Source organism: Urtica dioica, chromosome 2 (assembly GCF_054948205.1).
Source record: "Urtica dioica subsp. dioica isolate 48M chromosome 2, U.dioica_male_clone48M_v1_H2, whole genome shotgun sequence".
Lineage (NCBI taxonomy): Eukaryota > Viridiplantae > Streptophyta > Magnoliopsida > Rosales > Urticaceae > Urtica > Urtica dioica.
In genome coordinates, this window is record NC_142757.1 from 45,952,930 (window position 1) to 46,023,979 (window position 71,050).

At 39.0% G+C, this 71,050-nt stretch overlaps 6 protein-coding genes and 1 long non-coding RNA gene across 7 annotated transcripts; 3 read left to right on the top strand and 4 right to left on the bottom strand.

Moving 5' to 3' along the window:
- The first annotated feature begins 5,516 nt into the window (after positions 1–5,516).
- LOC149404995 (uncharacterized) lies at positions 5,517–6,727 on the top strand. The gene is made up of 3 exons (XM_089607742.1): positions 5,517–6,139; positions 6,489–6,604; positions 6,714–6,727. Exons 1-3 carry the CDS (start codon positions 5,517–5,519, stop codon positions 6,725–6,727), a joined length of 753 nt encoding a protein of 250 aa, XP_089463868.1.
- A 9,562-nt stretch (positions 6,728–16,289) lies between these two features.
- Positions 16,290–19,863, top strand: CT-BMY (chloroplast beta-amylase). The gene is made up of 4 exons (XM_089606821.1): positions 16,290–17,208; positions 17,606–17,816; positions 17,923–18,033; positions 18,868–19,863. Exons 1-4 carry the CDS (start codon positions 16,637–16,639, stop codon positions 19,663–19,665), a joined length of 1,692 nt encoding a protein of 563 aa, XP_089462947.1. The 5' UTR covers positions 16,290–16,636; the 3' UTR covers positions 19,666–19,863.
- Positions 19,864–24,910: 5,047 nt separating this feature from the next.
- LOC149404997 (Putative membrane lipoprotein) lies at positions 24,911–26,925 on the top strand. Its single transcript, XM_089606741.1, has 3 exons — positions 24,911–25,503; positions 25,584–25,702; positions 26,579–26,925. Exons 1-2 carry the CDS (start codon positions 25,412–25,414, stop codon positions 25,690–25,692), a joined length of 201 nt encoding a protein of 66 aa, XP_089462867.1. The 5' UTR covers positions 24,911–25,411; the 3' UTR covers positions 25,693–25,702; positions 26,579–26,925.
- A 699-nt stretch (positions 26,926–27,624) lies between these two features.
- LOC149404998 (putative serine/threonine-protein kinase PBL19) lies at positions 27,625–30,809 on the bottom strand. The gene is made up of 4 exons (XM_089606740.1): positions 30,036–30,809; positions 28,883–29,143; positions 28,665–28,787; positions 27,625–28,100 (listed from the first exon to the last, which is right to left on the bottom strand). Exons 1-4 carry the CDS (start codon positions 30,387–30,389, stop codon positions 27,657–27,659), a joined length of 1,182 nt encoding a protein of 393 aa, XP_089462866.1. The 5' UTR covers positions 30,390–30,809; the 3' UTR covers positions 27,625–27,656.
- Positions 30,810–44,675: 13,866 nt separating this feature from the next.
- NPSN11 (Putative plant snare 11) lies at positions 44,676–49,465 on the bottom strand. Its single transcript, XM_089606743.1, has 10 exons — positions 49,092–49,465; positions 48,825–48,917; positions 48,110–48,203; positions 47,949–47,986; positions 46,905–46,993; positions 46,665–46,744; positions 46,425–46,481; positions 46,209–46,301; positions 46,012–46,086; positions 44,676–45,167 (listed from the first exon to the last, which is right to left on the bottom strand). Exons 1-10 carry the CDS (start codon positions 49,166–49,168, stop codon positions 45,045–45,047), a joined length of 819 nt encoding a protein of 272 aa, XP_089462869.1. The 5' UTR covers positions 49,169–49,465; the 3' UTR covers positions 44,676–45,044.
- A 3,069-nt stretch (positions 49,466–52,534) lies between these two features.
- Positions 52,535–53,117, bottom strand: LOC149405000 (uncharacterized). Its single transcript, XR_016294138.1, has 3 exons — positions 53,067–53,117; positions 52,943–52,963; positions 52,535–52,637 (listed from the first exon to the last, which is right to left on the bottom strand). It is a non-coding gene; the product is annotated as an uncharacterized LOC149405000 (long non-coding RNA).
- Positions 53,118–53,202: 85 nt separating this feature from the next.
- LOC149405001 (polygalacturonase-like) lies at positions 53,203–55,856 on the bottom strand. The gene is made up of 8 exons (XM_089607743.1): positions 55,608–55,856; positions 55,212–55,514; positions 55,089–55,109; positions 54,690–54,979; positions 54,479–54,587; positions 53,657–54,391; positions 53,358–53,457; positions 53,203–53,228 (listed from the first exon to the last, which is right to left on the bottom strand). Exons 1-8 carry the CDS (start codon positions 55,854–55,856, stop codon positions 53,203–53,205), a joined length of 1,833 nt encoding a protein of 610 aa, XP_089463869.1.
- Between the last annotated feature and the right edge of the window lie 15,194 nt (positions 55,857–71,050).

Here is a 71,050-nt window from a genome sequence, read left to right on the forward strand (position 1 = left end):
AAACCGGAGAATAATAAATTAAATTCTTGAATTCCGAACCGACTCGAATTTAATCCCGACAACGACCATTATCTTTTCAAGTAGTTCGCTAACTAACGAAGTTTCAACTTTGGATTCTAGTTCTCTCGACGCTCCAGGACGTGCTAAAGGTCTCGGGAAGCGTGTAAAGCAAAGTGTCCTCCGGAATTCATCGAGTTCTCCGAGGAACTATTCCGGGTAAGTGGGATTTAAGTTTGAGACACCAAAAGGGGAATGGTGCCTAGTAGAATAATTGTTTATGTTTATTCGTTTAATTCTAAAATAAAGAGAAACCCTCAGTTAGACAAGATGACCGAATAAGGCTTCGGCCACTAACTAATAAGATAATAAAATTGTAGGGTTAAACGATTAGCAAGTTAAGAACCTTGAAGCCTTTTAAGCTATGTTAAGCTTCTGTTATAGGTTTTACCCCTTTCGTCCTGATGAGAGGACAACAGGAGGAGGAAAGACGGTGTCCTTCGGATTCAATCCCGAGAGGAACTGTTGTAGGAGAAGGTCCAGCATCATAGCTGTCGACAACTCCTTCTAAAATACTTAAAGAGCCATACAGTGAAATTAATAATGTTAATGACGGGCTTTATCCCGATAAGATCTCCTCCTGTAGTAAGATAGACAGGTAGGCTGTAGACAGCTCCTGTAAAACATAACGAACTCTTGTCGGCAATGTAGCGAGCGGCATTCCCGAAAGCCCTTTAATGGGAAGTCAATGGGTGGCTTCAGGTAAGTCGATGGGTGGCTTACTTGTCCTGAAGGAAATATGAACCCTGGATCGACCAGGGATTGGTGAGGGTTTGATTCCCTCTACCATACGCGCGTTAAGGCCCTCCTACATGTGCTAGTGGATCCCAGACATTAAAACTTCGGCCTTCTGAGGGCTAGGCTCAAGTTCTCAGAATGGTTTACTGATCTCTCATGAACGGCTGCGGACTGAAGTGTTGATTGGCCAGTCCACTGATGTAAGGCACCGGTATGAGTGAGATGGATGAGTTTCTAGGAAGACGGTTGTTAGCCGGATTCCTATATGATTATGTGTTTGATTGTTTTAGAACGGGGTTCTAAAACTGAATATGTCTCTGTTGATTGAATGAGATTTTTGTTATCCTGATTGTATGATGGAACTTTTTTATTCTTCTGAATCTATCACCCGCTGTCATCTGCATTTTATCATCTGCAACCATGCATCTCATGTAGTGCTAGGTTAGATATCTTGCTTACTGAGTCAGTGTGACTCACCCCTTAAATCCCTCTCCTTGTAGATAAAGGAAAAGCTCAGGCGGAGCAGGAGTGCTAGTCAAGGTAGATCTTATGACGACCTGTGGCATAGGAAATGTCTTTTTGGGAAATGGGTATCAGGTTTTTGAAAACCGAGCTTATATGCTCGTGAAAGTTTTATATAGCTTTTGGAAGAACTTTTATTATATCATAACGTTTAGATAATCGGCCCGAACCTCTTTTTACGTTTTGAAACTCGGTTAGCACGATTATGGGCCTGTGCGTACGAATAGCAAGCTAGTGTAGTCCGCATTTTTGTAACCCTTTTAAAAGCGAAAAATTTTACTGTTTTTAGCGGACTAGCTCTAGAAACCTTTGTTATTCCTTATATGTAAATTAAATTTATTTCCGCTGTTGTTCAATAAACGTTTTGTAAATGACGTTTGAAAATGTTTTATGTTCATTTCGTTTGAAAATATAAATGGTTATGAAAATGTTACGAGAAAGGTCGCGATCCGAGGGCGACGGGTGTCCTGCGGGTCGTGACAAGAACCCTCGCACCGATCAGGGAAAGAACCCGTTGGGCAGGATCCACAGGTTAAGAAACCTCGGAAACATACTAAAGATCGGTATGAGAGGGTGGAAGATGACTCTGAGTCCGAGAAGGAGCAGTCCAGTCAGGAAAAGATTCCCGATCGGTACCAGCCCATATGGATAAAAGTCGTTCAAACACTTTCAGAAATAGCATAGGAAGCTCGGAAACTGAAGACAGCGCGAGCACCAACAAAACAAATTTTAAAAGATTGGAGCGTCGAATTGAAGAGGTGGCCCTAGGCCAGAAGAAATCTATCCCGAAAGTTGGAGAGGCTGTCTCCCCTTTCACGGCACGAGTGTTAGAACACCCGTTGCCTGATCGCTTCAGGATGCCAAGCATCCCAGTGTACGATGGAAAGACCGACCCGGGAGACCATCTAGACACTTTCTCTTCTTGGATGCTGTTGTAAGGGGCATGACCAGAAGTTATGTGTAGGGCATTCTCTATCACTCTAACTGGCTCAGCCAAAAGGTGGTATAGAAAACTAAAGCCAAACTCTATAGGATCCTGGAAGCAGTTATCCAGAAAATTCATGGAGCAGTTTGTCGGCTCCAGCTCTGGGAAAACTCCCAAAGAAAGGCTGCTAGCGGTGAGACAAGCCCATGATGAGTCGTTGAAGGATTTTATTAATCGCTACTCGGAGCAAGCTCTTCAGGTTGACGATCTAAATGAAGATTTTAAGCTCTTCGGGATCTCCTCCGACGTCCGAACCGAATCAGAGTTCTGGTGGTCACTTCAAAAGAATAGTCCAAAGGACTACAATGATTTCCTGAAGAGAGCTCAGAAATATATCAACGCAGAGGAAGCAAGGTTGGCGGCATGAAAAGCAAAGCCACCGAAGAGTTACCGAGAAGAGCACAGGGAGCGACAGTCTGAGGATAACCGCCCACCAAAGAAAAGCCGGTCTAGGGCAGGACCCCTGAAGCCTTTTTCCAGTAAGTTTGATAAGTATCATAAACTCAATACCCCGATAGAGGAGATATTTAGTCTTACACAGGATAAGGAAGATTTCCCTAAGCCAAGGCCGATAAAGGAAGATATCTCAAAGAAAGATAAAACAAAATACTGTGCTTTCCACGCAGATATTGGTCACCGCACTGCTGACTGTTTCAACCTCAAAGAAGCTATAGAAGCTTTGATTCGAAGAGGAGCGTTGAAGAATATCAAGGCCGAGCAAGGGGACCAAGAGGATAAAAAAGGCGAGGCATATGCTGAAATCTCGCTCATAGTCGGAGGACCACATGTGGGAGGAAACTCAAGAAGCGCTCAAAAGAGCTATGTAAGAAAGGCATACGCGGGACCCCAACAAATCTTGTTTACAGCTGAACGAAGGCCTAACAAGATAGCCAAACCTAGCTCGGAGCCGATCACCTTTACAGCAGAAGATGCTCGGTGGGTAATGTTCCCTCACAACGATCCACTAGTCATATCAGCTCTTATCGGAAACAGGAATGTACACCGAATATAGGTGGATACTGGGAGTGATGTCGATGTGCTCTATGAAGACACATTCAACAAAATGGGTCTTAAGCAAGACACATTAGCTCCTTCTCCTGAAAATCTCTATGGTTTCACAGGGGACTCAATCCAGCCCAAGGGAATAATCTCACTCCCGATAACTGTGGGAGAGAACCCGAGAAGTAAAACCACTAACACAACATGGGTGGTAGTTCCAGGAAAATCTTCGTTCAACGCGATCATTGGCAGACCAACTTTGCAATCCCTCGGGGCCATCGCTTCGGTGGAGTATTTGAAGATGAAGTTTCCTACCGAGCACGGAGTAGGCGAAGTAGTCGGAACTCAGGCTATCGCAAGAAGCTGTTATGTAAATTATCTCAAAGAGAGTCAGGACAAAGATGTCCACAAAGTTATGATGATCGACTCAGACTTCGACCCACGCCTTCCGAGTCGAGAAGAAATTAGCCCAGGAGATGAAGTCGAGGAGATCACTCCGGATCCGAAACAACCTGAGAAGAAACTCAAGATTGGAAAATATCTTGAATCAGGTACCAAAAATAACTTAATTTCGCTTTTGTCTAATAGCTTAGACGTATTTTCCTGGTCACAGTCCGACATGACAGGGATAGATCCTCAAATACCATGTCATAGGTTAAATATAGATCCTAAGGAAAAACCTATTAGGCAAAAGAGAATGGCCTTAAACTCTGAGAGGTATATAGCCTTAAAAGAAGAAGTAGATAAACTAATCTCTAACGGGTCGATAAAAGAAACTAAGTATCCAAAGTGGGTAGCCAATCCCGTCTTGGTCAAGAAACCTAACGGGAAATGGAGGACTTGTGTAGATTTCACAGATCTAAACAAGGCTTGCCCGAAGGATAGTTTCCCAATGCCAAGAATAGATCAATAAGTAGACGCCACAGCAGGTCATGAAATTTTAAGCTTCATGGATGCGTACTCTGGGTACAATCAAATCCCCATGTATGGTCCCGACCAGGATCACACAGCTTTTATAACTGACCGAGGGCTATACTGCTACACGGTAATGCCCTTCGGATTAAAAAATGCTGGAGCAACGTATCAAAGATTAGTAAATCGTATGTTCGCTGAATTACTCGGGATCACGATGGAAGCATACATTGATGATTTACTGGTTAAAAGCCAAAAAATAAACGAACATACGGACGATCTTAGAAGATCATTCGAACTTTTAAGACAATATCTTATGAAACTGAATCCCCTAAAATGTACTTTTGGTGTCTCTGCAGGTAGATTCTTAGGTTTCATCGTTCATGAACGAGGCATCGAAGTAAATCCAGAGAAGATCACAGCCTTATTGAACATGACACCACCGCGGAACATAACAGAAGTACAAAAGTTGACAGGGTGCATAGCTGCATTGAGCCGTTTTATTTCAAGATCAACCGATCGAAGCATTCACTTCTTTAATGCGCTCAGAGGCTCCAAAGAATTTGAATGGACCAAGCAATGCAATGAGAGTTTCGAGTCTCTGAAGGAGCACTTAGCATGGCCTCCTACTTTAAGAAAAGTACAAGAAGGAGAGCCCCTGGAAATTTACTTAGCCGTATCGGAGCACGCAGTAAGCTCAGCATTAATCAAGAATGAGGGAAAACACCAGGTCCCGATTTATTATACTTCGCGACGTCTCAACGAGGCGGAAGGAAGATACCCGGAGCTCGAGAAGCTAGCCTTCGCCCTCATCACCGCATCTCGGAAGCTAAAACACTATTTTCTCGCGCATCCGATTATAGTTCTTACCAATTTCCCGTTACGTCAGGTGCTGCAAAAACCCGATGTGTCCGAAAGGTTAATGAAATGGTCGATCGAGCTGACACAATACGATATACGCTTCAGCCCCCGACCAACAATCAAACCACAAGCAGTAGCTGACTTCATTGCAGAATTCATGTACAGACCGATTGATTTCCCGGTTTGGGACATGTACGTAGATGGAGCAGCCAACGAAAAGGGGTCCGGAGTCGGGATTGCGCTATCCAGTCCAGAAGGAGACAAGGTAAAGTTTGCTCTAAAATTCTATTTCAATGCTTCAAACATTGAAGCTGAGTACGAAGCTATGATAGATGGGCTCCAAATAGCAAAAGATTTAGAAATCAAAAAGCTCAAAGTATATTCGGATTCTCAGTTAATTGTTAATCAAATGAAATTTGAATTTCAGGCAAAAGGCGAAAAGATGTCGCTATATGCCGAGAAAGCCAGAAACCTGGCGAACGAATTCGAACTTTGCGTAATCACCCAAGTCCACAGAGCCATGAATGAAGAGGCTGATGCATTAGCGAAGTTTGCCACCCAAGGATCCGACTCGGAGTCAATCCTAGTCACCCCCCATGTGCTTCAGGTCGATCAACGAAAGTCATGGAAAACTCCGATTAGGGAGTATTTGCAGCACGGAGCTCTGCCCAAAGATAAAAATGAGGCTAGAAGCTTGAAATTCAGAGCTGCTCAGTATTTCTTAGAAGGCCAAAATCTCTACAAAAGAGGATTTTCTCAGGCTCTCCTCAAATGTCTGGACGAAGACGAAGTTGAATACACTCTCAAAGAGATCCATGAAGGGATATGCGGAAGTCACATCGGATGCGAGGCGTTGGCACAAAAGATCATCCGGCAAGGACTCTACTGGCCGACACTGAAAGTCGACGCTCGACACATGACACAAAGATGCGTCAAGTGCCAGAAGTTCTCTAACATCCCGAGGCTCCCTCCTAATCCGCTCATCTCCCTCTCATTCCCGATTCCATTCGCAGAATGGGGAATAGATTTAATCGGAGCATTGCCGACAGGCCGAGGTGGATGCAGGTACGCAATTGTAGCCATCGATTATTTTTCAAAATGGGTCGAAGCCGAGCCTTTGAATAAAATAACTGCTTATGCAATTGAGAAATTTGTATGGAAAAACATTATTACTCGGTCTGGGATACCAGTCAAAATCGTATCCGACCACGGAACTCAATTTGACTGTGATTCCTTCAAAAGTTTTTTGTGAAAAATATGGCATTAACAAGGTTTTTTCTACTCCAGTCAGACCACAGTCCAACGGATTGGTGGAGGCCGTCAACAAAACAATAAAACACGGCCTAAAAACGAAGTTAGACGACCAGAAGTCGGAGTGGGTGGATATGCTCCAAGAAGTCCTCTGGTTATACAGAACCACCGAGCACTCCGCAACTGGCGAAACACCTTTCTCTCTCACATACGGTTCCGACACGGTTATCCCGACCGACATTATGACCAACAGTGAGAAGAGAAAACTACTCAACAGAGGTAAACAACGAAATTTTGAGAAGTAGTATAGACTTGCTAGAAGAAAAAAGAGAAAAAGCAGATTAAGAAATCTCGCTAACCAACAAAAAGTTACTCGGTATTTCAACAGGAAAGTCCGACTAAGATCTTTCAAAGTCGGCGACAAAGTCCTCAGAAGAGTTTTTCTCCACACCAAAATTCACCAAGAGGGAGCCTTCAACGCAAATTGGGAAGGACCCTACATCATCCGAGAAGACTTCGAAAACGGGGCATACCGATTACAGCAGTTGAGCTGTGATATGGAGAAAAACCCCTGGAATGCCGAGCACCTTCGACGTTTCTATGTTTAAATATTTCCATTTTAAACATTCAAAAAGCGGTTGGTCGCATGTATTGTATTTGCAATTTCAAAAAGCGGCTTGGTCGCGTGTACTTGTGATTTTCAGAAGTAATTATCCCTTGTTTACTCATATTATTCTACTCGGTGCTTAGTAACATGGTTTTTACACATTCACGGCAAAATAAACTAGGCGGCAGGATAATTAAGTTTCTTAAAATATTTTCTTCTTTAGAAAACTTAAACCGGTAAAATATTGTTTTAAATACTTTCTACTTAGTTATACTTTATTTTGCCAAGTTCAGAAAACTCAGATAAATTAACTCCGACCACGGAAGAAATATATTAAACCTAAAGAAAAATTAATTACATAATCCGACCACGGGTCAATTGTTCAAAACCTAAAAGGAAGATAATTACATATTAAAAAGATCCGACCACAGATCAATTGTTCAAAACCCGAGCGGGTTAAACAAAAAAAAGAAAGAGAAAAATAAAACTCTCGCTTCATCCCTCCAGGTCATCGCTAGCTCTTTGCTCGGGCTTTTCTTCCATCGACTCCAAATCCTCATCTAGATCCGTAGTATCCAAAATAGGATTCTTCAGGCCGAGGATCCGAACAGCTTCGTTTATCCCAATGGTATAAAGGTCATCGCGCATGTTGCGATAGTCCTCGGAAGCTTTGTACTCTACCACCGCCGCTAAACGAGCAGCCTCGAGATCTGCTTGGAATTTCCGCGCAAGCTCTGACCGGATCTTCGCCGCTTCGTCCCTGGCTGCATCCATCTCCCTGAGAAAACGATCGTTCCGCTGCCTCAAGGAAGTGAGCTCGTAGCCCAGTGAGCCAACGAGCCCGACCACACCGACAAAGCTCTGAGGTGATCACACCAACAAATGGTCAGCTTCAAAATATATATAAAAGCACAAGGAAAGGAAATAGGTGCCGACTAGGTAAATAAAAAAAACAACATACCGAAACCACAGAGTCGGTGACTTGAGTAAGCCTCTCTAGCGGCTCGGACCCGAGGACTGCCTGGACCTTCTCGGCGGGAAGACGCTCGTGAAGGAAAGAAATGATCGTAGTCAGGTGGTCGGGGGCGGAGGAAGGCTCGATCAGGCTCTTCCCCGGAGAAGAGATAGGACGATCAGGGACCTTCGAAGTAGACTGAGCCGCCCGTTTACCTGCAGATGAGGCCTTGGAGGCCTTAGTGCGCTTCGGGTTTGGGGGGACTTGGTCGGGAGTGGCTCTCTTCTTCGCCATATGTGCGATCTCTGTTAAGAAAACAAAAAGTAAGAATAATAAAAAACTAGAACGTATATGATTTGATGAGAAATAAATAAAGTGCTCACTCGAATATGGGTAATAGTAATATTGGTCAAGTAAGTCCGGGTCCGACAACACGAATGTCGACCGATCAGCTTCCGAAATGTCAAAGATCTCGGAGTGGAATGGCGTCTCGTCCTCGGGATATTGTGGAAGGGAACCTGGAACCAAACATAGAAGATATAAGGAAACCTGATAAGAACTCTGATCCTACTTATCAAACAAGAATTTTAAACCAGAGTCACACCCAGTTCCGAGAACGAAGCTTTTATGGGGCATCCCTCGTAGAAAACGTCCCCCTCAATCCAAAAGAAATAATCCTTCCAATTTTTCTGGCTGGAAGGAAGACGAGTGACAACTCTAGACTGATCATCATGGGCCCGAGCATAATAATAACCGTGCTGCCCCGGAGCCGACTTGAGCGAATAATACTGAGAAAAATCCTCTAAAGTGACGGGACGACTATAAAATTTCGCCCATAGCACAACCATCCCAACAAAAATCTTATACACATTAGGGACGAGCTGAGTAAGAGAACATCCCAGGCCGGAGACGAACTGAGATATGAGAGGATGCATCGGCAATCCTCCGATCACATTCAAGATAGCCTTGTTAAACGTTATCTTCCCGGCAGGGGGCTGATCAGCCCTCTCATCTTCTGAAGGGGCCGAGATGATGATCCCCTCCGCGATCTCAAACTCCTCCATCAGGTCTTGTATATATTTCTTGATAACCCGAGAAGTCCAAATTTTGGCCGAAAACTGGCCTTCTTTACGTTTAAACACCAGGGCCTCATCTTCCTACTCCGGAAGGTCGACTCCAAAAGTCCTCCCGCTTGGACCTGGAGCATCTTGAGAATACTCTTGCGAAAGAGAAAGGCTCATCGTCTCTCGGGACTCCGACTCGCTTCCCCTCGAAGAAGCAGACGAGGACGATATCTCCAAAACCATGGTCTCCCTACACGACAGGGAAGACGAGTCAAAAACTCTTTCCTCGTTATCAACCCCCTCGAACTCGGGACTGGGATACACGCAAGATTCATCATAAGCGATTACGGGACGGTCCCATCCGATCTCTGGGACATGATACCAAACGCGATTCCTGAGGAAAGGGAACCTGAACCCATCCGACAAGATAACATTATCGGGGTCAGGCTCCAATCGCCGAATGATACGGGTGTCGAAACTCAGGTCAGGACGTGCAAGTCCTCTCATGTCCCTAAGGAAGTTGAGAAACTATGATCCCTAAAGTCCGGAGGGTCCGAATACGAGAAGTAAAAGAAAGTACAGATCACCGAGTAATGCTGAAGAAACCTTACCTGTGAGTTTGAAGGTCGGAAGATCTGGACAACAGACGAGAGAACTAGGAGCACAATCCGAATAGGCAGATCAAGCCGAGAACGTGCTGAGAGTAAAATTTAGAAGGAAATGTGGAATGAATCCAAAAACTTAGGAAAAGCCTTATATAAAGACGGCATGAACGGCTCAGATTAAGCGTGTCCAAGAAGCCACTCGAATCTGACCATCAAAACGAAGCGACATAACGATTCAAAACGATCAAACCAAACGACGTCGTAAGACGCCTCGAACTAAAAGAGAATGTAGGGTTTGTACTCGGAAGATAAGCAAAGATAAACACGGCCTCTCAAACCGCTGAAATAGTTCCTTACCATTTTTGCCAAAAATATTAAGTAACTGGAGGGCTGCTGTTACGGGATAATTTGCTCAAACACCGAGTATAGTAGTCAGAACCCCGAGCAGAACACAGAATCCAGCACCGGACTCAGGTAAAATAGACCTAAGAGTTAAACACTGAAAAGGAACAACCCGTTCATAAGATAAGAACGAAACCTACCGATCAGAACTTCGGAGAGAAGAGAAGACCGTAGGTCAAAGACTAGTCAAACCAAAAGAAAACATGTTTCAAATGCCTAAACGCACACCTCGACAGTTCCAAAATCATACGAAGAGTAGCAACCGTCCACCTCAGCGAAAGGGAAGCGGCAGTTACCAAAAAACCATCTAGAACGTGGGATTGATCACCCCACGTTCCCCGGAATAACCGTCAGAGCCCACGACCATGTGGTAAATGAAGCAACCCCAGACGAGTATAAATAGGAACTTACGAAGATTCTCGAGAGACGGAACTTTTGAATGCTTTTCTTGTTTTTTCTACTTAAGACCTTTTATAAACATTGCTCTCTTGTATTAGATTCATCGGTATACAGAGAAAGTCTTGCCTAAATCACCTTTGTACTCGGAGTCCACATACTCGGAGTCTGTGTATTTTCGTAAGATATTGTTGTACTAGTTTTACAGGTCAACATCCTGTGAAACCAAATATTCACAAATCAATTCTACAATATAACCCTAGCATACGAAGAGAAATAAGAATGTCTGTTGCGAGAAAAAAAAGGAAAAATAAGAGATAAACGTAAACTTACCAAAAATAAAAATAAAATAAGCATCCAAGAGTTAAATAATGAACAAAAGAAGTGACCATCAGATTTTATAGGCACGAAATTCAACATACTAGCAATTAATGCGCCAAATCTTTATAAAATTAGGGATACTAAACGTCTCAAAGATTTTATGAGAATTCATTACGAATTCGAAATCAAATCGAATATTTGAATTGAAAAACACGTATCATGTAGCAACCTTATTACAATAAACTTGAGATCAAAACTCTCAACTCGTATAAGAGATGTAGCTCGGGCGATCTAGTGTTCGTATGATCTTTTAAGCTCGAATAGATCTCGCACCACAGGTGCAAAGCTTGTTCTCTCTTCAATTCAAATAACTACAATAACTTGCAGCCTGTTACGAATTAAATAAATTGCGTGACTAATTATTGGTGTTAACTTTGTCCTTCAAAAAGAAGAACTCTTTGAGAGCCCATGTCAAGCACTAAGCCCAAGCCCATAGGGGACCTCGAGGTTTGGTGCATATGTCTTAAGATACCTTGCAAAAAGCTATGTTTGGCTTAGTCCGTCACGAACAATAACAACGAGCTAAAAATCTTTTTTAGGCTTACCCCCATCAGTAGGTTTAACGAGCTAAGTCATTTATGTCTTAGTCTGTCGCATGAGACATGACAATCTAAGCCATTTTATGAAGAACTTTGCGAGCTAAGTCATTTATGTCTTAGTCTGTCGCATGAGACATGACGAGCTAAGCCATTTTATGAAGAACTTTGCGAGCTAAGCCAATTTTGGCTTAGCTCGGTTCGATTACAAGGTGAAGACTCCTTCAATCGCGTCCTTGAATTATGGATCTCAAGGACCAATCAACAACGCCCTTCTCAATTGGCCCTTTGACATCGGATCAAGCATTGAATGTGACACACGATGAGAAGAAGATATCAATTCATATTTGACGCGTTTCTTGATGAAGCGGAGTTCGAGAATCCTTCTCAAGGCCAATAATAGGAGCTGCAAGGCAAAAATTGTTAGGAATCCTTACCCACGAAAAGATTTTATTTGTAATTCTCGTTGAAATTATTAATAAAATAAAATTCGACATTTATTATCTATTTGAATTAAAATCGGTTATTTCTTATAAAAGATTTATCAAACATTCATCAATCCGTAATATTCGTATTAAACTGAATCGCATGTTGGGCATTCGAGTTCGGTGGTGAACTAAAACATGATCGATGATTGATTCATGTCTGGATAGCTGAATCTAAAAGCATATATGTGGAATACGAGTGAAGGTTGATCACTTAGTGGGAGCATTCTGTACTTGTGGTAAGTGTAGGACCTGGACTGAATTTGGTTGTAGATGTGTCGTTTAAGTACCGTTACGACACACTATTCGGGGTCGCTTATGATGGTCACAGTGAGACTTGATGTAAATCCTGAAGTGATCATGGACTTCTAGGTCATATCGCCGGGTTCTTTGACTCATTTCGTGAAAGGCTACTGAGACGCTGATTAAACTTATGTTTTAGGAATCCGGAATATGATCTGAGCAGAAAATGATTAACAGATACAGAATCCAGCCTTCCTGAAAGAAGGTAAATGTTCACTCACCTAAGGATTGATTCCAGAACCGATAGATTGCACGCACTTCCGAAGTAAGTAACGCTCAGAAGAATCTTTCGCCGGGGAAGCAACGGTGCTTAGGGAATATAAGTATCAAGAAAGGTATAATGAAATAATTGAACTTTCTCGATACGGGTTTGTTATGCCGTCGTTTTCACAACGTAAAAACGACACCCCGAGAGCAAAAAATGATACATCAAGTCCATACATAATGCACAAGCCCACAAGCAAACTCACGCACCAAGTTCCGAGTCAACACTCATGAAATGTCTTTCAAAATACTCTCAAAGAATGTTTTCAAGCTAGACTTCTTGACAAATCTTCAAGACAAAGCCACAAAAATAACCACCCGGTCGGCCAAATAAAATGACCACCCGGTCGGCCAAAAAAGAAGACCATCCGGCCATCTTCACTCGGCCAAGACCACCCGGCCATTTTCACCCGGCCAAGACCACCCGGTCATCTTCACCCGACCAAGAACACCCGGTCATCTTCACTCGGCCAAAATCACCCGGTCATCTTCACCCGGCCAAGACCACCCGGTCATCTTCACCCGCCAAGACCACCCGGTTGTCTTCACCCGGCCAAGACCACCCGGTCATCTTCACTCGGCCAAAATCACCCGGTTGTCTTCACCCGGCCAAGACCACCCGGCCATCTTCACTCGGCCAAAATCACCCGGCCGTCTTCACTCGGCCAAGACCACCCGGTTGTCTTCAATCGGCCAAGACCACCCGGCCGTCTTCACTCGGCCAAGACCACCCAGCCATCTCCACCACCTAATCAAGTACTTTTCACCAAACTCCTTGGTCCCTATAAATACCTCACTCATTCACAACACAAAGTAAGTTTCTCTCAACTTGTCAAAACTCTACAAAAATCTCACCACCACTTTCTCTCTCTAGAAAACATAGAGACAAGTATAAATTGTTTACCAAAAACACAATACAACACGACTAATGTTGAGCGTCGGAGCACGCGCCGAGGGAAAACCCTCCGCGTCCCTCTAGATTCACATTTTCTTATGGTTAGGTGAAGGTGCAAGGATTTGAAGACCCGGCGAAGAACACGAAGAACGTGGAAGATCCAAAGACCCGGGACTCGAAGATCCGAAGACCCGGACACTTGAAGATCCGAAGAACACGATGAACACGAAGAACACAAACACGTGAAAAACACGGAGAACGTGGAAGATTTAAAGGGTTGAAGACTCAAAGAAACAAAGACTCGAGAACTCAATAAAGGAACGTGAAGAACACGGTGAACGCGGAAGATCCAACGACCCGGAAACTCAAGGACCCGGAGACCCAAAGATCCGAAGAACAAGAACACGACGAGAAGATAAGAACTTCATCAAACCCAACCTACGTGCGGTCATAGGGTCCGGCCCTATATCGAACCACGGACGGTTCTTAGTGCTAATCCAAAAACGCGATTAACAGGGTTAAACCTCGAGGATCTTGATCATGAACTAACTATATCAGTGGACACTCGTCATGATGAGTAAATATAATTCTAGTATAAAGGAGGGTTCAGTCTTGGCTTACATAGTGGAGTATTTGACCAATATTAAACGAATCGAAGGAAAAAGAGAAATGATTATTTCGTCTTTTTCATCGGATTTGTTAAGCTCCTATTACTATGTTCATAGTCTCCGATTCGGCTCTGATAAAGACGGATAAGAACTCTCTGGTAATAATGAATATTATTATTACAATCTCACAGCTGTAAATTATTACAATCTCTCTCTCTCTCTCTTCCTCTGAATTCCGTGATTCCATTCTCATAAACATGGTACGATCTGAAATCATAAATCAGAGTCATAGTGATATTCAGAGTGTGCCCACACTTTCTTCTTATTCGTCTCGGAGATTACGTTTCAGAAGACTAAGGTGTTATCATCAAGTCCATCACCATGAGAGTACCCGCAGATCTGATCGTGGGAGGTAAAACTAGAATATCGAGTTATTGGAGCTTAGAACGGGATCTTAAAGAACTCGATTAAAGTTTTTGTAGCTAAGAAAAAACCCGTAAGTTTTTCTAATGACTCTTCTATTTAATTCCGTTGTCTGATATTGCTCGTAAATTTAGATCTTATTATATAACATTAATTAATTAGCTAAATAGCGTAATTAATTATTTCCGCATAATTTTTGATACATCATGCTATCTCCAATATTTACGTTACAACTATATGTCTCATAAATTTACATAAAATATAGCAAATACAATGTTAAAAAAAATCACAAATATAAATAGGATATATTAGATATATAGTCATATTACTTTTCATATTGTTATTTAACCAACATTTAGTAAATATTTTGTAAATAGTCATAAATGTAACACATTTATACGTATATTTACATTTTAATTTGAAAATTTGTGACTATATACATGCCGTCACGTAATCATTGTGACTATTTACCAAATATTTACTAAAAATTGGTTAAATAGTAATAAAAGTATAAATATAGCTAATTTGTTAATTATTTGATATATATAATTATACCTATAAAAACATTACCACGTGGATGACACATCATACAAACATGTTTCAGTGACGTGGCATGTTGAATTGTATTTCGTTGACACGGTTTTATAAGATAAATGCACATTTTAACCCGTAAATGTGAGTCCAACTATTGGCCATTAAGGCCTTCGTTTGAAAAGAAATACCAATCAATCGAGCCATTTCATAATAAACGATTCATTCATATATGCTTTCCAAAACAGGACGAAAACTAAATTGAATAATTCAGACTGATCAAATGGAACGTATATATCAAACATTTTGAATCGCGATCTAATGACTAAATCAAACGTTTGTCTGAATCCATAAAATTTATTTCGTCGACAAACGCAATATTTAAAAATTGAAAGCAAAGCTGAGTTGAGTTAAAAATTAAAAAAAAAAAAAAAAAACACACGTTTTTGCTAGTGAAAATAGCCTCCAGTCATGAACCAATTAAAGAGGATTAAATATTTTCTTTTTTCATGATAATATGTGATCCAAAAAAACAAAAAAGAGAGAGAAGAAATTTGAAATGTATTGAGAAGAAAAGGACATATAAAAGAGAACCAAGCGTATTTGGTGGTGATTTTTTTTTTATATACCGTGGAATAAGCAAAGCCTTACACAAGTTATCATTCACACCATGAAGGATTGGTATATATTTTTTTGGAAAAATAGTGGTGTCCTTTTTTTCAAAAAAATATTTATTTATACCGCAAGGTAATTTTTTTTTTCACTTTATATTTTCCTTGGATTTTAGCCACTCAAATTTCTAGGTTTGAGATGTTTCACGTTTTCGGAACTTGTATGAATATTCATCTTACAACATACATCATTATTATAGCTCACCTGTAAAATAGAATTTGGAAAAACAAAATATCAGAATTAAAGAACTCCACATCATTTTTCATTTAATTTTTTTTGCGTAAATATCTTTATTTATCCTTGGATTATTAGGACAGCTGGTTACATGGGAATGCATTTTAAAAAATATCAGAAGTAGAGTAAGCATCAATCGGAGATATTTTTATTCCCTCGTGATAAAAATTGATAAATCTGAATTCTTAAGCGTTAAGAAAGATGCATATGATATTGCATGATAAACCGTAAAAGTAGCAAGGATTTTATAAATTCAAAATAATTTAATTTTCATGCTATTATGAATTGATGGCATTAAAAGAAATTTTAGTATGAAAAAACCAAGAACATAAATTTAACATGGAAAATCCTATAGAAATTATATGATGTCAACAAATAAGTAACAAAATAATAAAATGCCAGAAAAAAAAAAAGTAAAACCTGGGTAAATTAAAAAAAATAGGGATCTAATAAAAGAAAAACTATATTTGCAGCAGCGACAATCATAGAGCCTACACAAGGACATTCAGGTCACCAAACATCTAACACGTAATAGATTATATTTCCCCACAAAAAATATAAATTAAACGCTAAAACTATCTAATTTTTCTTAACCCTAAACAATAAATAAATGTTTTTCAATGTATTGTTAAATTTGAAAGAGAATGCATAAAATTGTTGATAAGAAGAAAGACTGGTGCCTTATAAAAAAAAGAATGGTAAAGGCCTAACCGCGTGTTGGTGAGAACGACACTGAAATAACAAGCTGACCAATTTTGATTTTATGCACTTTTTCACTTTTCTCTTTCTTTCTTTCAAAACTAGACCCCACACCAACCATTATATTTCTATAAATAAATCACAATCCAGCATTTCCAACACACATCTTCCATAGCTTTTCAAAAAAAAAAAAAAAATCTCTTCCATTATTTCTTCTTGTTCATGTTATTTCCCTCACAAATAAAATAAGAATGGCTTTAACGTTACATTCTTCAACTCCCTTTCTCAACAATAATCTCAACCACTCCGACGCCATCGATCACCTATCGTCGACGAGCTCGGCGTTCTTCCCACACGTCGCCAATCCCTCGACGCGTCAACGACGCTTCTCGCGAAATGTCGTCGCAACAACGACAACAAAAAATAGTAGTAGTTCAGTCGTCGTCGTTGACGTCGTCACAACATCAACGACGACGACGACAAAGAAGACGAAAAGAGAGAAACTTCACGCGCAGCCCACGGGCAGCGGCGGAAGTGGGTCCCACGGGGGAAGGGTTCCGGTTTTCGTGATGCTCCCATTGGACGCTGGGATGAAAGGGAATAAGGGGCGAGCTATGAACGCGAGTCTGATGGCCCTGAAAGGTGCCGGAGCCGAGGGAGTGATGGTTGATGTGTGGTGGGGATTGGTCGAGAGGGAAGGCCCGCTCAAGTACAATTGGGAGGCTTACGCCGATCTCGTGCGAATGGTCCAACGACACGGACTCAAGCTTCAAGTCGTCATGTCGTTTCACCAGTGCGGAGGCAACGTCGGGGATTCGTGCAGGTAACATTTTTTTTTTCCTTGGCAAACAATAATTTATCAATCTATTGAATGATTGACTAGGTAAATTACTATCTAGATTAGTTTTTGCAATGAATACTATTTTCTAGCTATTTAACCTTTTTTTTCCTTATTATTTGGTTTATATCTCAAGTAAAGAAATGGAGGGGGAACTAAGATTTTAGGTGTCATGAAGCCAAAATGGATTGATAATTAACGTCTTTTGGGTGAATTGATACAAGCATGTAAACTAGATTAACTAATTAAGATTTTACTTATCTTGAAGCCAAAATGGATTGATAATTAGGATCTTTAGGGTGAATTAATGCAAGCAAGTAAACTAGCTAGTTTGCAATTATTTATAATGCTTAGATTTGTTTTTTTTTACTCTCTCTCTCAGCATTCCTCTACCACCATGGGTGCTTCAGGCGATTAGCCAGAACCCAGACCTTGTCTACACAGACAAATCGGGAAGGAGAAACCCAGAATACATCTCACTCGGCTGTGACTCACTGCCCGTCCTCAGAGGGAGGACTCCAATTCAGGTCTACTCCGATTTCATGAGGAGCTTCCGCGACAGGTTCGCGGATTACCTCGGCGATGTCATTGTGGTACGTTTACTTATTATTACATGTAATATAGTTTTTCTAGCCCTAATTATGTATTAATTATATATATATAAATTATAAAATCCTAAGAGCTGAATTATGTGTGTAGGAAATTCAAGTGGGGATGGGTCCTTGTGGAGAGCTCAGATATCCGGCTTATCCCGAAGCAAACGGAACTTGGAAGTTTCCCGGGATCGGAGAATTCCAATGCTACGACAAGGTACTAAACTCAATTCAATGACCATAAATTCTCCCAAGCTAGTTATATCTGTCCCAAAATTAGGCTCACATTTTTTGCGTACCAATTGGTGTTTGGCAAATAGATTCTTTATAAATTAATATATAATGAGTTTCTCATTATTTTAATGGATCTCATTATTTTTAAAATTTGATTCTAGTGGGCCCTAGTACCATGTAAACTATATCATAAAATAAAATTTCATCAAGTTTAAGAAAGAATATGAAACTACTGAGAAGTACGATGTCATAATAAAGTTTCATAAGTCTTTGACTTAATATAACCTTGGCTGATACTAGTACAAAAATTGGGTTGTAGTTAGGGCGTGTAAGAAAAAAAAAATATTCAAGAAAATTAAATATAAAAAAATTATATAATTTTAAGTTTAAATATAAAATTTTGGGGTTAAAAGTTATAATTTTATAAAAGACGTGTAAAAAAATAAAATATTCAAGAGAAGCAGATATGAAAAATGATATAATTTTTGGCTAATAATATATTATATTAGAATAAAAAATTTAATTTTTTAAAAATTAAAGAGTAAAAATTTAATTTTTAAAAATTTAGGAGGGGTATTGGCCCACTTGAGCTTAAGCGACCTGTAACCAGTGGCTTGAGACAAAAATTACAATTTTTACACTAAGCTTTTTATTTTTAAATATTTGTAGTTTAAATTTTGTATAACTTTTTATAAAAAAAAATTGTTTTTTCCCTGAGTTTTCTTTTTTCGTTATTTCAAATTTGCGGTCTTATTCTTAACTTCAATATTCCTGTCTTCTTTACTAGTTGTAATATTTATTGAACTCCAAAATGCAGTACATGAAAGCCTCGCTGGCTGCGTCGGCGTCGGCGATCGGAAAGAAAGAGTGGGGGATCGGCGGGCCCCACGACTCGGGAAGCTACAACCACCGGCCGGAGGACACGGGCTTCTTCCGGCGGGAAGGAACATGGAACACCGAATACGGTCGATTCTTCCTCGAATGGTACTCCGGGAGCCTCCTCCGCCACGGCGACGCCCTCCTCTCCGCCGCCGAGGCCGTGTTCGCCGGCACCGGCGCAAAACTCTCCGGCAAAGTTGCCGGAATCCACTGGCACTACAACACGCGGTCCCACGCGGCCGAGCTCACCGCGGGCTACAACAACTCTCGCGGCCGGGACGGGTACGGGCCGATCGCTCGGGTCTTCGCTCGCCACGGAGCGGCGTTCAACTTCACGTGCATGGAGATGAGGGACGGCGAGCAGCCCCGCGAGGCGGGGTGCTCGCCGGAGGGGCTGGTGGCTCAGGCGGCGGAGGCGGCGGCGGCGGCCGGAGTCGGGCTCGCCGGAGAGAACGCGTTGGAGAGGTACGACGCGGCGGCGTTCGATCAGGTCGCGGCCGCGAGCCGCCGCGGAGGCGGGCTCTGCGCGTTCACGTATTTGAGGATGAACAAGAGGCTCTTCGAAGGCGAAAATTGGAGGAACTTGGTTCAGTTCGTTAGGGCTATGTCGTCGGAGGAGTGTGGCCGGAGAAGCAGTCGGAGGCTTTACGAGCTCGATTCCGGCGGGATGATGAGTGACCTTTACGTTGGGTTTGTGAAGAAGAGAGAAGAGGAACTGGTTACTCTTGTGCTCTAGGCTTATGTGATCGTGTATAGTTTAGTATATATATATATAGATAGATAGATGGAATGTTTGTAGAGAGGAAGAAAGGATGAGGAAAAACAAATTATGAAAGAAAGGATATAGAGCGCGGACAAATATGTATTAATTAATACTACGTGTAGTGTTAATGAAACACGATTATTATTTCAATTATGTTATATTTAATATGCTTTTCTTTTCGTATGGTCTTGATTTCCGGGATATATAGACATTTCTGCAAAATTAGGACTGGACTTCTATAACTATTGTGTCGTTTCACCTCGGATATTTGAGCTAAACATATATTAAAAGCCATTACGCTTGTGCTCTAGGCTTATGTGATCGTGTATAGTTTAGATAGATATGGAATGTTTATATAGAGGAAAGAAAAGGATGATGATAGACAAAATGTGTAAGAAGAATAAATAGAGCGCGCGCAAATTACTGTTATGTATTTATACTACGTGTAATGTAACATGATTCTTTCAGGAATGTTACATTTAGTCTTCGCTCATTCATTAATTTTTACTCTTATGATGTTGAATCCCAGGCTTCAGAGATTTCTGCAAAATTAGTGTGTCAATTCACCACGTGTATTTGAGCTAAATACATAATAAATAAAAGAATTTACAAGTGGCTTGAAACTAATTAATTAGTATAATAATTTTTTTTATATTTAAAGGTTATAAATTTTTTGAAGAATAGACAAAATTGCGTTATCCAAATTTGTTCGAACACTATGAATAAAATATTAACCCTTATATATGATCATTTTACCACTATAAAAGTATCATGGACATAGTCAAAAGATGTATTGATATTTGGTATTTAACATTTTTGTAAATTTGATAATATTAGACAAATCTTAATTATTTTATGAATCATGTAAGTGATATTACACAGTCTAGTACGTGTTCTAGACGTGGTACCTAGGATAGTCTAGTGGTAATTCCACACCACTTCCTGTGTGGAGGTCGTGGGTTCAATCTCCACTGGAAAAAAAAAGTACGTGTTCTAGACAATATTATCACACGTTGCATAAGTAAAATGATCAAATCACCTACTATTATTGTGTTTTCCGACTACCTTCAGCTCCGGTTTCAATAAGTTTTTCTTGGTTCACCTAGCCTCTCGCTTTCACTCCAATACGGTGTGACTTTTTTAATGCGTGTGTGAACTTGGGGACCTCGAAATCATTTTCTATGTAGTCTCGTAACCATCAATGCGCAAGATAATAATACCATGATTGTTTCCATAATTTACACATATGAAAGCGAATTCCGAGCAAGAGTTTGGAATAAAAATGGATTTAGAAATAATTGACTAGCATATAAAAGCCAAGGTTATATTTTTTAACAAAAAGAAAATGTTATGTTATTCATATTATTTTTATATATGAATATTGAATTATATATATGTAGTCTACCATTTTAAAATAATATTATTGGTTTAGCCAAAAGATGTATTCATATGATAATTAGTTTGGTCTATTGATAATTTCACAGCATCTCTAAAGTGGAGATCGTGAGTTCAATTCCTAACATCAACAAATGCCTTAATAAGAGATGCGTTCCTACTTCGTATTTTCACATTTGTGTAACTTTTGAATATGTCACCAATATTAAACTAAACTTGACTATTTTGTAAATCATGCATGTTATAGTATAGTGTCTAAATGTGTTCTAGAAAAACACGATAATGCGGAAGCAAAAAAGATTAAACACTCCATTATGTATTTTTTTGGATACCTTTGGCTTGTTCCAAGAAGCTTTTTTTCGGTTTCAACATCGGTAAGTCGAACGCCGGTACGTTTATTTTCATGTATTACAATATATATCAAATTCCTCAACCAACAACGCTTTATTCTTTAATTAATCAACTATATGTTTATTCTAGGTGTATGAAAATGTTACTTCTCAACATAAAATGAATGTGGACAACCACATTTGAAAATATCAAAAGAAATTACATTTTTAATTTGAAACAAGTGTACCACAAAATGAAAGATTGCACAATGATTACCAAGTCTAATACTTTCAACGTGATCCTTAAATTTTTTTGGTAGACATGTCAAAAGATTGACAATCATCAACACGGTGTAAATGTGTTTGATGACTACTTTTTCATCTTTAATCTGCTCTTTTATGGCTGATTAGATACTTGATAGGTGTTACATTTGGTGAACGATTTTTCATCAAAAATCTTTTTGAGACATTGTAGACATAAGTCTCTTGATACAAAAAATGTCTTGTAATATTTTATGGGTCTTAATGTCAATGATATAATATGAATCACTCATATCTTTCATAATAATGTTCTTAGAGATAATTTGTTTCACTTCATATAACAATCCATTATCATTAATCACTATAGCAACGGGCTATCAACATATAAAATAAGGAAACATATTTTACCTACACCGATTAACTTTTTAGCTTATAGCACTCATAAGATTCTCTTCAAAACTTAATGAAATGATGACCTCATAAAAGTTTGAATACCATTAGCGGGAACTTGTTTCAAATCGTAAATAGAGTTACACTACTACAAATTAGCATATTGGGTGCGCAAGGGTATTAGGTGCGACATGTCGCACCTAATAGTCGTACCTAAGCTCATATTAGGTGCGACATGTCGCACCGGATACTCATCCGGATGACTAAAAATTTCGTTAATGTTTAGTGGTATTCGGTGCGATATTGTCGCACCTAATATGAATATGTCGCACCTAATACCTTTATGTGCGACAAATATCGCACCCAATGAGTTTTAAAATTAAATTTGTCAGCGAATCCCGCCGAATTTTTTTTGGATCTGGGATTTTATATTGGGTGCGACAATGTCGCACCCAATATGATTATTAGGTGCGACAATGTCGCACCCAATAGGTTTAGGGTTTTAAACCCTGCGTTTCTCCTTTTTCACACATTAACTCACTCTCTCTCATCTCACAAGGTCTCTCTCTCTCAGCCAGCCCCCGCCGCCGTCCTTCCCCGCAGCGCCGCTGCCGGCTCATCCTGGTACGTCCCCATCTCTCTCTCTCTGTCTCACCGGCCGTCTCTCACCGTTTCACACTGTCTCTCTCTCTCAGCCAGTCCCCGCCGCCGTCCCTCTCCGCTCCGCCGCTGCCGGACCTTCCTGGTACGTCCCCATCTATTTCTCTCTCTATCTGTCTCACCGGCCATCTCTCACTCTGTCTATCTCTCCCAGCCTGCCCCGTCGCCGCCTGGACCAGCCCCGCCCCGCCGCCTGGACCAGCCCCCTGCCCGCCCGCCCCACCGCCGCCTGGACCAGCCCTCCGCCCCGCCCCAACGCCGCCTGGGCCAGCCCCCCGCCCTGCCCCACCGCCGCCTGGACCAGCCCCGCCCCGCCGCCTGGATCGAACAACATCTATTTATGATTTTGTAATTTTTTTTAATTTAAAAAACATATTAGATGCGACATGTCGCACCTAATGCCTTTAGCGACGGCATATTCGGTGCGACTTTGTCGCACCTAATGTCGCACCTAATAAACTATCAGGTGCGACATATGAGGTATTTGGTGCGACAATCGTCGCACCGAATGACGTTTTTTTGTCCTAGTGTTATTAGCAGAGTACATACTATATGGTCGATGTGTCTAAAGGAGAATTCTTCTTCTTGTTTAATGCATGCATTTCTTATTTTTATTAAGGAATGTAATTTTTGTTATAAATATTATTGTTTGCTCATTATTTGTAATTACCCAATTAGTACTATTATTTTCCCTCTCTATAATTGGTGTTGTACCAATTAAAATGTTTGACTTTGTCACCTCCATTTGCCTATAATTTAGATGTGTAATATGATGTAAAACCAAGGATTGAAATTCCGCGGATTCCGGTCAGAAACCAGATTGGAAACCATTTTTTTGACCGTCTCAGTACAGGTATGTACAAAACTTGAATTTTTCTTGGATTCCGAGAAAACCATTCCGGGTTTTGATGATATTTAGTGTTTTTCACGAAATTTATCGTTAATTTTTTATGATTTAGTTCAAATTCTTAGTTTCTAACTTTATTATTGTGTTTAATTGGAGTTTGTATCCAATTTTTTAAATGTTTTGGTTACATCAGAAAATAGAGTTTAGATTTGAATGTGTGTGTTTATTTTATTTTTTAAAATTAGTTATAGAATATAAAATTTTATGTATAATTAGTTGATTTTTTAACATGAATATTATCATTATTTTGATTTCGTACTTTGTATTGAATTATGTCATTAAATTTGTGTTGGATTTTTGTTGAACTATTATTATAGATTTTTTTTCATTTTTATCTTATGTTATGTATGATTTTTTTTTTAAAACATTTGTTCGCTACATTCTTCTCGGTATTCCTCGACAGTAATGATATTCTCAACGGTACAGTTTTCATTTTCATTTTTTGAATTCTACAGTATTCATCTGGCTTACTTTCGAATACCAGTGAAATCAGAATCTCGAAACGATAATAATAATGTTAACGGTATTTCGACCATTGTATAAAACACAATTCATGCTTCACGGAAAACAATTCACTCACCCACTTACTCTATAACAATTTTTACATTTATTTGTTTTTTTTTTATGAAATATTTACATTTATTTGAATGTTTAAAATATCGATACCCATACCCATACTGAGGTTCTGATTTTACGGATATATCGAGTATCGACGGATATATCGATGGATATTCTATAACAATCTCAATACCGACTACCGATTATATCGGTGATATATCAATGATATATCGATTACCGACGGATATATCGACAAAAATCTTATAAAAAAATAAATTTTAAAAAACCCAATATATATATATATATATATATATATATATATATATATATATATATATATATATATACACACACACACACACACACATCATCATCATCAATTCCAAATTATAAAAGTACATCTTTTTAATTAATTATCTTCTCACCCTTTAAAAAAAAAATACATTTATCTTTTTAATTAATTAGTTTTTCACCCCTTTAAATTTATCCTCTTATACTCATTATTATTTTATTATGTTAAAGTTAAAGAAACTTATTTTCGTGCTTCTTGTTATTAGTATGCACAGCATAGTAACACATCTCAAAATCTAATAATAAATGAATAAAAAGAGCTGAGCCTTTGGGCTTTTTTATATGTTGGGCTTATTATTTTCCTTGGTTGGGCTTATTATTTTCCTTTTCATTTAACCTAATCGTAGTTCTCTCTCTCTCCACACCAGATGCGCCTCTCCTCTGCAAAAAAAAAAAAAAAAAAAAAAAAACGCAAAACAAAGAAAAAAAATTCTGTTGCCTCCTGTTTCTTCTTCCCGAAAATCCAGTGCACTTTTGCACTTGTCTTCTTTCTTTCCTTCTTCCTCTTCTATTGCTTCACAGTGGCGCAAAAATATACGGAAGCCACTCTAGCTCTGTTTTTCGCAAGGGAAGGACATGTGCGAGCTCTAGAGGCTTCTGTAGAAGCGGCGATATTTTAAACGTCACGTAGCACATGATTCGTCTTCTTGTTAAATTTCATGTTTTTAAATTTCTTCTTATTTTAATCTAAATGAATTTTTTTCTTTCTCTCTTCATGATGCAATTTTTCATGTTACAAACAAATTATATACCGAGTTAAACCCTTCTCTCTCTCTCTCTCTCTCTCTCTCAAACGGTGAGCGGTTACAAAATCGATTTTGAGGTTCTCTGCGTTGGACGAAAATCCAGAGTCAAAAGCTGAGCAGCCATGAATGTTCGAAGGGTGCTTGAGATGGACAAGAAGTTCACTCTGATCCACGTCGTCGCCGCCGCCGCGGCCTTCTCCGCCCTTTCCGGATGGTACTTCCTTCGGATTCACTCTTTCTATCTCTCTCTCTCTCTCTCTCACTTTACCTGAAATCTCACAAACCTTTTGTCAGGTACGGATTCATGTTCGGAAAAGAAGGTGCTCGGAAAGAGCTCGGCAGCTTGATCGACGATCTCCGGCGTGAAAAGCCCGGCCCCAACCCTCCACCGTCTCATTCTTGACTTCAATCTCGTACCAATCTTTCTCTCTACTAAATTTACCGTTTTTGTAATTGAGATATGATCATATAATTCAGTGCTTGGATTCATTTCTTCGGGAGAAGTTTTGATTTTGCCCTAAGATCTTACTCGAAATCGAATGATATCTGTGTAGTATTAGGCACTTAATCACAATGACTGGAGAAAATAAAATCTTGGGGTGATAATAGCCCCTCCTAAGCCTTGAGAGCTCTATGGGGGCTTCATCAGAATTGATTTCCGGTTGAACCCGGCCTATGAACTATAGGAATGAGTTTAGAACCTGGAAAATGTGAGTAATCATAGTCGATTTCTAGTTAAACCCGGACTCTGAACTATAGTGCTATGTTTGGAACTTGAAAATAGTGAGTAATCATAATTAATTTATAGTTAAACCCGGACTCTGAACTATAGGGCTATGTTTGGAACCTGGGAAATGTGAGGAGGAAAACTGAGAATCCATTTTATTATTTGTTGTTTGGATTGAGAGGATAATTTGATGAAAAGAAAATTTAGGGATATGTACAACCAAAAGTCAAGGTTTCGGTTCCCTTGGAAAAACGAGTGGAAGAGGCGATTTCCTTCTGATTTACACCCAAATTCGCACACTAGGGCTATTCGTGTGTCTCTCTTCTTACTAAGTCTCTTTCCCTCACATCTTCATTGACTTCCAAAAGCAGAGAATTTAAATTTACCCTCACATTTTCCTTCGAATTTCGACTTTCCAACGTGCAACTCAAGTTCCTGACGTAGCCTAGATGTCAAATGTTTCAGGAAGAGGTTTCATTGATGATTGAGAGCAATGTTTGAACCTTTTGTTTCTTAGTCAATTTTCCATTGACTACAAATATGACTGTCTTTGAATAATCAGGTTATATAATGTACGATGATGAGAAGATGACTATGATTTCGAGGATGAAGGTCTTTCATGAGTAAGAAGCTACTGATCATAAGTGAAGCGGACCAATTCGACTTTTCTGTGTTCAAGAGTTTTGTTTCCCGGTTGATAAAGTTTTCTGTTTTGGGGCTTTTGTACAATCATTTTGGGTTTTAAGTGGTTGGATCATGTTGTATATATCATGTTTAGTAGACACTCCTTGCTGGTATTTGAAAAAAAAAAAGCAAGTTTAGTAGTATATATCATGTTGTACGGTCTATATAAATTGGATCTAAATATCACTTTGGAATCTTTAGATATTAGTATCCTGCTTGTGTTTGTCCGTATTGATCCAAATAATAAGATCTTAGGTTTCTGTAAATAATAACAGTAGTAATGCGTGCGAAACTGATCTGTGTTTTGGATGAAAGTGGCATCATAAATGAAAACTGATGAACAGGAATGAAAACTAGATCATGACATGGTTTTGGCTTGACAGACATGAAATATGTGGAATAACCGAAAAAAGATAGACCCTGCAATATTTGTCCTTTTAGCACTACAGGGTTTTTTTTTCATATTTTTATTTTTATTTTTAATGATAAACTTGGTTTAAGACTTGCATCCTGAAAATATTTAGTCTTTTTGCTTCTATTTTCTCTTAATAATATAAAGAATAATTGCTGGTGCATATCCTACTTTGCAGTTGCACCAAACCAAATTGAATTCGACAGATGCTTATCTTAGTCAACACGCAAGTCAAATAAATTCTCGTCTCATAGTCTCACCGCCTTGGTTCCAAAGTCAAGAAGAAGACAGCAAAAAATGTAAATTAATTTATTAAAAACCTCACCCATCATATTCACATTTCTTCCCAATTCAAAAACATGAAGGCCCTCTCTTTATCCGGCCAAATTCATCTACGTATGCATGAACGACCTCTACATATACATTACACAAAACTAGCATATATATATATATATATATATATATATAAATAAAAATAAAAATACACGCTCAATATATCTTCTTCTCATACGCCAAAAAAAAAAATAAAAAAAAATAATAATGTCTACTTGGATGGCCTCCCATTTGGTCTAAATTGTATAGAGTTGGAATGGGCAGAAGAAGAAGAAGAAGCGAGGGACGGCCCGTTGGTCTCTGCCTCGTGGATGGCTTGTTTCAAGCTGTCGACTATTTGGGTCATGGCGGGCCGGTCCTTGGCGTTCTTGTTGAGGCAACGGTCCGCCAGCCTGGCGACCATCCGAGCTGCGTTGGGAGAGAAGTCGCCCCTGAGTCTGGGGTCCATGATCATGCTGAACCGCTTGCTGTCGGGCGGGTATTGGCTCACCCAGCTCAGGAGCTTCTGCTCCGCTGTGGGGCGGTTGCGCTCCAGCGACCGCCTCCCCGTCAGAATCTCGTACAGCACCACGCCGAAGCTCCACGTGTCGCTGTGGGTCGTCAGGTGCCCCGTTTCCACGTACTCCGGCGCGGCGTACCCGTATGTTCCCACCACCTGATCACAGATCATCACACCATGCCACTTAGTTTTCTCAATTATTTGGACAACTATCAATTCCGAGTCTTTTTAATTAATTTTAATCGCGAAATATGTAGTTGCATTAGATTGACACTGCCCTTGGGTTGAAAACCAATAAATGCCGTTTTTTCTTATTTTTCTAATATTTTCAACACAAGGTCAAATATCATGTTTTGTTGAATGAGTTTGTCAAACGGGCGCGTAGCTTTTGAAAAAGAAATTCCTTGGAGAAAAGTGCTTTAGTTTTTATCAAGAAAATACTCCTGTTTCGTCTAGATATATATATATATATATATATATATATATATATATATATATATATATATTTTTCCTTTCTAAATAATACATTATGAGCTATATCAAAATTCCAAACATAAAAAATTGTTTCACCAATTAAATAACGTCTCTAAACAATTATTAGAAAGCCATGGGTTATGCCAAGTTTACTTGTGACAATTGAATAAAAAAGTTAGAAAAGAGTAGTTTTCAACACATTTTCAAGGCCATAATAAACAAAGATTATAGAATCATGAATCTTACCGCGGTGGAGACGTGAGTTTTGTCTCCGGTCGGCCCTTCTCTAGCGAGCCCGAAATCCGACAGCTTTGGCTGAAACTTCTCGTCCAATAGTACATTCGAAGACTTGAAATCTCGGTATATCACCTTTATACCCAAAACACAATGACACAACTTAGCCATTTTCACAACATCTCAAATACAAACACACACACACAATGCTCAACTTTCTCAAAAGCTACCTGGGCTTCCAATCCGTCGTGGAGATAAGCCAAGCCTTCGGCGGCGCCGAGCATGATTTGCAATCTGTTGATGAAGGGTAGAACGGGAAGAGTGCGTTTGAATAAGTGATCCTCCAAGCTTCTGTTTGGCATGTACTCGTAGATCAACATGCGTTGAATCCCTCTTTCCCCGTCCATCGAGCAATACCCGATCAACTTCACTAGATTCGGGTGGCTTACGACTCCCAGGAATTGAACTTCCGCGAGCCACTCTTTGTGCCCCTAATCACAAAAATATAATGCATAGAATAAGCAAAATTATAACTAACTAAGCCACGTGAAACTTGGGGCAACGTTTCGTTAATATAAACAAAATTATTAACTAAATGAGCTACATGAAACTTGTCAATTGCATTTATGCCAAATAAATATTGTCCTATTTTTTTTTTTTTTTAATTATTATCGAAGTTGAATTTATTCCGTTGGCCTTACTTTTGTTCAGCCTTAAACTAAGTGGGACTATGGTATATGGGGGATTGATGTTGCATTTCCAAATTATGTGCTAAAAAGAAAAAAAAATGGTTAAATTAAATAGAATGCTCATCAAGGATATCATAATTTTCATGTGAAGAAAAAGAAGGGAAATGAAACATTCAAGATACACTTTTCAACTCTTCGATCAAAAAAAAAAAAAAAGATACACTTTTCAACTCAGGTGTGGCTACTCTTGGCCTTTTTTTTTTTTTTTTTTTTTTTTAAATTCGATTTATCATATGCAATCTTACAATCACAAACCATCTAAAAACCACTCCAACCAGACCTCTCTCTCTATCCCCAACACCACTCAAACTCATTTAAAAATGACCAACTATGCTAAAACCCAACTTCTCTAAAAAAATAATAATAATAAATAAGTATAAAAAATAGAAAACTTGATCAATCAAACTAAAACAACCTCAATAATGGCGTGGTAAAGAATCTAAAGATGACAACAAAAACAATAAAATATGCGTCTATGACAAACAAGAGCACAAATTTAGAAAGAAAGAAAGAAAAAAAAACCCACAATCCTCGGAGCCCACGAAGCCCATTCACTATTAACTTATCCAACAACCCACATTCCTAAAACCGGCCAAAATTCACCGTCTCAGTTCAGACCTAGATAGAGACTGACCTGCAAACTATGCTGGTTGAGCTTTTTGACGGCGACGACGGTGGATTGTCCCGGAGTTCCGTTGGGAGGCTTGATCGTGCCTTTGTAGACGCTTCCGAAACCGCCTTCGCCGATCTTGAACATCCTGTTGAAATCTCTGGTGGCCTCGGCGAGCTCTTGGAGAGAGAAAACCCTCAGATTCTGCTCCTTCTCCCTGTAAAGCTCCGGTATGCTTCGCGGCGACGGCATCGACCGCCACGACCGAGCCTCCCCTTTGCTCCGATCGTCGTTTCCCCTCAATTCCGGCGCCGAATCCGATTTCCTCGATTTTTCCTTCGATGACGACCTTTCCCTGAACGGAAACAAGCACTTCATGTTTCTCTTTCTCTTTCTTCTTCTTTCTTTTTCTTTTTAATCACCGATCGATCGGTTCAATGAGTCGATTGATCTAGCTGAGAAGACCACGACTGTGATGTGTGTATATATATTATATATACATGAGATATAGGGATAAAAGGTCTCAGATGGGATTTGATGTGAAACTATAATATAAGAAAAACGACGAATTACGAAAGCGAGGAATTGAAGAGAGGAACGGAGTTTGAAAAGTACAACAAACCAAACCGTGTATTCAAACAGAGAGAGAGAGAGAGAGAGTTATTTCAAGTGTGAAAACGAAGAATTACGTGGAAAAAGAAAGCAATGGATATGAAACGAAATCGATATCTGGAGTGATTGGAATAGAGAGAAGAGAATTCGTCTTTATTGTTGGTGTCGTGTGTGTGACGAAAAAAAATAAAGGCTAGGAAGAGGATAGACCGTAAGAGAGAGGGAATAACAGACCAAGAAGACTTCTGGGTCCAACATATACTGTTTATTTATTCATTTATATATATATAATAATTGTATTTTTGAGAATTGTGAGGAAGTTTGGCATTGAATCTAGTTGAAGCGGTATAATTGGGTTTAGGACTGGTCGTCGTCAGTGATAACGTCACGTGGGTCTGATTTGTGACGACGAGTTTTATGTTAATTCTTAATACTCAATAGCGAGTGAAAGAGCGTTGCGATCGTGATGAAAGTGAAACAACACGTACGCTGACGCAAGCATTTTTTTGCAGTTAGTCTCTTTATTTTAGCTTTTCTTCCGCGTAAAAAAAAAATTCATAAATAAATTTGTCACGTTAAATTACTTGTGTTGAAAATAAATATTTCATTATTGTATCGAATTGTTGTTGTTGTTGTTTTTTTATTAATATTTTTTTTTATATAGATAACGTTAAGGATGACTTTAATTTTGGATTAATACCTCAAATAATCTGCTAACAGTCTAGGTTAGGTGTGGGCAAATCTGTCCTTGAATTTTTTAATATTTCTTTTCAAATGAGAATATCTAATTTTTTATTCGAAAAAGTTTAGTAATTGATCTTTTGTTTAAATGAGAGTATCCTGAAATATTTATTCTACTTTGACTTAATTTAGTTCCTAATTATAATTGTAATTAGTCAATCTCCTAACTTTTTTTAACATCTAATCAAAGTTATATTTTATTAAGAAAATAACAATTAAGACTGAAGTAAATTAAATTAACTAAAATAATTAATTGAATTTACTTTGACTAGGTGTGGACTATTTTCTTAATTATTTTTCAAAAAGATGATGAGCTATTAAGCTACTGACCTAATTGTCTCTATAAAATAAAGAATACATTCTTAACTCTATTCTTACTCATGTACGTTTCTCATTTTTTTTTATTATAATACATCTTATGGCATAAAATACGCCACCGAAACATTGGAACTTCCATTGTGAAAATAGTCGAAAGTAACCATTTTTCGTAACTTTTTTTAATATTAGCCGCTGAACCTTCTAATTTTCATAAATGATCATTTTCAATAACAGTTAACCAGATATTAATAGTTGTGACCTAATTTCAATAATAGTTATCAGATTTCCATAGTTGTTGATCATATTTCAATAACTATTGATCAGATTTCAATAATAGGTTAACCAGATTTCTATAAAATTTAACCATATTTTAATAACATTTAACCCAATTTCAATAGTTGTTGACCAGATTTTAATAATTGGTTATCAGAATGCAATAATTGTTGACTAATTTATGAAACATGAGGGTATTTAAAAAAAAAAGGTACTAGTGAAATATTTTAAAAATTTGAGTGAAATATGAAAAGTCACGCATGTTTTAGCTTAGTTATGAATTTTTTTCACTTCCATTATGGTGGCGCGTTGGAACCATAAAAGTTCCATAAAAGAATCGGAAGTATACTCGGAAGGCCTTCCTTCAGGTTATTTTTGTTAACAAAATCTATTTTATTTAAAAAAAATTGAATTGATCGATTGATTAATTTCCAATATCCGAGATCATTTGTTCTTCATGTTCGCAGCGGCAAACATTTTCTTCAGCTTTTTGTTCTTTCATAAACGAAAATTTTAGATCCAAAAGTAACAGGATTTTGAAAGTCTTCTTTTCTTTAAGGATCGGGAGGCGCGTTCGAACGGAAATGATTTTGCACTTATGTTCGAACGGTCAAGTTTAAGTACGCGTTATTCATTACTTATATGTTACGGGAAATGAGACTTCGAAAGTTGTCAAAAACATTACCTCGAATTTCAATCATCAATGTCGACTGGCGGGATGAATTTATCCGGTCTTTTTTTGCAGTGGCTATAAGAATAATAATCATTCCATATGCCAAAGAAAGTAGGTCCTTGCATCATTAATTTGAAAAAAAAAAATATATACCTAACTTTACAGCAGAGAAATATGTGAGTTTGTAACAAATAATCATTCCAGACATATTGAGTTCTCACTGTGAACATTATTGAGCAGGTAAGCTATTATTAGGTGGGAACGCATCACAGCCCAAAGGAAAAATGCCAAAACATACAAAATAGAAAGATACGAGGATAAGCTAATAAATAAATAAGAAAGTTGTAAATGCGTTTTGGCAAATAAGAAACCGAAAGAACAATAGTTGTGGATTTTATTTTTATATCACGTGCTTAATATTTTATTCCAGTGATTCCCACTCGTCGAACCACTGAGAAATAGTATTGTACTTGGTGGAGCGAAATATTTTCCATGGAAGCGAATTAATTAAAAATATATTTCTTTATATGTGATGTAGTAGAAAAAGTCATTTTTTATAGGGAAAATAACACATTTATACCTTTTGTTTTAGTGAAATGTCAACTTTAACATTTGATTTTAAAAAATGTCGAGATCATATATTCTGTTTAACTAAAATGATGAAATTATACCCTGAAATGGACAATAGTGTCACAAATCTCTATTTCATTGATATTAACTTTTATATAAAAAAAACATAATCAAATCCAAAACAGTATCATAACTTTCAAATTTCCAATTTTGAAATAAAAATAAGGCTATTTTGCTCAATAGCCTAATTGACCCACCAAAATTAAGGGACTAGCCTAAGTTTCAATTTATTAAGTAAATAGCCCAACATTTAGACACTTCCTAAACTACCCCTAACTAAACTCGTTCAATTCACTAAAAAAAAACTCTGTTCTTCACCTTCGTTCTTTCTCTCTTGGTGAACCTCAGGTCTCTATGTGGTAATCGCGATCCTCTCTCTCACCCTTATCGGAGCCCTAGCCCTAGTATTTCTCCTCTGCGCTCGCTCTCAGAGCCGGAAAACCAGGTTGAAGCACAGCTCCGGATCACCGGAATCGCCGCCTCCGTCTCCGACGACGCGAAGTCAGGCGCCAGAGCGACGGCGACGATCGAGGAGAGGAATATCTCAGTCTTCCAAGGTGAAGCACAACTCCGGATCAATCCCTTTCATCTCCAACGAGATCACCGGAATCGCCGCCTCCGTCTCCGACGAAGCGAAGCCAGGCGCCGGAGCGAGGGCGACGATCGAGGAGAGGAAAATCGCAGTCCTCCACGGCCGCGAGGAAGAGAGGATTCCGACAAGGGATTCGAAGATTTTGTTGATTCACTGTAAATTCGTGAATAGGTTAATTTAATTAACGTACCGGAGTGAGTTATATTAATTAATTAATTAACTGATTCGTGAAGGATTTGAAATTCACAAAAAAATTACAAAAATAAGAACTTAAGTCAATTGATATTCAAAGCATTCAATTAATTAACCTAATTCATAATTCAATCATTTAGTAAATTAACTTTACTAACAAAAAAATCAGAACCTAAGCTAATATTCAACCAATAAGTTAATTAATTAACCTAACTCACTCCAGTACGTTAATTAAATTAATCTATTCGCGAAGGAAGTGAGGGCATTATGGTCTGAAGTATGGGCTATTTGCTTAATAAAATGAAACTTGGGTTATTCCCCAAATAAGAAAGACAAATTTGGCTAGTTACAACAAATTTCACATAAAAATAGCCTTAAATTAAAATTAAATAATAAAATTCATATCTCCCAAGAGATGACTACATTCTGTGTTCGAATTGCAACTGAATCATGGGTTCTCTGTTCGAATCTGTAATTTTGATAACTATCAACTGTCGATTTTTACCCTTTTGCCTCTTTTTGCGTTCTTCACGGTTAAGAGATTGTTGTTTATATTTTTAGTTTTTAAATAAATTACATATATGACTCGAATAAATAAAGATAATTGGTGTTTACATATAATATTATAGTCAACGTCAATGAAATATCAATAAAAAGAAGATTTGTGGTACTGTTGTCTATTTCAGGGTATAATTTCGTCATTTTAGTTAAACAGATTGTATGATTTCAATATTTTTAAAAACCAAAGGTTAAGCTCGACATTTCACTAAAACACAAAGTATATATGTGTCATTTTCCCTCTTTTTTATAAGAAAGAAAAGTTATTATTCACTCACCTTCCATTTCCGCGAGAAAAAGAAGAAGAATAAAAAAGGACTAATTCAAGTTCAAACTAGGGCTGAAACTGGATCGGTTCGGTTCGGTTTCTTACATTTTTCATATCCGAATCCGAATATTCGGTTTTTAAAAATTCGGTCTAATATCTGGTCCAGTTTAGTCTAAAACCGAAATTCGGTTATCCAAATATTCGGTTATCCGGTTACTTAAATCCAATATCCGGTCCAATATCCGTTTTTCAAAATTCGGTTATCCGATTCTTTAAATTTTGGATCCAGTTTTATATCCGGTTTAAACAAACCGGCTATCCACTTTTTAGAATACATATCTAGTTCTAAAATTATTACAATGATTTAAACACGAGTACAAAATGAGTCATATAAAGCTCTAAAATAATAATCCACAGTCTAAAAAATAAAAAATAAAAGTTAGGTAAAAAATGTTGTGAAGTTTTTTTTTTTTTTTTTTTCAAAATCATGGTCTATGTGGTTATGAAAGACCTATGTTTAATTATTTTTAATTAAATTTTTTAAATAAAAAAAATCGGTTATATAACCGATATCCAAATTTGTCTAAAATCAAATCCGATATCCGGTCCAGTTTTTGAAACTGGATCGGTTATCCGAATCCGAATTTCGGTTATCTGATGTGACTCCAGATTTCGGTTTCGGTTCGGTTTGCATATCGGTTTTATCCGATTTTCGGTTCGGTTTTGTACAGCCCTAATTCAAACACTGAGCCGCGGGAGAGAGGAAAAAAAACTGAAGAAAGCGTCCATATATGAAATTGGTCTCGAGAGTCCTACTCCTATCTACGTCTTGGAAATATTTGATATTTGGACTAAAATAGCAATGATCTAACTTGTCTATATCTTCTCACATTTGACCAAAAAAAGATCTCAAAAAAAAAAAAAAAACAAAAAAAAACAAAACATAACAAAAGGAATTTCACCCACAACAAAAGAGTTCAATCTCTCGCGGATTTCTATCACCAAAAATAACATAGATTGTATCAATATTTTATAAGGTTTCTAACAACTCTTGAAACTTTGGTGAAAATTAGAAAAGATTTAGTCATCCGTAATATTTAAAAAAATAAATAAATAAGTTGCAACATTTTCGAAATGTTTTGTGCATCAACATTAACGATTTTACGGTAATTTGATATATTTTGGCATTAATACTTAAAATTTCATGTTTCGTGATATTTATAAGTTTTATATATTATGCATAAAACACAAATAATGCATAAATGTAAAACTCAAAATTTGTGATATTTATAGACTTTTATCTCAGTTTTATATAAACGTTGGGAATTGTTAAATAGCAAAAGTTTGGTAAATATTAGGTAAATAGCTAATTTCATATATTTACAAATGTAAATATTAAGTAAATAGCTACTGTCATATTAAGTCACATAATCATTTATGGTTATTTACTTAATATTTATCAAACGTTTAAATTGGCTATTTTTCTAAAAAAAAAAATTTTAAATTGAATTTTGGATTTGGTGTGTTGGGCACAGAAAAAAGATACTTTGGACCAAGACTTCATGGGATCAAAATGAATCTCACGAGTTGTATTATATAGCAAGGTTTTAAATGTCGGAGAAATTCGCCGAAATATATAGTATATTAATAAAAAAATCGTATTAATTAATTACATACTCTGGAAAAAATTCGTATTAATTTTTTTTTTCTCTAACACTACGAGCTAGTTAAGTTGTTGCATTGGGTGAATAGTTCATCTGTCGTCCCACTTTTGCCAGGAGTCACCGGCCACTTTGCATGGTGATGGCCAAACACTTTTTTTTTTACTTCAACGAAAATTAAAATAAATTAAAGTTCAACATATGCAAGTTTGATTTCGTCCAAAAATAAAAATAACTCTAAACTCTGAAACTAATTATTCGAACATACAAGTCATTTAAATCAAAAGGCAACCAAATCTTAGACATCCAAGTTTAAATAATCTAAAATAAACAATAAATCATGTCCAAGAACTAACTCAACCATCTAAGAAGACATTATCTAGATCTAAATTGAGCACACACAAGTGTAAGAACTAATACCACCACAATATATACACTTTCAGCTGCTCCCTTCTCTCTAGGTGAGCCCTCCACACCGTGGACTCTCCTTCGCAGCCCTCTGTAGTGAAGAATGGAGACGGAATACCCAAAAGAAGATGATATTGAGTCCTTGGTGGACCTCACTGAGGCACTTAACGTGGACGACGACGATTGGGAAAACGCCTTTACAAATGAGGGCGAAGACTCGGCGCAGAATCCAAGAGCCGCAACGCTGGTCGGAAAAGCCATAGTCCCAAAGATTGGCTCCTTGAAACTCCTCAATTCCATCTTGCAGAGAATGTGGTGGGATGTGAAGGGCTGGAAAATGAAGCTTCTGTCTAGAGAACAAGGGGCCTTCTTCGTTGGCTTTGAATTTTTGACGAAGGACTCGTGTAACCGAGTGCTGGAGAAGGGACCCTGGGTGATCAATGGGGGGATGCTCCTCTTGAAGCCCTGGCCTGAATCTGAAGCGTGGAGGGACTGCAAGTTTGACACTCTAGAGCTCTGGGTCCGTATGTACGGAATCCCACTACAAGCCAGAACTGAAAAAAACATCTCCCGGCTGGCCTCCTCTGGAGGGGAAATCATGGAGCTAAAGTGGGATGGAACTTTCTGCTCTGTACTCAAAGAATTCTTCAGATGTAAGATTTCAATCAACATCAACACCCCAATCTTTCCAGGACGTTACATCCCGGTGGCCGGAAAACAGCACTGGGTAACCTTTAAATATGAAAAGCTGCCAGGGATATGCTATGGATGTGGAAAACTAGGCCACGACCAGAAGGAGTGCAAAGGAAAAGTGACAATGGTCTCCGACGCGGCCGGGAAAACCAGTCAGGCCCTGGGCCCGTGGCTGAAGGCAGAATCCAGGCTTTTCCCCTGTTTTGACGGAAGTTCAGAGAAGAGCTCCTCTCGAGAAACCCCTACCTCACCCAATCCCATACCCACCACGTCGCGTCAGACACCTAACGAGGAATCCCCGGATCCTGAACTTACCGAACCAGCCGAAATTCCTGGGACTCCCCCCAACCCAGTACTTGTGTCAGAGAAGCACCTAAACCTACCCACTCCCTCCTATCCCCCATGTGAAGGAAACAGAAACCCTCAAATACCTACTTCAGCTGGCGCACGTGAGGAAAGGAAAGCAAGCCCATACCCTAATGGGCCTCAAAAAATGAAGACGGGCCCAAAATTTCGCCCAACTACCAAGAAGAGCAAACAGGCCCGTAAAAACCCAAACCCAGGGTCCCAAGAGAGTGACCCCCCAACCTTCTTGACAGAAGCTACGACAACCAACGACTCTATTGAAGAACTCGGTGAATCCACCCATGGGAGAAAGAGGAAAGCCAATCCAGGTAGGGAAGATGGTGAGGGTCTTGAGCTCGCGATCCTGCCGGTGACTGGAGGCCGGGACCGCCTCTCGCTGAAGAAGGCAGCTCGGGCTAAACAGACCGTGCTCCTGCTTGAAGGCACACCGAGTAGAGGAAAATCGACCCATGAAGAGGCCGAAGAGAAAGAGGAAGGCTCGGGGACGACCAGCGATGGGACAATGGCCTGCGAGGCCGTGGACCGGGAGAGGAACATTGATATGGGGAAGGACGACAGCTTTGCGGAGGAGATCATCTCCCCGGGATCGGCGGGTACTGGCAGGTCGAGCCAGACCCGCCGGGCGCCATGAATCTCCTAGCCTGGAACGCCCAGGGCCTGGGCAGCCCTGGCGCGTTCAAAGACCTCTGTAGCCTAGTGAAAGATGTTCAACCTGATGTGCTCTTCGTCTCTGAATCTCGGCTCCGCTCTCACCAATGTACCAACTGGAAATATACCCTCGGTTTCGAGGGACTTTTTGTAGTTAACTGCGTTGGGCGGAAAGGAGGCCTACTTTTGTTTTGGGAAAAAAATACTAATGTTATTATAAAGTCCTACTCTGCTGGCCATATTGATTCTCTTATAACTGTACACGATTTCTCTTGCCGCTTCACAGGGTTTTATGGCAACCCCCGGCCTAAAAAGCGGAGGTTCTCGTGGGATCTTCTCCGGCGACTCGCCAACATGAATATGATGGCAGTCCCTTGGGTCGTTGGAAGGGACTGGAACGAAGTCCTGGTGGATGAGGAAAAAGAGGGAGGCTCTCCTAAAAGCCTCTCGGCTCTGGCGGATTTCAACCTCACCCTATCCGACTGCCTGTTGACGGATCTTGGCTACGAGGACCAGCGATTCACGTGGACAAACAAACAGCTCGCCGCCAATTTCATCCAGCAGCGCCTGGATAGATTATGTGGCAACGACGAGTGGCTCGCCATCTTCCCTGGAACCAAGGTGTTGAACCTCCTCTATAGACGCTCTGATCATAGACCAATTCTCCTCCGAACGAACTACGAGAACCTTACTCTCGCTGGAGGCATGAGGCCTACTAAAAGGAGGATTTTCTTTGAGGAAAAATGGACTCACGATAAGGGGTGCGAAGACATAATCCGGGCCAACCGAAAGTTGGTGTCTGGATCCTCCACAAGTCATATTGCTGAAGGTATTCAGGAAACCAACCTAGCCCTCAACTGTTGGGGAAGAGATAAGTTCGGTGATATCCCATGGAAGATCAAAGCCATCCAAATGGAGATTGAGGATGGCTTTGATCGCGCAAGGCGAGACGCGACCCACAAGGCTAATATCCCGATGATCCGGTCCCTCTCCGCCAAGCTAGACAAGCTCCGCTCTGCTGAGGAGATCCATTGGAAGCAACGATCCCGGGCTAATTGGCTCGCCCACGGAGACAAGAACACGAAATTCTTCCACTCCCAGGCCAACAGTAGGAGACGGAACAACACGCTCCACTCGATCATTGACATGGGAGGCACAAGACTAAGTTCTCTCCCGGACATCACCACCGCTTTTCTGGATTTTTTCAGCAGCCTGTTTACTAGCTCCTCGCCGTCCCCGGAGGACCTCCGAGAGGGCATTCCCGGATGCCTTCCAAAGCTTGCGCCCTCCTCATCCTCTCTGCTCGAAGCCGACTTCTCCAGGAAAGATATTGAGGAGGCTGTCTTCTCTATGCACCCTACCAAGTCTCCGGGCCCGGACGGTATGCCAGCCCTATTCTTCCAGAAATACTGGGAAACCATAGGGGAGAGTGTCACCGATACGTGCTTGCGGGTCCTGAACGACGGAGCCAGCGTCGTCGAGTGGAATAAAACACTCATCACGCTCATCCCGAAGGTGGAGAAAGCTGAGAATTTGAAAGATTTCCGTCCGATTGTTCTCTGCAATGTCATCTACAAGATTGTCTCTAAGGCTCTTACCAACCGCCTTAAGCCTTTCCTCGCGGAGGTCATTGACGAGAACCAGAGTGCTTTTGTCGCGGGGAGACAAATCAACGACAACATCCTTCTTGGTTTCGAGTGTAACCACTGGCTCCGGGCCCGAAGTAAGGGCCACCTTGGCTACTGCGCGCTCAAGCTCGACATGAGTAAGGCGTATGACCGCATTGAGTGGGCCTACATCCAGCGGATCATGGAACGTATTGGATTTGGGAGTCGCTGGATCTCCCGGATCATGGATTGTATAACTACTGTCAGCTTCTCTGTTCTCGTCAATGGTAACATTTCGACAGAGTTCCGGCCCTCCCGTGGGATTCGCCAAGGAGACCCAATCTCGCCCTACATCTTCATCCTCTGTGCCCAAGGCTTCTCGTCCCTGATTCACCATCAAGTCAACGAGAATGCCATCCATGGAATCAGCATCGCGCGGGCTAGCCCGGCCATCTTTCACCTCTTCTTCGCTGACGACAGTTTGGTTTTCTTTCAAGCCTCCACCGAAGAGTGCCGGAACCTGATAGGATGCATTGAGAGGTACTCGAAAGCTTCGGGGCAGCTCGTCAACTTTGATAAGTCAGCCTTGACCTTCTCCCCAAACACCGACAGCTCGATACAAGAAACGATTCAAACCCTTCTCGGGGTGCCGATCCGACCAGGAATTGACCTGTACCTGGGCCTACCCACCTTCACTCTTCGTGCCAAACGCATCCAATTTGGCTTTCTTCGGTCACGAGTAGTGAAACGCCTCAATACTTGGGGGTCTAGATGCTTCTCAGCCGGGGGAAGAGAGGCCTTGATCAAGGCAGTCATCCAGTCGATCCCCACCTACACGATGGGTACTTTTATGGTTCCGGTGGCCATCTCTGAGGCCATTGAGAAACTTTGTGCGGACTTCTGGGCCGGGTCTAATGAAGATGCCAAGAAAATGCATTGGGCTCGTTGGGAACTCCTTTGCCATTCGAAACGTGACGGCGGTCTTGGATTCCGGAGGCTCCGGGAATTCAATCGGGCACTTCTTGCTAAGCAAGTCTGGCGCCTTGCTCGTAATCCCACCTCGCTTGTGGCACGAGTTATTGCAGGTAAGTACCACCCCCATACCTCCATACTCCGAGCTTCCCCAAAACAAGAATCCTCTTATGTCTGGCAGAGCCTCCTATGGGGCCGCGGGGTCATCGACAAAGGCTGGAGATGGAGAGTGGGAACGGGCTCGACTATTGGCATTTATGGTGACAGGTGGCTGCCTTCTCCCTCAAGCTTCACAGTCCAATCTCCACCGGGGCTCCATGCGAACGCCAAAGTCCGAGAGCTCCTCCTCGGCCCAGGAGAGTGGAATGCCGCTAAAATCCGGGCGATTTTCCTCCCCTTTGAGGCTGAGACAATCCTTGCGCTTCCGCGGTCTCTCCAATGGCGTGAAGACTCCATTATCTGGCACTACGAGGAGAACGGCAACTATACAGTCAAAAGTGGCTACCGGATTGCGATGGAAATTGCCTCAACATCTACAGCCTCCTCCTCCGCCCCGCCAGATGCTTTGTGGGCGCCCCTCTGGAAAATTAAGGCCCCACCTAAGATCAAGATTTTCCTCTGGCGAGCGTGCCGAAACTTCATCCCCACAAGAGGGAACCTGGCTAGGAGGCATATCCCGATCGACCCCAGCTGCCGCTTCTATGGTTTCGAGACCGAGAATACTACCCATAGCCTCATCTTTTGCCCCTTGGTTGAGGCGGCTTGGGTCAACTTCCCGTTCGAGAACATCCTGGAGCAACGCCAAGACCAGGACCTTTGGGAGACGATCACACGCGCTACGAAAACTATGTCCCTAGACAACCTGGGACTGCTGGCCATCATGGCGTGGGAGATTTGGTCTTGCCGGAACAAGCTCGTCCACGAAGAAAGGAAACCCGACATGGCAGCTGTCTTCAACAAAGCGGTAGGCCTCTCCGAGGACTATGCGCTCTTCAACCCTTCTCCCCCCGGCAACCTGGCCCTACTCGGCCAGCCACTTGGTCCCCCTCCACTACCAGGCGATGGAAGCTCAACACCGACGCAGCGCTCAACCAAGAGACCGGCTCCGGTGGCGTAGGTGGATGTATCAGAGACGCTGACGGAGCCTTCTGCCTTGCCTTCTGTAGCCGAATCAGCCACACCTCCTCGGTGCTTGCGGCTGAACTGATGGCTATCCGAGAAGGTCTCATCATCGCAACCAGGTACGGCATCTCCTCCTGTGAGCTGGAGACGGACTCCATGGCTGCTGTTATGCTACTCCGCGACGGGTTCAAGAATGCTAAAGAAGAAGGGTTGATTGCTGAAGACATCTTTACCATAAATCATCATTGTAATTTTTCTTTCAATTTTATCCAGCGAACCGGAAACTGTGTGGCCGATCGGCTTGCCTCAATAGGGGTTAAATCCCAGCACTCCTGTCTGTGGCTGGATACCCCACCTCCATGTATCTTTGATCTTCTTTTGGCCGACTTGGCCCTTGCTCCCTGAGAGCGCTAATACAACAGCTTTCCTAAAAAAAAAGTGTAAGAACTAATCCACAAATCCAAGAGCCATGCTCATGACCTTTCAAAATATCATCTGAACCCAACAACATAAATCCATCTCAAACTCTCATTTTTTTATATTTTAATAATAGAGTCAGAAATAGAATACACCGTTGTTTGAACTTGGATGTGAGATGCTTGACCAATTTCTTCTCCTTCCTTATCTTCTTGCTTTCTTCTAGTAGCAAAAGTTTGCTCTCCTTTTCTTTTTTTCTTTATTTCTCTATATTTTTTTAGTTTTTACCCTTCTTTTCTCTCTAAAGTGAATACTCACAAGTCATAAGTGAAATTATAAAAAGAGCAAAACTAGGTTTTACCCAAAAGTTTCGGGGGGGTTTCATTTTTAGTGCACGAATTCTTTAAAATTTCTCTTGGGACCTGTTTTTCTCTTTATAACACATCAACAAAAATTTCTCAAATGGCAGATCAGCCCTCACCTCTGATGACTCATGAAATTTACGGAAAACTCCTCTGAAAGTTGCACTTTATTAATTTTCACTCTTGCCAATTCTTCATGTAATACAAGGTTCTAGAAGGTTTCATAATTTTCTTAGCTCATTTGCTAATTGTTCTGGAATATTTGACTTGTGTTCGGCAAGTTCTCTTTTCTCTTAGAGTGTGGTCCAAACCTTTTTCGGGATGCACTTAAAATTTCTGGACCACCTTAAATAGTTTAGATTAATTAAAAATTATTTTCATGATTTCTCTAACCATGTACTCGGCTACTTCTATCATAGGGGAAATTCAAGTAGTAACCCCAAAAATCAGTGTTATGTATTGAGAGGAGAGAAAGAGAGAGAGAAGTTTGTGAAGGGTAATTTTGTGATAAATATATTACATTAGTAAATAAATAATCTAATTTTTTATTCATATTTTTTCAAATTTCTATCGAAAACTCTTGCATTTTTTTTCTTCTTAATAAGACAATTTCACTCTATTGCACTAATTTTGTATTTACAATTTGATAAAGTAGACAATACACACTATAATGTAAATTTCACTAGTTTGTATTCGCGGTTTGTTAAATCAACTCTTAATGATTATGTCTCGAATAAACTAATCTAAAGAGTTTTTCTTAAGGTGAGGTTTTTTTTTTTTCCCAACACGACTTAAATCAATGATTTCTATTTAGTTGACCTCTAATTAGTGTCGGTGAGGATGTTCAACACTAAGTGAGCTATTATATTTATTCGAATATACTTAAGAGATAAGACTTGTAGAAAGTTATATTAATGATGGACAAATAACTAATTTGATAACTCAATATTGGACACAAAAGGTTTAATTTTTTTTATTCGAAGAATGAGATAAATTTTTTAAAGATTTTTTTTTTTTAAATTAAAGAAACTATCGAATCAAATAAGAAATAAAATTATTATAAATTCCTTAAAAATATGAGTCTGCCACTATTTTAGCAAATGACGAAAAATAATCAGTAATTCCATGATTTAATAATTAAAAAACAATTTATAAAAACATTACAACTGTCATGATTGTCTTTCAAATGACACGTCACATTATTAAACTCTCGTGCAATATATAATGGAAATTTACAGTTAATGTTCCCAGAACCATCTCACTTAAATTAACTTTTCTAGAGCTGTACATAATCTTCTCCGATAAATTTGATAATTTTTTTCTCTACAAACTAATCAAAAGTCAAAACTAGGTCCTCAAAGACTGAGTAAGACGTAATAAAGTTTAGATCCATCAACTACCCACCACGGTTTCGTTAGAGAAGTAGTCAACTTCTGTCTCCTTCCACAATATCAGTTGGATAAAGGCTACTCACTTTTCAGAAAGAACTTTTTTTTTCAATAAAAAGGTGCTCTTGAGAAAAATCTAAGATCATATCAGATACCCAAAGAATTTGGTGGTGTCCAAATATGGTTCTAAAACAATGACATGAAAACTGGGTGGTAAAAAAAATTATAGAAGCTATCTTTCTTTGTATGTTAAAAAAATAAAAATACAACATGAAGCCATCAAGGCGACATTATAAATACGTCCCTCAATCTAAATTAGGGATCTCTTAGAGTCAGGGTACATAATAAATTTTAGTGGGCTTTATCAGAAATGTACAACAACAGTTTAAATAGATGAGCATTTAAAAGTGTAAGCCAGTCTCTCATAGACCCCCAAAAAAGGGAAGGATTAACTTGTGATGTACACCAATTCTGTAAAACCAGGCAGCGGAGCATCATCAGAACTCGGTGCAGATTAATTATTGTCGCAAAATTAATGGAAGGTCATTTGTTTCTGGTTTTTGTAGATAGAATGATTCCATAGTAATTTCCGTGTCATTGCAGGAGGGGCTAATCCGGGAATGTCAGGAATGGACTTGTTGTTCGGATGCGCAAGCTGAAAAGATAAAAGATGAAGAATATGATTGTTCAATAAATCTGAGAACAACGATGGCACACGAGTCATACAATGCCATCAAAAGGATGATTTAGAGAAAAATATGAGGCTATAACACGAAGAGAAAACTGGAATGCTAATTTCGCCAAAATGGTAAATTAATTACTCTACCACAAAGATGGTGGGCATTGAAACTTCCGAAGATTTCAGATACACAGATTTTTTTTTAAGACAACACTGAAAGTGCACATAACTCGGTATACAGTTACTGATAGGTGGTATATAATATGTTGGTCCTAATAATCTAGAAGGCGAATGAGGTAACAAATTTACTGCAAATATGACATCTTTCACCGATTTGAGTGTTGAATTAGGAACCGCCAGTTATATGACTTGTGAGACCATGCTATGTCATGTTCATGTTTTATCAGACAACTATAGAGCTAAATATCTGAAGAATAAAAGGAGCTAATTTAGACTAAAGTCCATCCGGAGAATATAATTAAAGGTAGATGAGGGTTTCTCTTAAAAAAAATGCAATGAGACTGAAGTAAGAGTATACTTAAGCATCTGCTACTGAAATAGTAACCAACCAATCAACAAACAAAATCTTATGATTTCACTTTACTCAATAGCAGGAATTAAAAATGATTTCATCACTCATTTTGAATAAAAGTAAAACCCACCTGATGCACATATAATTTTTTTGGATGTAGTGCTAAAAAGATCAAAAACTAATTTCCGATTAAAAATAACCTTGAGAATATGTAAGTTTAAATATGTTCGGAAGAAAGGGAAACAACAGCGATTCATGATGTGATCTGACAGTCAAGAGTGATAGTACCTTAACAATAACAACGGTTACAACCCCGACAACAATTAGAAAAAGCAACGCCATTATACACTTGTCAGTTGCAACCTATAGGGGAAAGAGGAATGAAGGAAAGAAAAAAAATAAATAGATTGAATTATATTATCCGAAAAGAATTAGCCAAAATATACAAAGTGACAGCAAAGGTAGTGGATGATTCAGAAATTGACCTGCCTACCGATTTCCTTCACAAGTTTGGATGCTTTCTTGATCGAGAAATGGATTGAGTCTAGCTCATTAACAACCCTACTCATTTGTTCAGTCTAAAGATGCAAAATTTCGAAAAATCAATCCTTCGGTACTCACATACAGATGCAAGATTTTATAAATAAAGAAATATCATTTTATATAATCTTGACATAATAATTTGAATTTTAGTTGCGTACTTGTGCCTTGAGAGCAGCTGCGGTCTCCGTTCCAACATTGAGAGTGTCTTGAACAACCTATAACAAATTTTGATACTTATGAATCTCAAAATCCACGTTATACCGTGATCTGTTTCTCCCGGAATGTGGAGTTTAAAAAATTCATCATATTACAAGCAACATACAAATTATGTTTACCCCTTTTGTGAGGGTATGAAAGTATGTCTCCGATAGAAAAATGATCCATTGAGATTAACTAACCTTTTTTGACCTCTCGATAGCTTGATCTGTATCATTCATCATATTGTTGCCTCTATCCATAAGCTGTTGATTAGTCATATCTGCAATATATAGTCTCTCAGTAACAATCAGATATACGGAATACAAGATTAAGCAAGTACAGTACTCGCAATTCAAGTGGCTCTTCCAATTCACGTACATTTGGAGCACTAGCTTTAGGTATTTTCAATAATCTAGATATTGTATATGTATTGTACTTACTCGAGGATAGCAAGACATTTTCCTCTCCATGATCTTCTGATGGCCCGTCGAAGAGGTCTATTTTTTTGTTATCAAGATTCGTTGTGTATCTGTATTAATATGGGAATCCTTTAAAATTGGATATGTTTCCATTCTTAGCAGTAGGGGAAAAAAAAAACAAGAAACAACAAGGTTATGTTGACTGAAAAGTTTGCTGACATTTTTCTTGCGGGTGAAAAATTAAATTTTGAACTTTGAAAATCACAACGTGAATGATAGTTGGACTAAGTCAATGATAATTCCTTGAGCATAAAATTCAAATGATAATAACTGCAGATTTCATTTCTATCTCGTTCTATACAACAAAATAAACAAATCAAGATGCATAAAATAGCATATGAAAGACAGAAGCCAGAAAAGTTCAAGTAAAAAACTTGTAAGCATGTTCGCACCAAATGTCAATGGAACAGCCATAAAATTCTAATATAAAGCTCAATTGAAGACACAGCAAAGGAAAAACATAGCCAGACAAGGGAAATCAGATTCAGAGCAAATCCTTCAATTAAACCAAACTCAACAAAATTCAATGAAACTTATTAGGAAGCCAACCATATTCCGCATAATAACATTAAGAGTATGTATGCCCTATAAGACTTGCAGTTTTCCGAACACTTTTCATTTTCCTAATGGTCACATTCTTGGAGATCTCGGGTACTTAATTTATTTAATATCACTGTAAGCTGCGACTCAAACGACTGGGGTAAAAAAAAAACACTTTCTAAGGAAATCTGCAATGGAAATGCTCCGAAAATAAGTCAAAAGTCAAGTTAAATTCCCAAGTCAACCACGATCATCACCGAATACAAGATAAGAAATACTAAAATGTCAACCTATTAGTTTGTTCTTCCGAAAATAGAAAGAAAAACAACATGACACCTGTTTTTTCCTAATACATCAATTTCATCAAACAAGACTTTAGCCAAGAATGCTTCATGTACAAACACGAAAATGTCTTTCTTTTGACTTAGCAAACAAAAACCATTGTTACAGAAAGATCAAACCTACTTTTTCTTCAAAGCCACATAAGAGTTCAACTCCTTAATCTGCATTAAAAATAGGCAATTTTAGCAATCTTCAATTTGTCGAGCAAAATTAATCTGCATAAAACAAACGGCCAAACGAGCCCTGAAAGAAGATGCATATGAGTAAAAGAATTGAAACCGTACCATAGACTGTTTTTTCTCACTAAGCATTCTGTTTGTAGAAGGATCATTTCTACTTTCTACATCCTTGACTTCTCTGTCAAACTCTTTTATAAGCCTGAAAATACAACAAAAAATGATATTATTCTGAAGAAGAACAAAAAAAAAAAAGTTTACTAGACAAATAAATTAAAAAAAAAAAAACTAAGCCCAGTCCAAATCGATATTTCAAGTGAAAAAATAACCGATTATACTGCAATATTAAACTTTGTCTATACCTTATTTCTAGTCTATACACTTGGGCCCCATTGCAAGACTTTTGAAACTATTTCGATTAAACATCAATTAAACTTTGACAAAACGAAAACTCAGATCTTGTACTACACTAATTTTCGAGACTCTTTCGATTAAACATCAATTAAACTTTGAGAAAACATAAACTCAGATCTTGTACTACTTGAACATGAATTGAAAGCTAGACTGCAAAACATTAACCATAACGGAAATCAACGAACAATCAATCATTCATTCAATTTTCTTATTGGCCCACCTAATTAAGAACTAGTAAACTAATTATCATACAAGATAAATGCACACCAAAAACAATCCAGCCAAACACACAGAAGCACTTGCAACAATACAAACATATCTAAATCAATCCAAATTGTTCAAATGAATCATATGATCAAGCTCGAAGAGAAACTAAAACCGAACCGAACCGACTCTGATCACCAAATACCTCTTACATTCTCGCATCTTTTCCGTCAGCTCTTCCAACTGCCGACTCTGCCGATTTGAGTCCTTGATCTTCTCCAACTTCTGAAATCCATTTCTGGCACAAAACTCAAACACATCAAACACCGAATCTAGCCTATATATATATATATATATATATATATATATATAATCCACGACAAGGCTCGAAGAATGTATATGTAAATCAACGACAATGCTCAAAAACAGAATTCGGCGAGATTGAGATCAGAATCAGCTACAGAATTCTTACGACAAGGCTCGAAGGATGTCTTTGATTTGGCCGTCGATCTCAGCGAGCTCTTCGCTGATCGATGACAAAGGATCCATTATCCGAAACTACGCAGATTTCCCGATCAGATCCGAACAATGCGAGTCAATGAGCGCCGGAAAGAAGATATCAGTCGAAGGAGAGCATAGCTCTGCGAATCAAATCACCGTAAGAGACGACTCCGATTCTCGGTTTCTCGTACAATGCGAAACAAAAATCGAAACTTTCCTTGCGAAATTTCCAAAATGAGAGAGCTTTGACAATGTCCCTCGATCTAGTAGAAATGATTCACAGCTAAGAATACTAATATACGCACAATAATCACTTGTCTATCTAATCATTGTGATTTACATACAAATAAAATATTTTTTGGGATTTTTTTATTTATTTAAATTAGTTTGTTCGTTGAATTTTTTGGTTTTCTTTTTTAATGGATTTTAGTTAGGCCGTTTGGGAGGGGATTTTGGCTCCACAATACATTTACAAACCAGCTAAAAGTTTGGGATTTTGGCGCTCCTAGTCCTCACGGGATGGGTTGTATTACATTTTAGCCCCTAAGATAAGTTTAATTGATAGACGATTCCCTTTTATTATATAATTTTAGCACAATTTACCCTCAATACGTTTAATAAACTGTTAATTTCGAGAATACATTTTGATTAATTGGGTTTCTGAATTATAATTGCTTGCAAATCTAAATCTTGTATCTATAAAAACTTAATGTTTTCATAAATTCTGATGTATTAATAAAGAAGCGCTTGATATTTATAGCTGTAGATTGTATCCCAAATAGAAGTTGTAGAGAAATTATAAAAACATAAATGATATCGTAATTCCACTTTAAAATTTAAATACTTCAACAATTTATTGAGATTCAATAGAGATTAACAAGCCATAAGATTTAAGTGACCCACAGATTTAAAAGGAAAACTGGGCTGACCATCTATGTTTGCCAAAATACTAACGGCCAATAAAAAATGTTAAAAGATTTAAGGCAGATTATCTGGTTTTCACTACTACAAACTGGGGATTCCACAACGGTACAATAACCCGTTGTGAAAATATTTCGCCGCGGCCAAGGTTTTCGCTCGCCGCGGCGAAATGTCCTTGTTTTCAGTTTAAACACATATTTCCACAACGGGTTATTGTACCGTTGTGGAAAAGTTTGGACGTGACGAGATTAAACAACGGGTCACTATATCCTGTTGTTTAAATCTTAAATTTTCTTTGAATTCCACAACGGAACAGTTGACCCGTTGTGGAATCATCAAAACATGTTGTCGAAACATCATGATTTTACAATGGGACAGCATTCCGTTGTGGAATTTCCGTTGTGAAATCTAACATTTAGTAGTGTTTCATTGCTAATTACTATATCTTAATTAAATATTCTTGAGTTTTCGTCGCTAAAATTCTAGATCTTGAAGATTTCTGGCTCTTCCAAGGTGGTGGATGATGTGTTAGTTTGGCATTTCATGAAGAATGGAGATCATGAGCACGGAACTTTAGGGAGTATTTGATTGGAAGGTGTGCCGTGAATGGATCCCTATACCCGAAAATGTGGCAAAGAGTACCGGAGTTGACATGTTTACCAACGTTACACTAAGGAACGAATCCACTATTTTCATGCGATGCATGTAGAATGTCCAAGTGTGGAAGGCGCTTGAGCGGTGGAAGTTGATTAAAGAGAAAGTATAATGGGGAGATCTCTTGATCTATTAATGTATTTCAAATCATCTCAGGATCTCGAGATCTTTATGGTGATTATGTGGAGTATGTAGAACCGACGCAACAACATGATTTACGCTAACTTGGTGAAAACTCCGGGCGATCTTATCAATTGGTTAGTCAGATTTCTGAAGAGTTCCGAATGACGACAAACTTGATTTGATGGTTCCAGCTCGGTATGTAGCATCCGAACAACTTGACTGTTAGGATTCAACACACAAATCCGACCTAAAATAAAAAAATGGAATTCGCGAAAAATGAAATAAAAGACACACAGATTTATAGTGGTTCACTTTCAATGCGAAAGTGACGTCCACTTTGCCGCTGCAGATTCTCATCATCGTAACGTCTTCAGTTATCAGCTTCGTCACCTCGGCGCCGATTAAGTTCCACACCTCTAACATTGGCGCACCCGCGAGCATGTGCGACAGCCGTTAGATCTGGATGTAGACATTGACGAGCTGGGCAAAATTTGTGGTGTGGGAGATATTTTCGCAACGATTTGGGTTTTGTGTTACATGCCTTGCCTATATCTCTCCTCGCCCCTAGACTTTCTGCCACGTGGCGGAACCCATGACCATCTTGTGGGTTTGGGCCTTAAAAGGAGGCTAGATGTTGTTAGATTTTGAAACTTTACCTTAAGGTGGTAAATATATATCCGGACTAGGACCTTCCCTAATATGGAAGAGGACCTTATTGTATATATTATTGTTCTCTCCTTAGAGTTTTTAGCTCTTTTGATGTAATTTTTCATCCTCAAAAGTTTAATATCATGGTTGATAAATTAGTTTAAAAGCCTTTTTCATATTGATGTAAGTTGGACTTATTGTCTTCGTCCCGATATAGAAGGAAGTTTTTTTAGCGGATATACATATTTGGATTCCGGACAGTTAGACCTTTCTCCAAAAAAAAAAAAAAGAAAGAAAGAAACTAGTCTATTGCGGCTGGGTTCAGGATTCTATAAAAAAAAAAAAAAATTAGAGATTATATGAAGATTTTACGGTAAAAAAAAATAAAAAACTAAAAAAAAAAATTGAGGGTGCATATAAGCCTTTAAATCTAAAGTACCCCGCTCACAATAATCCTTAATGTACTATAACCTTTGTATTAATTGTAGGCTAAGATTATCTTCTTAACTCCCAAGTGTATGGTGTATATATTATATATATACGATTTCAAGGTCGTGGCTTTGGTTTAAGAAGTTCATATCCCCAACTTGGCCCATTTTTAATAGATGAACTATGCCTGGTCAAGTTTTCATAAATCAACGTGCAACCAAGTCAAAGAAGATGGAAAAACCAAGGAAGAATCACAATCTCTGATGAACTATCCCTAAATAACGTTATTGATAACATACACACATTTCCTTTTTTCTTAAATAATTTATTTCATTAATAAAAAAATAACGTCTAAAAGTAAAAGAAGTTCAAATCAAATCCTAACCCATCCCCTTTCAACACACAAAAAACAAAAAAAACCTCAAATCCTAACCCATAACCCATATTGTTATAGCGTACACCAAATAATAGAAAAAAAGTATTCTAGTTGATAACGAAAATGGTATCCATGAGAGTTTTTATAGTAATATATATATATATATATTTATTTATTTATAGTGTCGGAGATATCGACGTTTTTGGAGTCGGTGACGTGGATTCCGTCGGTGTTGGGGCTGTTGACGACGGTGAGATTGTAAGCTCTGATATCAGCGCAGTTGTTGAACGAGACTTGCATTTGCGGTGCGTCTCTGATAGTCAGGTCTCTCACTTCCACGTGTCCACATTGCTGAAAAGTCAAAACCTATACAAGCAATTTACATGCCACGTATTAATTCATGAAATTAATATAGTCGTAATCAATTAAATTCAAGGGTATTGAGCATTTAAATATATTTTTTTCCATTAAAATCTTATTAGTGACTTTGGAAAAAAAAAATCTTAGCACTTTCTAACTTTTTTATTTATTTTATATAGAGTAAAATCGTCTAAAACAAGTATTTTTAAAACTTAAAAAATTAGTCTGACATTTTTGAAATTTTGATCTTCATTAGTATGGGTGTACTTTAAAGTTTAAACTGATGATAGTATCACAAATTGAACACTTACAGTTGGGGCTCCGGTGCAAGGCTGGAAATTAATTACATGAAGAAAAAAAAAAGAGACTAGTTAGTACATTACTAAACATTAGTTCATGTGAAAAGTAAAAAAAAATTAATTAAAATTTATTTACCCGTGAGTTGTCTCTTCTACAAGGATTTCTCCACCAAACTTCTCCTTTTCCGTCGAGAATTCCACCGCCTTCGACGACCAGACCGAAGACTCTGTCAAACCAAAGCCAATGCCTATCTGTGTAGTCTGAGAAATTCTCAGATGCTTCTATTGTCCCATGAATCTGAAAAACAAAATAATAATATTACATATAAGGTTTTTTTTAAGTAGAAATATATTTTTTACAAAAAATCATTCGCTATGTTATACGACATTTTTTTTACCTGAACTGTAACGCTAGAATTGCAAGGACCACCAAATCTGATAGGCTTAACAAGATATCTCTTTTGTGGCACCACTAGAAAGGTCTCTTCATTGGATGAGCAAGCTTGTTCCCAAGCCTTGTCAAATGCCTAATCAAAGAAAACAATAATAATCATGAATAACGCATGAGAGGAGGACTTGAGAGTGACGCGTCAAGATCGCTTATTGTATTGTATTACTGTTTAGTCAATTGCAGTGTATCAATAATCTCTGTAACAAACTCGATAACAGAATCACGTTTATCATTTTCTCTCAATTCTGTTAGATCTAGGGTTTGTGTGTTCTTACATCAGTATCATCGTTCTTCCCGTTCCCTTTGGCTCCAAAATCGTCGACGTTGATAACAATCCGGTGAGCAGGCGCCGGAGCAGCTGGTCTGGGAGCCACCGGAGATGGATTTCTATGAGAAGTTGCCGGAGATGGATTTCTACGGGGAGTCACAGGAGATGGAGCTCTTCGAGAAGCTGCCGGGGATTGAGTTCTATGAGGGGCCGCCGGAGATGGAGTTTTACGGGGAGGACGGGGAGGCTCCGGAGCAGCTGGGCGAGGAGTCGCCGGAGATGGAGTTCTATGAGAAGCTGCCGGAGACGGAGTTGGAGGAGTGGAATTGGTATAATTGGTAGTGGTGGTGGTTGACCTTGTGACGTCGGGATTGTTAGGGCAAAGAGGAGTTACGGGTCCGATTTCGGTGAGCTGTATGTTTCTGCAGGAAGCTCGGACATTGTCATTGTCGTCTTTGTGGCTGTGAGTGTGAGTGTGAGTGTGATGGTATCGGAGATTGACGTCTTGAAGAACGATTCGTCGGCATTTGAGGGCATCGCTGCAGTCGAAGTTGACGGCCACCGGAGAAGCGCTGGTGCCTGTGATGTTTTGGTATAAGACATCCTCAACTTGCACCGCAGAGCTCTGTGTTTGACACTTATGTGTTTCGCAGAAGTAGAATTGGTCAATCAACATTGGGTTTTGCACATTCTCCATTCTGTTGTTCATGAACTTTATCCCACTCGCGCTTCCTGACCCTCCCTGCACATTGTTAAATGTTAATTAACTTATTGTTGATTGTCAATTGACTAATTAATTTCATACTGTGTTAGATAATTTGTTACGTACCTGCCAAGTCTTGATTCTGAGTCCGTTAGTTGTCCCGGAAAGGGTGGCTCCGTCCACAACGACATCCCATACATGCTCTTCCGAGTTCTGTTTGCCCAAGCTCCCAATACTAACAAAAACATACATTATTTTTATTTGAGTTCAATTAATTAATTAATGGTTTGAGTCCCCTATTATATGTATCCAATGCTATGATCAAATTAATTATTACCTGATTCCGTGGCCGGGCCCACAAGTGATGCCGGAAATTCTTACGTTGCTTGTGCCGTGGTTGAGAGCAATGCAATCGTCTCCGGTTGCGATGACGGAATCGGAGATGACGAGATTGGTGGTTCCTCTGACATTGATTCCGTCGGTGTTGGGGCTGTTCCCCGGAGCGGTGACTGTGACGCCGGAGACAGTCACGTTGTTGCAGCTGTGGATTGACATATGCACTCCTTGCGGATTCACTGACCTCACATTCCTCACCACCAAATCCTCACACTTGTGGAATGTCATAGCCTAATAACATATATATGTAAAGCGAGGTGATCAATAACTATATAGTTAACCAATTATAATATGACATTAATTAATTGCTCTTAATATATAGTTGGTATGATAAACGTACCGTAGGTGCACGCGGGCAAGGCTGCAATAAACAAGCATACAGAAAACATATTAATCATTATTATTGAAGAATACATGCATGTAGTCATTGAAATTACTATAAATAAATATAATTTATACGTACTCGAGTCTTGTGAACTTTGCATGAGCGATTCCACCAAGCGCTACCCCAGCCGTTGATTGTTCCGCCGCCTTCGACGGTGAGATGTTGAACTCCGTCAAACACAATCCAACGCCGTTGATTATCATCGATGTAACCGGACATGTCCCCGTGAGCTCTCACCACTCCGTTGATCTCAACCCTAATTCGATCGGACTTGCAAGGACCCTTGAAAGTGATGGGCTTGAGGAGATACGTGTTTCTCGGCACCACCAAGCTCACCGAACCCTGCGACGAACACGCCTCGTCCCACGCTCTCGCAAAACCCTATGTATGTGTATGAATACGTAGTTACTACGACTTTCTCTTTACAAGCCAGTTAATAATTAAACACGTGCGATTAATGCAAGTACGACGTACCTGAGTTCCATCTGTGCCGTTTCCTTTAGCCCCGAAATCGTCAACGCTTACGATCTTAGGACTACTCAAGCTCGCATCGTTCTGTTTCAGACTTCTCTTGAAACCGAAAGCCCTAGCCAAGAAGCGATCTTGGAAGTAATTGCTGCGAACATGATCATCGGGGTGATGATCGTAACCACCTTGACTAATGTTAGCCAAAGCCAGAAGAGCCACCAAGAAAATCGCCAAGAATCCACTGAAATAAGCCATCGTGATCGTACGTAGCCGATTGAAAGAGAATACTTAGTATTGATAGCTTGAATTAATAAACCCTAAAATTAGCTCGTTGTGTTACTCATATATATAGCGCTACGAGAAAAGAAGAAGTAGGATTGTACGACTTCGAATATTAAGCAATTCCTTGGGGAGGTCGAGTTTTCCATTAGATTTCCCACTTGAAGTAGGATTCTACGAGTTCGAGTATTATAATATATATATTCACTACACAAGTGCGGAACCCAGATATCGGATAATAGCGATCCATTTATATTGTGACTTCAAGTAGGATTTATATGACTACATAACATACGACATATGTAACGCGCTGATTCAATAATTTTGATCAGTTTATAAAAAAAAATATATATGTAGGATAAATTACGTCCATGCCACAATATTCTCATTCAATATTCAAAAAGTCTCGCTATGTCTATGACTATTTATCTATTTATTCACAAATATATTGGAAGAAATATTCGTTACGTAATTAAAAAACACAAGATAAAAGAAGAAGATCAGTTTCACCCATTTATTTATATTATTTACACGTGTAATATCCTGAATTATCATTTTAGCATATATATATTATATACATATATATATATATATATATATATATGTAAAAGTGGTGAATGTTTTAACCCTTGATGTACTTGTTGTTTCAATCGAAGTTCAAATCACAAAGGTCAGCCATGTGCCAAAGTTGATGTAAAATTTGATATTGTTGGCAAGTTTGACAGTGACGGGCATAATGTTACCTTTGGAAATGGGTTGTGGAAGGGGAAAAAGGGTGCTATAGTAGTTGCTCGAGGTAAAAAATTAGGATTCCCGAGCTGAAATATGTCAACCATCACATGTGTGAGAGCTGTGGTGGAACTGAAACTTGAGAAGCTTTAATTGGTGTACACAAACGTATGTGGACCCGCTCATGTCTCTCTACTTGGAGGATCACACTACTAGATGACCTTCATCAATGATTCCACAAGAAAGATATGAGTTTACACTACAACAAATACTGGCAACAGCCGCGACAAAGTTGTGGTTGTTGCCAGAAAAGTCGTGGCTTTGCCACATCAGCTGCGACAACAACCACGAAAAAAGGAAGGTCCTAGTTGACAACGAGACAAAATTGAAGTTCACGTGCTTGAGGCCTAACAATGGTGGAGAGTACGTTGATAACACAACATTAAGCGATAATGTGATGTGACTAAAATGGTAAAAACTATTCCAACAACGGGGTTTCTGAAATCAGATGATCAAAATCAAAAGATCATATTAAGGTCACTGATATAAAGTAGGGATTATTCAATGTAGACTTTATAATGGTTCTATGAAAATTGTTGATATCGCGACGAGACTGATTCTCATTGCAGTGAGAGGTTAACAAAACGGTACGACCAATCCGTTATGTAAATGTAATATACAAATTTTTGTAACGCTCGACTTGTTAATTTGAATAAATAAATAAAGTCGACAAAATGATTTTGAAAGTACTTGAGCGTTGAAAAATTTTAGTGCTTGAGAATCACGAGAATAATATTAAGGAATTTCTCGAATGAACGAGAAAACTATCGAGAATGGAAAATTAATTAAGGATATTAAGGTCGATAAGGTTTTAGAATATTTTCACAAATTTAAGAAGGATTGTGGAAGTGAAAATAAATTCTAACGATCTTAATTAATTTCTACGTTAAAGGAATTCGAAAGAAAATTATTGGACTAATTTTTTCGTTATATTTTCCATCTCTCGAGAAAAGAAAAAAAAAATTATGTGCTACAAGGATTAAGTAAGGACTTAATTGTAATGCTTTCGGGACCCATTTGAAATAAAAATGAGAGAAAGGGGTTAAAGTGTAAATAAGAGGATAATCCTTACTTGCCACATCATCATAGGCTGAAATCAACTAAGTGATTTATATCACCCACCTAGCATATCACGTAACCAGGTAAAAAAAAAAAAAAGAGAAAGAAAGAAAAGAGAAAAAAAAAACAACCACAAACCACCACAATCAACTCTCCGGCCAACCACCTCACCGCCATTTTCATCTCCAGGGCCGCCCCGAACTCATTCGGGGCCCTAGGCGAATAAACATTTTGGGGCCTTTTGATAACAATAAAAAATTAAATATAAAACAAAATTAGTGAAAATTAAATACATAAATTTTTTTGATACCAATAACATTAAATACATAAAATTTTTTGGGGCCCATCTAAATATGGGGCCCTAGGCCTGGGCCTAGCCCGCCTTAGCCCAAGGCCGGCCCTGTTCATCTCCTTCACCTCCTCCATCTTTATTCCTTCTTCTTCCTCACTTCTCTTCCTCGCGCGCCACCTATTCCCGAGACCGAGCGCCGCCACGCACGTCTGCCGCGAGCCTCCGAGCACACCGACCGATAGCGAGCGCCGGGAAAAGTATGGGTGAACATCGGGCAGCCGAAAAACCACGAAAATTGGGGGTTTTTAAATCACTACTACAAATTAACATATTGGGTCCGGAAGGGTATTAGGTGCGACATGTCGCACCTAATAGTTGCACCTAAGCCCATATTAGGTGCGACATGTCGCACCGGATACTCGTCCGGATGACTAAAAATTTCGCTAATGTTTAGTGTTATTCGGTGCGACAATGTCGCACCTAATATGAAATTGTCGCACCTAATACCTTTAGGTGCGACAAATGTCGCACCCAATGAGTTTTAAAATTAAATTTTTCAGCGAATCCCGCCGAATTTTTTTTTGGATCTGGGATTTCATATTGGGTGCTACATTGTCGCACCCAATATGATTATTAGGGTTTTAAACCCGACTTTTCTCATTTTTTCACACATTCACTCACTCTCTCTTTCTCTCACCGTCTCACAAGGGTCTCTCTCTCTCAGCCAGCCCCCGCCGCCGTCCTTCCCCGCTCCGCCGCTGCCGGCCCATCCTGGTACGTCCCCATCTCTCTCTCTATATCTCACCGGCCGTCTCACGCCGTCCCTCTCTCTCAGCCAGTCCCCGCCGCCGTCCCTCTCCGCTCCGCCGCTGCCGGCCCTCCCTGGTACGTCCCCCTACATTTCACTCTCTCTCTCTCTGTCTCACCGGCCATCTCTCACTCTGTCTCTCTTTCCCAGCCTGCCCCGCCGCCGCCTGGACCAGCCCCGCCCCGCCGCCTGGACCAGCCCCCTTCCCGCCCGCCCCACCGCCGCCTGGACCAGCCCCCCACCCCGCCCCACCGCCGCCTGGACCAGCCCCCCACCCCGCCCTCCCCACCGCCGCCTGACCAGCCCCCCGCCCCGCCGCCTGGATCAATCAGCATCCCCCCCCCCTCTATTTCTGATTTTGTAATTTTTTTTTTAATTTAAAAAACATATTAGGTGCGACATTGTCGCACCTGATATGTCGCACCTAGAGGTATGACTATTAGGTGCGACATGTCGCACCTAATGCCTTTTGCTACGGGTTATCCGGTGCGACACCGTCGCACCTAATAAACTTTTAGGTGCGACATTTGAAGTATTCGGTGCGACATTCGTCGCACCGGATAACGTTTTTTGTCCTAGTGAATCCGAGAGGATTTCGAGAAATTGCTTGGTTTTAATTGTTTATTGGACTCAATTATTGATGATCGTGACTTAGATTTGATGATTGAGCATGAAATTCTTGGATTGGGTTTGATTTTGGACGAAAATGAATATGTTTCGGACCGGGTGATAAAACGTACGTGGGCAGTCCGATGTGTTATGAGATTATTTTTGTTAGTATTTTTCCTGGAAAGTAGATGTTATGGGCTTTCTAAAATGACCAAGAACGTGTAAATCCGTTGAAAATTGAGTGAGTTATGAATTTTTGAAAACAGGGTTTTAAAGCTGGGAATTCTGAGCGTGTGTTTGAATTTTTGGCCGAAAATTGGAAAAAAATTAGGGTTGAGGAATTATGATTTGGGGCTTTTAATTTCTGAGATTAGTTTGATGATTCTGGAGTTTTTTGTGTTTCGTTTGGTATTTGGGTTTCGATCGACAAACTTCGTTTTGGATTAAAATGATTTTTGGACGGATTTTGGTTGATTTATTTGTATGGCCGTGTGTTTGTTTTTTAGTGTGTATTGTGGTTGTTGATTATGGATGCTGAATGTTGTTGTTGAGGCCGTGATGTTGGTTTGAGATTATGGATACTTTGGATTGATTTGTGCCTTGGCCGGATGCGTATTTTGGCTGAGGATTTTGTCTTGGCCGAGTGGTTATTTTTGGCCGAGGACTTGTTTTGACCGTTTGTGTTTCGTGACGTGAAATCTGAGCCTCGAGATAAAGTTCATGATTGATTTTGTTTTAGAACGGTTTTGGTTATTTTGATATTTCGTCTCGGGTTCGGTTAGTTCGACTTTGAATTTGAAATTTGGATTTTATGACAAGTTTAAAGATTCGGTGACAAGTTATGTTTGGATTTGAGATTCGTGTTGGGTTGCTTGACTTGTTTGGGTTCGGGTTTTAAGTCGTGAAATCGGGATTTGGATTTTGGAAATTGATAAGAGTTTGGATTTAAGGAATTAACTCGTTATCGGATTCCGCGGTTTGATGACAGATTTGGACGAACGAGCGGGAACCGAACGAGTCGAAGGCACGAAGCCGGGTTTTGAAGATTTCAAGAAAAAGAGTTATCGAAATTTAAAACTCGATTAACTCGTGAGTTTTTTTAATCTCTTATAGAGTTTAAATACTCTTAGTTTGATTTATGTAATATATTTCCTTTAATTAAATAAATAATTTATGATTATTTATTTAATAAGGTTCGAGAATTTAATTTAATTATTCATTTTGGAATTCTCAGTTATTTTAATTTTGGATCAATTAATTTATTTAAGACTCATAATTATTATTGAATTTTATTTCGTTTCATTCTCGATACGGAAGTATGCGAGTCTTGAAGTTTAACTTCAAAAAAAAAAAACCGGTGAATAATAAATTAAATTCACGAATATCGAACCGACTCGAACCTAATCTCGACAACGAACCCTATCTTTTCAAGTAATCTCGAATCCAATAACTAACGGACTTCCAATCTCAGATGCTAGTTCTTTCGACATTTCGACAAGTGTCAAGTATCTCGGAGAACGTGAAAAGAAAGACATCACCGGAAGTCGTCGAGTTTTCTATCGGACTATTCCAAGTAAGTGTGGAGACATAAGTCAACTACTTACCAATGGAATAATCATGTTTACGTGCATTTACGTGTTAATAGTAATAAAGAGTAGGAAAATCCTTAAAAGACACAAACACCAAAGATAAAGGCTTCGGCCACTCTTTATGGAAAATTTAGTTGGGTTTTTACCAATAGGTTCAAATGCTAACTTGAACCAGCCACATTGCTACTTTGTTGTAGTTAGATCCCTCTGCGAACCATAGAGTTTGGCTAGATGTGAGGTGGCAGGTGAGTATGTTGGACTCTCGGATTCGAGCCGAGGGTAGAAGTACCGGGAGTCAAGTCCTGAGTCTTCAATCTAAAACACTTAACGAGCATGAAAGGGAAACCATAATTCTTTCGAGATTTATCCCGTCGACGTTCTCCTGTTTGTAATTAGTTGTATACTATATATGCTAGAGTATCTAAATAATAAATAACGTTTGTCGGTGGTACCCACGAGTTACGACTCGTGTTGAGGACTAAGACGGTCCTAATAACGCTGAGTACTCCATGGGAGCTGCCAAGAGCACCCCGGTTTACAATGGGAAAGGTCGCCACGGCGAGCCCATTTGCTGTGTCATGACGGCACGTAGCGCCGGCGCCCAAACGAAGATGGTACCACTAGTGGATCCCAGACAGTCTTAAAACACTTAATCTACTGATGACTACTGCTCGAAGTCTGAGGTTGGGTTCTTGTCATTACAAGGGTTGTAGCAGGGGATGTTGTATGACCTTGTGGAATGACAAGTGATAGCATAGAGCGAGGCCCCTCATTAGGCATGCTCTAGAATCATATGCATCTGCATTCTGCATCCCTATGTGTTTGTTTTCACGTCACATGGCATTAGTTGTTTTTCTTTTCCTAAGTTAGACTCCCACTTACTAAGTCAGTCGACTCATAGTTTTATGACCCTTGGTAATGTAGATAAGGGAAAAGCTTGTAAGCGGGAAATGAGATCGAAGACCGAGACCGAGCGCGTATTGCCTTGACCTATGGGCTATGGGGGTTTCCTAACCGGGGGTTAGTGTCTTTTGTTAAAACGTTCCGGAACGTATTTGTATAGGAGTCGCTATAAGACTCTAAGTTATAAAAGCGAAAAATTTCCTCGAATTTTCGCAAACTATTTTAATATATAAAAGTATTATGATCTATTGTTTAATATGTATGATATTGGAGTCAATCGGTCGCGGCTCGTGGGCGAGCTGTCGCTCGCGGGTCATGACATTAAACTTATTAAAAAAGAACTTATTAATTTTTTTCAGGAATATTAAAACATAAGAGTTGTTTACAAGGAATTCTACCAATTTTTTTTTACAATCTCATTCCCATCCTCTCATTGTTGCTTACTCGACCCGTCACCCAACATCGATGGAGGACCTTCTCTAAGTTTATCAATTTCACCATTCTTCACCCCACATACAATGGAGAGAGAGGAGAAAGGGCAGAAGAGAGAAACAACAAGAGGGAAAGAATGATATTTTAGGACTTTTTTATATTCAAGCCTAAATCAAGTTGTTTGGATATTCAACAAGATTTCTCTCTCTTTCTCTCTCTCCCTCTCTCTCTCTTCTTTTGTTCTTCTACTTCTTCGCGAGCTCACACTCCACAGCCATTCTTCGGAATGCCTAATGAAGATTTAGCGATTACGAAAATAGAGGAAATAATCTGAATGATAATACAATAAAGAGAAATACAATAATCTGAGTATATATAACCCTAATACAACAAAAAAGGAAATAAAATAAAAGAGAAATAATCCTAAATAAATATAATAATAATAATAATGACTAATACATATACATATATATATACTAATATATATATACTAATATATATATATATATATATATATATATATATATATATATATATATATATGCTAATACCTATGGAAAATAGGTACGCTGGTGAAGGAGCGTCACGAGAGAAGAAATATCACCGACATTTGCCATAAATTTTGGCTACAATATTTTTACTTCAAACCATTTAGACTACTTTAAATATTTTTCACGGTATCTGTAAATATTTGTCATAAATTTTGGCTAAAGTATATTTACTTCAAACTAGTTTGGTCCAATAGTATTATTTTTTCCTTTCTCACACTCTAGGTTGGCTACATAAAATTTTCATACATGTTTCCTACATAAATTTTGAATACAATATAAATTTTGGCTACTGTAACACTACTACAAATATGGGCATCAGGTGCGGCAAAAGTCGCACCTGATGCCCAAAAAGTCGCACCTAAAAGTCCACAGCTAATACTATTGGGTGCGACATGTCGCACCCAATAGTATATACTATTAGGTGCGACACTATTGGGTGTGACTTATCGCACCTGAAGTCGGACCTATTTTTCCGTGGGAACTTAAGAATAAGGCGGGAATTTGACTTTTGGGTGCGACATGTCGCACCCAATGCTCTTACCGCCAACTTATTGGGTGCGACTAGTCGCACCCAATACTCTCCCCGCCATAGTATTGGGTGCGGCTAGTCGCACCCAATACCCTTCCCGCCATAGTATTGGGTGCACCCAATACCCTTCCCGCCATAGTATTGGGTGCGACTAGTCGCACCTGATGCCCAATTTATTTTGAAAAAAAAATTTTTACAAATAAATAGAATTATAATTAGAATTAGAAATTAATATTTCATATTAAAATATTTTTAATATACAAACAACTAATACGAGTTTGTTCGCTAATATAAAAATATACAAGTCCTATTTTCGTTGTTACCTATAAAACTTATCGATAGAGGAATTTCCTCTTCCAAATAAGTTGCCTCCACGGCCACTGCTGCTTCCTCCTCGGCCACTGCCGCTACCGCTAGGACGATCTCGATGAAACTCCGCAGAACCTGGCGTCACATTATCAGCCATTGCCGCTGATGTCGGCGTAGGCTGAGGATGTGGGCTTGTGGGGGAAGCCTGAGTATGCATCTGTGTAAACGAGAGCAGCTGTCGCTGCATCTCTTCCATCTGGATTTGTTGTGCCGCCATTTAAGCTTGTTGTGCTGCAAGCTGAGCTTGCAACTCGAGCCACACTCAAAGCCCCAACTGGGGTCGTGGGTCCTATCCCGACATCCCAATCACGGCGTGGCCCGAGAACGTCATGCATCGCATACTCCTCTGCGCGTTCGAGGCTCAGCTCTTCGCCTTGCTCCTCCGCTTGTCGCAAAATATCTGCCACTTGGGCGTTGATTCGCGCCTTTACAAAAAAACCAAATAAAATTATTATATAATTATTATTAAGTAATTAAATAAAGTAACTTACAAATTGTTGATTCGCGAAGGGCGTTGTCCAGTTGCCGTTAATATCTTGATGGTTTTTCTCCCACGTCGCTAATGCGGAGGGCAATGTCCCATCATCCTTCCTCTGCAAGTTTTAATCATCAAAATAAGACTAATGTGTCTAATGCTAATAAAAATTAAGCAACTTACACCCTTTTGTCGATGAGCGAATAAAGGTATCGATCATTGTCTGGCCTTTGTCTGCTTCTTCTTCGCATTTTGTCTGTTGCGATCAGCCTTTGCCTGCAAGACATAAATTCATTTAATTCGATTCGATGAGAAAAAAAAAATCATGTTCAACTCATACCTTATGGGCCGGTGTGTTGAACACCTCTATTGCCTTCAACCAAGCCTCGTGCGTATAGCCCTTTGGTGTTTCTTCTCTGGCGAGCTCTATTTTTCCGCAAAACTTGTTGAAGAATCTAGATGATAACTTTGACTTTTGGTTGCGTCGCAACCGCTTCATTTCGCGAATGATAGTAGACTCTATCTCGTTGCGAATGCAATCAGCTGGCACTCTCTCGCCAGTTGCAGGATCCTCGTACACAAAACGGTACTCGTTATGGATTGCGGTCATAACGGCCGTCACATGCTGAGGCTCGACTTTATTCCAGTCGTTTGCGTGTGCTTGAAACGTCGCCTTGATCAAGTTTCCAAGACGGTTCGAGAAGGTGCCGATCATGGGATTTAGCTCCCCGATGTCCTGGTAGAACATCATGTGTCGCCGATCGTAGCGAACTACATTCGCACCAGGAGTCCCTACCCCTGCTCTCGCTGACACGAGACCCTTCGTTGGTCCACGTGTGTTCTTCGATCCGGAGGATCCCGGCGTCTGTGGTGGATCCTCGCCTCCACCTGCTCCAGTCGACATCCTATAAGAAGAAAACACGATTAGAAAACAAAGAAAATGGATTGTTTTTTAAAATGGACTGTTTCTAGTGGATTTCGATTCTAATTGGTTCAAAACTCTATCGAAATTTTGGCAAAGTTTCCCCTATAATATTGTTAAACCAAAAACCTGCAAAGTACTTTAAAAACATTTAAAATCCATCCAGAAACTATCATATTAATTAACTAAGTCCTAAACCGAGCCTCCGTGGCTCGGTCACAACATTTTATCAATGAAAACTATAAAACAATCACTCAGTAATTAATTAATTACAATATCATAAACAACTAATCTAATAAAATAGTTTAAACAATTAACCAATTTCAATGTTAATTAAATTATTTCTTCAAAAAAAAAATCTTAATTAAACTAACATTTAAAATTTAAAATTAGTTACATAACCAATTTCATTATTAAGTACAAAGTGTTAACAATTAAACTATAAATTAATTAGTTAACTAAACTAACAACTTATTAACCAATTTGATTTCCATTACAATTTCAATTTCAAAATAATATTTAATCTAAACTTTTACAATTACAATTAATTTCAACTAAACATTAACCTAAGCATATTACTAAACTAATTATAAACACTATATATATTAACAATTATAATTACATTAATTAATACATGTTACTAAACTAATTATAAATACTATATATATTAACAACTATAATTACATTAATTAATACATGTTAAAAATCAAAATCAAACTAAACATACTAACAATTTATTTGATTTGAAACGTAAATACTAAACTACTAAACATACTAAACACATACATAGAATTTGAAACTAAACATACTAAATTACTAATTAAAACTAATTAATAATTATTAACACTAATTATATATGCTAATTAAAACATACTAAATTACTAATTAAAACATACTAAACTATTTAATTTTTTTTTTCTTCATATATATATATAATACTAATTATTAATATATATATATATATATATATATATACACAAAAAAATATTATACCTTAGGCGGAGGAGATTGGACCGGCGCGGAGGAGCGACGCGGAGGAGCGAAGGCGGAGGAGAGGACCGACGCGGAGGAGCGGCTGCGGAGGATCGGCGCGGAGGAGAGGACCGGCGCGGAGGAGCGGCTGCGGAGGAAAGGACCGACGAAGGAGGAGAAGACCGGTCTGAGAAGAGCGGCGCGCGGACTTGGACGTCGGAGAAGGCGCGCGGACTTGGACGTCGGAGAAGGCTCGGAGAAGAGAGAGGGAGAGTCGCAGAGGGAGGGAGAGAGGGAGGGAGAGTCGCAGAGGGAGGGAGAGTCGGAGTTTGAGAGAGAGAGGCTGTGAAGAAGTGAAGAAGATGAAGAAGACGAAGCTGAGTTTAAAAACTAACCCTAGTAATCAGGTGCGACAAGTCGCACCTGATACTCAAATAGGCGCGACTAGTCGCACCTAAAAAAGTTAATAGGTGCGACTAGTCGCACCTGAAAGTAAAAAAAAAAAATCTAAAAATTAATTCCACGTCAGACAAATGGAAAAAATGAGGGGGAGAAATTGAGCGCCGATTTTTTTTAGACATTCAGGTGCGACTAGTCGCACCTGAAAATTTTCAAAACTATTGGCTTAAAATCAGCGAATTTTTTTTTCATTTTTGGAGCCCTTTGGGTGCGACTAGTCGCACCTGATGCCCAATTAGATGCGACTTTTAGGTGCGACAAGTCGCATCTAATGCCCTTCCGCACCAGAAAAGCTTATTTGTAGTAGTGTAATTTTTTCACAGCTAACCCTAATTTTTTTCATGGTTACTGTATGCATTTGTCATAAATGTTGGCTAAAGTGTATTTACTTCAAACCATTTCGGCTACTGTAAATTTTTTTTCCGGCTACTGTATGCATTTGTCATAAATTTTGGTTACAGTATATTTACTTCTGACCATTGCTGCTGTTGTAAATTTTTTTAATGGTTACTAATACTATATGTATTTATCATAAATTTTGGCTACAATATATTTACTTCTAATCATTTCAGTTACTGTAAACTTTTCAAGCGTTATGTGACTTAAAATGTACTACTAAAGCGATCATGTATACTTTCAAAATGAACAATGAACAAACTAAATGAACGCACAAATGAAACCACTGAACTATGCCAATTATGGTCAATGAAAGCGCAATTGTTAACCATAATGTCAATTGAGGGACAATTTTTTAACAATTAATAAACATAAGTTAAACTGTTGTTACTGATTTGTTGGTTTATTTTTACATGGTAAGCATTCGCGAAAGATGTCGGTCATTATGCTTCAGGATTCACTACAAGAAATACCACATTTAGCGACGAAACTATTAGCGACGACTTAATCGTCGCTAATAAATCGTCGCTAATCACCCTTTTAGCGACGATTTTATCGTCGCTAATTTTTTGGTGCCAAAAATATTAAAGTTTGGCGGCAAAGATAATTAGCGACGAATTTATCGTCGCTAATTCTTTTTTGTCGTCGCTAAGTTCCCGGGAAAATAATTAGCGACGATAATAACGTCGCTAAATGTTTTTTTGTCGTCGCTATACAATTAGCGACGATAATATCGTCGCTAAATGTTTTTGAATTTTGACGAATTTTAAAGAGGGAAAAATCCCTCACATTAAATTACAACGAAATGATTTAGCGACGAATTTTAATCATTTAGCGACGATTTAATCGTTGCTAAATGTTTTGAATTTTGACGAATTTTAAAGAGGGAAAAATCCCTCACATTAAATTACAACGAAATGATTTAGCGACGAATTTTAATCATTTAGCGACGACTTAATCGTCGCTAAATGTCTTTAAATACCAGATCGCGAATCAGTTTCCCCATTTCGTTTTTCTTTGATCTAAATCGAGTTTTCTCTCAGTTTCGCCTCTCCCGCCGTTCGTCCGCCGTGTGCCCTCCTCCGCCGTGTGCCGCCGACGCCGTCGACGCCGAAGTCGTCCTCTCCGGTAAGTCTCTCTCTCTCCTCAGTTCTCTCTCTCCTCACAGCTCTCTCCTTACCTCTCTCTCTCCGATTGCAGCTCCTCCGCCGCGCTCCGCCACTACTCCGCCGCTCCGCCGCCGATGCCGTAGCCGCTTCCCCGCCGACGCCGTCCTTGGCCGCTTCCCCTTCTCTCTGGCCGCGCGCTCTCCCTCTGACCGTGGATCGGTAAGTTTTTTTTTTTTAAACTTTATATATATATATATATATGTATATATATATATATATGTATATATATATTAGTTAGTTATAGAATTAATATAGTAGTTATATATATTAGTTATATATATATATATATAACTTTAGTTATATATTAGTTATAAATTTATTTTGATTAGTTATATTTACATAATTTATATTTTTAGAATTATATATTTGTTATAAATTTTATAAATTATAAATGAAGTAATTAGTTATAAATGAATTATATATTTGTTATAAATTTTATAAATATTGAAATTAGTTTTATAAATATTTTTTAATTTTTGGGGCTTTTTGATTTCTTAAGGCTTGTTTGTGATCATGAGACGTTTATGAGAGTGTTTAATAGTTGGGTGATGATTGTAGGGCATGTTTTAATTTTTGTTGAATTTTTTTGGACGAATTTTGGTTTAGAATTGTGTTGGACGTGTGAATTTTGAGGTTTTGTTTGGAATGCTATTTAAAATTCTGTTGATTATGAGGCTGTGATGATTGTTGTGAATTTCGAATTATTGAGACTTATTTGTTGTCTTGGCCGAGTGCTCGTTTTTTCCATGTGTTATCTTGGCCGAGGATTTGAGTTAGCCGTGTTGTTATTTTTGGCCGAGGACTTGTCTTGACCGATTGCGTTTTGTGATTCTGAGCCTCGGGTTATTTATTTTGGTGATTTTGATGAGGATTCGCTTGTTTGTGATTTTGATGAGATTGATGAGGATTCGTTTTGTGTTCGGGCTCGGCTTTTTGCTAGTTAATCTTGAAGTTGAAATTTAAATTTTATGACGAGTTAGAAAATTTTAATGACAAGTCTAGAAATTTTTATGACAAGTCTAAGGATTTTGTGACAAGTTATAGTTTGATTCGTGTTTGGTTGTGTGACTTGTCTTGACAAGGATTTTGTGCCGCACCATGCAGAGTTTCAGCGCCAGCAGAAGAGCGTTTCACGTCGAGGCGGGGGAAAACGAGTGGTGGGACGACGAAGCAAAGGTCGCGACTAGTGTTTTATTACATATTTTGTATATAGTAGATTTTTATTTGCATATTTGTCGATAATCGAAATTGTAACCGTATTTTATATATAAGTTCATTTCGATAATATAATTTGATTTTTATTTGATTTTTAATGTTAGAATTTCATAAACGAAAAACAAAATAAAAAACAAATAATTAACGACGATAAAAATTAATAATTTTAGAAATCGAAAAAAAAAGTTTGTAATTAGCGACGACAAAGTCGTCGCTAATTATTAAAAAATTAACGTATTAGCGACGACTTAATCGTCGCTAATTCGCGCGCGAAATTCACCCGCGGGAATTAGCGACGATTAAGTCGTCGCTAAATAATTAAAAAAAACTCATAGTTTAAACATTTAGGGACGATAAAATCGTCGCTAATATCGTCGGTAAATGTTTAGCGACGATTAATTCGTCGCTAAATATATTTAGGCACGGGCATTTAGCGACGATAAAAATCGTCGCTAAAATCGTCGCTAAAGAGATTTAGCGACGATTATGGGGTCATTAGCGACGAAAAAAATCGTCGGTAATGGTGAGATTTGTTGTAGTGATTGTTAGTGACATCTTTCGCCGTGTATTTATGGCAAGTTTCCGATTTATGACATATTCTTCGCCGAAGACTTTCCTTGTTTATTTTGTCGCTTGTATGGGTAAGGAAACCCTAAGTTGTCTTTCTTTTGGATTGGACTGCTATAAAAGCCGAGCTTCTACCCTAGCACCCTCGTGACGCTTTTGATAAAATATTCAGTGTTCTTAGACGTGCTCGATTGGTGGACTGAGAAACTGGGCATTTTGATCTTTAGCGGTGTATTTCTCAAAAACACACATTTGTATCTGAGTGTTAATGAGATTGTGAGTTCTTGTGGTTCGTGATTGAAGTGTTCACGCAAGTTGTCATTGAAGGTTTCCAAGCATAGGAGAGTGCTTAAAGAGTGAAATTGAGAGGGGTTTCAAATTCAGCGGGAGTCCCTACTTGGTAAACACTTGTAGTAATAGACTTAGGGCATTGTTTATTTGCTTTATTCATATAAGTCCATGTTTGTATTATTGACTACTTTATAGTGAGTTCATTTCCACTGGTAGTGAGCCCCCAGACGTAGGTGACGTTGCACCAAACTGTGTTACCATATCGTGTGTCATTTACTTTATGCACATTTTATTTCATTACCCAGTTTCTGCATTATAGCAAGTTGTTGAACACATTGTCACTACATTGTGTGCGACATCTTGCTTCTCTCATTATATAGAATTTCAATTGGTATCAGAGTTGGCACCCAATCTCTAGGGTGGTTTCCTGGGTGTTTAATCAATTTTGTTTGCGATGGATAGTTCCAGAGAAAGAGGCTCTGTCAATCGGCCTCCGGTACTTGACGGAACGAATTATGGGTACTGGAAGGCTTGCATGGTTGCTTTCTTGAAATCCATGGACAACAAATCTTGGAAGGCCATTATCAATGGATGGACTCCTCTTGTGACTGTTGATAACAAGGGTATTGTTACTGGCACTAAGGCTGAGAAAGACTGAAGTGCTGCTGAAGATGAGGATGCTCTTGGTAATTATCGTGCTCTAAATGCTATCTGTAATGGTGTCGACAAAAACATTTTCAGGATTATCAACACGTGCATAAGTGCCAAAGATGC

What these genes read in the sequence shown, in the direction of transcription:
- LOC149404995 (XM_089607742.1), top strand. Translation starts at nt 5,517, where the DNA reads ATGTCGCTATATGCCGAGAAAGCCAGAAACCTGGCGAACGAATTCGAA. An exon ending in ACAGGCCGAGGTGGATGCAG is followed by an intron (nt 6,140 to 6,488) that starts GTACGCAATTGT and finishes CTGGTTATACAG; the next exon opens with AACCACCGAGCACTCCGCAA.
- LOC149404998 (XM_089606740.1), bottom strand. Translation starts at nt 30,389, where the DNA reads ATGAAGTGCTTGTTTCCGTTCAGGGAAAGGTCGTCATCGAAGGAAAAA. An exon ending in TCAACCAGCATAGTTTGCAG is followed by an intron (nt 29,144 to 30,035) that starts GTCAGTCTCTAT and finishes TTTTGTGATTAG; the next exon opens with GGGCACAAAGAGTGGCTCGC. An exon ending in AAACTCACGTCTCCACCGCG is followed by an intron (nt 28,101 to 28,664) that starts GTAAGATTCATG and finishes ATCTGTGATCAG; the next exon opens with GTGGTGGGAACATACGGGTA.
- CT-BMY (XM_089606821.1), top strand. Translation starts at nt 16,637, where the DNA reads ATGGCTTTAACGTTACATTCTTCAACTCCCTTTCTCAACAATAATCTC. An exon ending in AACGTCGGGGATTCGTGCAG is followed by an intron (nt 17,209 to 17,605) that starts GTAACATTTTTT and finishes TCTCTCTCTCAG; the next exon opens with CATTCCTCTACCACCATGGG. An exon ending in AATTCCAATGCTACGACAAG is followed by an intron (nt 18,034 to 18,867) that starts GTACTAAACTCA and finishes TCCAAAATGCAG; the next exon opens with TACATGAAAGCCTCGCTGGC.
- NPSN11 (XM_089606743.1), bottom strand. Translation starts at nt 49,168, where the DNA reads ATGGATCCTTTGTCATCGATCAGCGAAGAGCTCGCTGAGATCGACGGC. An exon ending in GACATCCTTCGAGCCTTGTC is followed by an intron (nt 48,918 to 49,091) that starts GTAAGAATTCTG and finishes GTTTTGTGCCAG; the next exon opens with AAATGGATTTCAGAAGTTGG. An exon ending in AAGATGCGAGAATGTAAGAG is followed by an intron (nt 48,204 to 48,824) that starts GTATTTGGTGAT and finishes TTGTATTTTCAG; the next exon opens with GCTTATAAAAGAGTTTGACA.
- LOC149404997 (XM_089606741.1), top strand. Translation starts at nt 25,412, where the DNA reads ATGAATGTTCGAAGGGTGCTTGAGATGGACAAGAAGTTCACTCTGATC. An exon ending in TTCTCCGCCCTTTCCGGATG is followed by an intron (nt 25,504 to 25,583) that starts GTACTTCCTTCG and finishes ACCTTTTGTCAG; the next exon opens with GTACGGATTCATGTTCGGAA.
- LOC149405001 (XM_089607743.1), bottom strand. Translation starts at nt 55,856, where the DNA reads ATGGCTTATTTCAGTGGATTCTTGGCGATTTTCTTGGTGGCTCTTCTG. An exon ending in GGAAGAACGATGATACTGAT is followed by an intron (nt 53,458 to 53,656) that starts GTAAGAACACAC and finishes TTCTTTGATTAG; the next exon opens with GCATTTGACAAGGCTTGGGA. An exon ending in TAAGCCTATCAGATTTGGTG is followed by an intron (nt 53,229 to 53,357) that starts GTCCTTGCAATT and finishes TTTGTTTTTCAG; the next exon opens with ATTCATGGGACAATAGAAGC.